Below are 72,089 nucleotides of genomic sequence, written 5' to 3'. Positions count from 1 at the left end.
CTATTCAAAATATATACAAATAAAATATTGGTGTAATAAGAATAAAAATGTCATTGATGGAAGCATCATGTTTAAAATATTTGATATACTGCTTGTTACTTGTACGTGGAGTTTATAGAGGCTCCCTTTGAGTAGAAAAGCAGAGTATTTGGACACAAGTTGATCTGAGTATAGGCATTTGGTGCATCGTCTGTTGTGATGGTGTGCTTGCTAATACATAAAGTATACTCATTAGAATATATGTTTATGTAAATAGTTACGTCATCATAGGAAATGATGAAATGTCACGAGCAGCAGCCATCTTAGTTAAACTGCACAGTAAGCAGCACATGCAGCAGCAAGAAGAAGTCATCTCCATTAAAGTTCTATGTTAAACCTTTACGCATGCCCTTCAGCTTTGTTTGTATTGGTCTAGAAAGAGATAATACAACATCACCTGCAGGAGCACCAATGTATGGGATATGTGTTTATTTTACCTCCATGTTGGAGATGAGCTGTTATTGACTATGCTATACTGAGCAGGGAAATTTGCAGGTACTATGCATCCTGTTTATATCAATGGAAATCTGGATTAAAAACCTTTAAATCAAAGCAGTCTCGTGTGCTGGCACCATATGCCTTGAAGTAACTGGATTCTGGTGTACATAATGGGTGTCTGACCTCACCTGGAGTTGCCTGATAAGGGTGCAGAATGAAGGAGGAGCACCTCATTCTTATTCAGTACCTTGTTTCCCAAATCCCTTCCCACAGAGGAGAGGAAATCAGAGCAGAGTTAAGTTGCTTCATTTATGCTGCCATTGTGGGGCACGGTGGAGAGGAGAGAGAAGAAAGAACTTGCATTTATACAGTGCCTTTAACACCCTTGGGATGCTCCAAAGCTACTGAATCAACTTTTGAAGTGTAGTCACTGGCAGCTGCATTTGCGTGAAGTTGCACAAACAGCAGTGTCTTTTGTTCGGGAACTTGTGTTAATTGAAGGATAAACGGTGGCCAGAAAACTGCTGGATTCCCCTGCTCTAGAAGTCATCCCATTGGGTTTTTTCATAACCAAACTGGACAGGCAGAAAGGGTTTTGATTTAAATTCATCCAATTGGTTGAATTTTTGACATCACGGCACAATCAGTGTCTGCCTACATTTACATGCTCACATTCTGAATGGGACTTGAAGCTATGGTCTTCTGACTTGAGTGAAGGTGCTTCTATTGAACCAAGCCTGCCAAAGGGTGGGGTGGAGGGGGGAACAATGTCAAATGGGCAGTATGAACCGGCAGCCCATTTTACATGTCTCATCATCTAACTTTGAAGTCAATATATTTGTGGGACCTAATATGAAAGAGAAAATTGGTTGCAGTGAGTAAAATTCCTGACTTTTAGTTTCATCCGACATAGTGATCACTCAGTCCAGATTTTGCATCATTTTCTGGTTCTTTACACTCGCTGTAATGGCAACAGTTTACTTATTCTCCGTGAGTTTCACTGTATTTCTATCTACTACAGGTTGCTGAACACTACTTGCAGCGCTGTATAGATGCAGGCTTAAGGATCTACAATACTAAAGAAGCCAAAGAAGAAAGAAATGAAGAACCTAAAATGGACCTATCTTAAATGTTTGGCAATAACACTATTAGATATTTGCATCAAAAAATTTCCCTACAGTGGAAGAAAAGCCTGTTGTTTTTGTATGTAACTGTTAACTTGCCTGTTTGAATGCTGCACTTTATTTGTCAGGTTTGTTTAAAACAAAGTTTAGTTAATACGTTGATAGTATGATCTGGATGCATTCAAATGCTGGATGTTTTGAAAGAGGATTTGCTGGTCACCTTTTTTCTCCTCTTCCCCATCCTACACTGGCCTCAATACCTTCTGGTTTAGTTTTGCTAAGGGTCAGTCAGATTGCACAGTGAATTATGCTGGTGTGTAGATTTTGCCCTCCTTCATTACTGTGGTGACTAAGACTCATGCTGATATCCCCCAGGTGGCAAGTTCCTGAAAACAGGAACGGCCCAGTCAGAAATATTTACTTAAAATACAAATTAAGTTCCTTACTAATAAAATACAGAGAAGGGGGTATATGGGCTGGTGCCTTTGCCTTTCACAGCTTCGTCTACTTTTCTGCTTTTGGTAATGTTAGCAATAAAGCTAAGTATGAAACAGATTTCCTCACTCATACTGATATGTCACCAATGTTGGTGAAAAACATATCCCATGGTCGTCTGTTGCACAGGAAACATCTAAAAGTTGACCAACTGAAGCCCAGAAGTTTTAAAAAAAAAAAAAATCAAACCAATATTCATAGAAAATGGGGTAGAGTGTTGCCGTTTCCTTCAAGGCCCCAAATTCCCTTACCTCCTTTTGGTTTAAAAAAAATGTTTACATTGGTGGCTTTGCATCTGTCTATTTCTTTAAGAAATATTGTTTGAGCAACAGGCATACTATTGACTAAATTTTAAAAAGCTGACCAGATGGATGGTATTGATTTCAAAGTACTTGCACAGTGCTAACAGTATTCCTCTTTACACACATTATTTCAGCCTTTACCTAAGAATGAATGGAGACTGAATGTAGACTGAGTATGCAGAGTAGTGGAGCTGTTTCAATTGTTTTTAAGTATGACAGCCAGAGTGAATTTACGCCTGTACACTGGAAAAGTGCACCAGTCAGTAAGGGGGGGAAAATAAATCTGTGTATGTATATATTTTTTAAAAAGAACAAATTACTGTATAGCAAGTGCTGAGACAGATGGTTGTGGTATGTAGATGATGCAGTAGAGGATTTAAGCAGAGCAATTCAACCCGCCTGTGCTGCCAGAGTATACTTGCACGCTTTCAAATTGGCACTGCTGTGAAACCAGCTGTTCATCTTCCTCACCAAGTGGGCTTAGATTACAGTAGCACAGATAAACTTGAGTAACCATAATGCATTGTGGAAGTGTCAGAATTTACTGACTCGGATTTCCAATTAACCTGTACAACAATGACCTTTTCAATTAAAATTGGTTTATGTTTTTCATGTGACCCATGAGGTTCTGTGCAGTTCAGGTGGAAGTCCAGGAACCGAAACAGATTTTGGGAGATTGCTATGCAAATTGACTTAGCAAAATTGTACTCCGTGGGAAAAAAAAACTGACTGAATGTACTCTGAATAAATATGAAAAGTTGCTCTGCAGAATGATTTCAGAGTACCAAGGTTGGTACAGTGCAATATGGTTTCCAATTAAATGTACTTAGAGAATGCGTGTGATGTCAGAGTGGGAGTTAGAATACAGTTCTAAAGTCAGCCTTATTGTAAACTACCAGCCATTGATTTCATAGTGTGAGTGAGTTTCAAACTCTTATCTAGCCTAACACAAATGCATAATAATGCAGATGCTGCAAATTTGAAATAGAAAGTGCTGGAAATACTCAGGTCAACCAGCATCTGTTGAGAGAGAAAGCGTTAATGTTTCTAGTTGATGACCATTCATCAGAACTTAATCCAGTCTAATCCTTTACTATTTTGTTGCCTTCTCAATCTTGTATTAATTTAGTGTTTATAACATACCTGCTTGTGGATAAATAATTTTTGCCAACTCTTCTACGTACAAATCTATACAAGTAAAATGTGCACTTTTCATTTCGTTTTTGTTCTGACTTACTTATGCTATTAAGTAAAAATGTGGGTTAACAATTGGTATCAAAATAAGGAAAATAGTGTTAGTATGTCCCTTCACCCCGACTGTGATATTTCAGACTTGAAAGTGTCAGATGCATGAGAATAGCTTTGGATGGGTGAACTTGGTTTGATAACTAGAAAATCTTTTCAGATAATAAAACTGGATATAAGTGCAGTTTATTTACTTTTGTTTTCTCATCAGTATATGTTACTTAGAAATTAATTCAGAATGGTTTGTAATCGACATAACGTTGAGGGTGTATGCATAATATAAGGAATGCTTTTTGGTTTGGTTTCAAATTGCATTTTTGCACAGTCAAAAATCTTGACTTGCTTATAAACGAGTCTGAATTAAAACAAGCAAAAGTTCAAATTAAATTGGTTCTAGTTGAATGTTAAGTTTGCTTTGAAGATTACAATTATTGTAATAAAATTGCTGTATTTTACTTTCTTTTAGTGAAAGTTTAATCCTTTTATATAACAACATCTGCGTTCATTTGGGGTGGGGCGTGTAAGATATTGTGCACTGAGGAGAGAGACCGTATATATTACTTCGTTACTTATGACCTGCAGGAGAGCCACTCATGAATATTGAGACACCATTCCAACTTTGGGCAATAGAAGGAGCCATAAGCTGGACACATTAAAACTGATCTGAACGACTAACTGATAAACCTACAGGAATAATAGTTGGCAGTATTCAAAAATATTTAGTACAAGATGAATACATATCCCTAAAAAATATAAGCTCCACTCATAGTCAGCTATAGTAACCATGTGGTAAGACAGTGTAAAACTAAAGGAAGTTGCTTACACAAATGCCAAGCGGTGGTAATCCAGTGGACCAGAAGAGAAATAGAAACAAAGGGATACAAAAAAATTTAAGAGCTGCAAAAAAGGCAAATAATAAAAGATTTTATAGATAAAAAGATTTTATAGATATTGAGACTAGATGTGGCTCCATTAAAGATGGGCACAGGTGATACTGTACTAATGTAAGATTCATTCAATGAGTAATTTGTAGCCCTTTACACGGTAGAATATCAGTGCTAAAATGGAAACTAAAAATGAATCAAGGGGAGGAACTTAATGGAATCAATGGAAGTAAAAATGGCAATGAAGAAAATAACTATTTTAAGTCTCCAGACCAGACAGTTTCCATCCCAGGATCATAAGCAGTCATATAGTATCTGAGGCTTTATTAATAGGGGCATTGAGTACACTAGCAAGGAGATCATGTTGAACTTGTATAAGGCCCTAGTTATGCTTCATCTGGAGTACTGCATCCAGTTCTGGGCACCATAGTTGAGGAAGGATGTAGACATTGGAGACAGTACAGAGGAGATTCACAAGAATGGTTCCAGGGATGAAGAACTGTAGGTAAGAGGATAGACTGGAGAAGTTGAGACTTTTCCTTGGAGAAAAGAAGGCTGAGAGGAGACTTGATAGAGGTATTTAAGATCCTGAGGGGATTGGACAGAATAAATAGTGAGAAACTGTTTACACTTGAGAGTATCAAGAGCTAGAGGGCACAGATTCAAAATAATTGACAAAAGGAGTAAAAGTGATATGAGGAAAAAAATGTTCACCCAGAGGGTGGTTGGAATCTGGAACAAACTTCCTGAGAGGGTGATGATGGCAGGTTCGATTGAAGTATTCAAAAGGGAATTCTCTGAAGTGAGAATGTGCAAGGTTATGGGGATAAGGCAGGAGAGTGGGAATAGGTAGAATGCTCTTTCAAAGAGCCAGTGCGGACTCAATGGGCTAAATGGCCTCCTGCACTGTAAAGATTCTGTGACGGGGGAGCTGTCATGTTACCAATGCTCAGTAAAAACACTACTTGCCGGAATCACTTAGCCCTTCCCAATTATGTATGATGTCAGCGGGAAATTAGACTGGTCTGAATCACGTTTGGATATAAGTGGCATGCAGCCGTCAGCTCTAACTTTGCTTGTGACTTTGAGGCGAGTGCAAGATTCGAAGCCTACCTTCGATAGCCTTGTTCCGGGTTCTCACCAGTGCCAGTGAGATGCGACGCTGGTAGGGGTGTGGGGTTGATCTGCTAACTGGCTTCCTCTATTCTCTGGGTGGGTGTCTTCTGTGGGGCTCAGGCAGGGCTGCATGGAGACAGAGACCGGCATTGTGACTGGGCTGGGGGGATAGAAGATTGAGATATGGGAGACGATGGCAGGGAGAGGGGAGACTGAGGGTGGGAAAGCTGGAGCCCGACATGGCAGACTGGAACGCAGACACGAGGGTGTGAATGGGAATTAAACTGTGTGAATGGGAGGGGAGTCTCACAAACTCTAAAATATGTGGTGGTGGGGGTGCTGTGTTAGTGTAGTACAAGAGGGATGGGTTGCACAGAGACTCACGGAGGTGGTGGAGGGAAAAGGCTTGGACATGAGGGATGGATTGCACAAAGACTCATGGAGGGGGTGGGGAAGGGAGACTGTTGTGATCAGTCATAGAGGAATGGGAGAGCCCATTGCAACACTGTCATAGTCCCTAGTCTGGGGCGTAGAGGTCAGAGTGAGAGATTAAAGGCAATCCTGGGGCTTTGCGGGCCATGCTACAGGGCTATGCATAGCACGCACATCATAGTCCCACTCCAGGGAGGGGCAAGGCCTGTGTGTTCAACTGGGGTAAAGCACAGCTTGGTGTGCAGGGTGTGGTTATGGTGTCTTAGAGTTGTTGGCCATGGTCTTGTCCTGCTTGACACTGGGCTGCATATGGGATGGCCATGGTTAGGGGAGGCACCCACAGCCTGAAAATGGGGAAGAGGTAATACATAAAGGGTATTTGAAACTCTGCTGGGGGGTGGGGGGAAGAGCAGGTCACCTTTGTACGTGACTGTGCACACAGCCTCAAGATGGGGAGGGGTGAGGTCCACAGTGGGCATAGGGACATCAACAGTTCAGGTTGGTGAGCTGCAATGTTGACCACAATTGCAATGGGATCCGGGATTAGTGGGGGAGGCTGGAGAATAACAGGAGGGCGCTCTACCTACACAACGTCAGGTTCCAGGAAGATTGGAGGGATCCAAACACTGACAGGGGGAGGGTTGATGCTGGTTTCAAACCGTGTCTCACCACCATTTTACAAGCCCAAAGCGGTGTCGCAGTTTGTAATCAAAACTGGACAAGAATTTGCACAGCAGGGGTCTGAGTCAGTGTGGGAGGAGCCAAGGACTGCACTCATGGGATCTTCCGGGGACACCCTCAAACTGCTTGGGCTCTAAACATTGCAATAGGGTCAGAGCTGAGAGAAAAGAGGAAGACTTCCTTGAGAAGGTGCAATCGGAGCCTTGCATTAAGGAAGCACAGCTGCCACATATCTGCCAGATCAATGAAAGCCTTTAATGTGCTTTCTCCAATTGGCATGGATTGCAGGCCAAAGGACATCCAAAAATTGCTGAAGTGCATGTTGAGCTTGATCAGCATAGAAGATCATAGCTTCAGGAGTGCCTTTGGTACACATTTTATGAATGCGTCCAAACCTCTCCCAACCTCTGGGATTGAGATGTCAAATATCAGGGTTGGCACCATGGTCATCTAGATATGAGTTTGCACCTCAGCTGCAAGGCTGTATCAACGAAAAGCTAATAGAGCAGACAAAGCTCAAGGCCATGGCATTGGCTTTGTGTATGCGAGTGGGAGGTCTGCTAAATTTGCCCAGTGTTCATTAATCTCGTGCATCCATCTGTCCCCAGAGAGAAGGAGGATTGAATAATGGAGCCTGTGCTCAATGCTGCCTGAGGAGGAGTTGAAGGGCCCTGCCTGATCTAGCCCTGCTTGCGAGGAGGCCCAGCCTCTGATTCATGGTCCAGGGGAGCCCCAGCAACAGGCAGAGGATGAGAAGGTTTCACCCATCGCATGGAGGCAACTCACATGACCAATGGTCTATCTGCAGATGAGCGAGAGACAATACCATGTACATCTGCGCTTGTCAAGAGAGGTGGTGGATCATATCTGCCACATTCTGCGGAAGGATCTAACGCCCCATGGGCTGGGAAGGCCACCACCGTGGTCAATTTTTTTTTGCCTGCGGATCATTCCAGAAATCCACAGAGGATCTATGCAGCAAGTCAGTCCTCAACAAATAAATGTATCAAGGAGATAACAGATGCCCTCTACAGTAAGGCTCATCGTTATGTGAAGTTCACACTGGGATGAAGCTAGCCAGGTTGCTAGATTTCTGGGGTTTGCAGCTATCTCTGCCTTCTCTAGAGTCCAGGGTGCAATCAATTGCACACATTTGGCTTTGCCAGCTCCATAGTAGCAGCCGCTGATGTTTATTTACAGGGTTCCACTTAATCAATGTTCAATGGCTGTGCGATCATCAGAAGCACATCATGCACATTTGTGCCAGGTACCCTGGGAGTTCCCTTGACTCATACATCCTGAAGCACTCCCAGGTGCCTCACTATTTGCTGAGACCCTTTGAATATCAGGAATTGCTGCTTGGGGATAAGGGGTACCCACTCGAACAATGGCTCATGACACTACTGTGTCATCCTCGGTCACTCAGAGGAGATACACAACGAGGTGCGTAGGGCAACACAGTCCATCATTGAGCAGACCATTGGCATCCTGAAGATGCATTTCCGATGCTTGGATCGCTCAGGTGGGGCTCTTCAGTACTTTCTGCAGAGGGTGTCCTACATCGTCGTGGTCTGTTGCGCTCTACACAATCTGGCACTTCAAAGGCAGCGGTGGTGGGGGGGGGCATCCCTTACCAGAGGGAGACGTGGAGGGGGCTGAGAGCTCCTTGGACGATGAAGAGGAGGAAGGGCAGGAACCTTAAGAGGGAGATCAGGGTCAGCTTCCACATGATGATGTCATCGAAGAAGCATGTAAGATTCCAGGAGGAATAAGGTGCAGGCAACAGGAAACAGCCGCATTCCTTCTGTCCCTTAGTGCAATGCCAGTGCACTGGAAGGCCTTTACAACCACTGACATCAAAAGCAAGTTCAGCATTCAGACTTGTATCTTCAACACTCATGATTCACCAGACCCTAATCTTTGGAAAGGTCAACAATGAAACCTTTATCTGTGCGCTTTGGGAAGTGAAAGTAGCCACAACAGCACAGATGCTGCATCAAGAAACTTGATTCAGTGGTCGCCACCTTTATGAGAAGCTTTTTTTGCGGACACAGAGATGCGCGCCTGGTTGGAGAGAGCATCATGACTGCAGGTCTTGTGCTTTGGCACTACCAATGAAGACTGCCTTCTCCATTGGAGAGACAATGATAGCTACCCCTCCAAGGCTAATGAGGGCACCTAGCTCCATGCTGTCTTGTAAGAAGTATGGTTGCTAGCGCATTTTGCAGACATTTCAGTAAAGAGTTCGACACATCTCCCTGATATAACACAAGGGCAGAGTAACTTTGACAATTCAGGTACACATCACAAATGTGAGGCTCACAAAGGGAGGCCAATACACAATAAGAGGGCACATAGATGCATGTGCACAATGTTTTCAATTGGTGCAACCATTCTCATGAACAGAAAATGTATTTACAAAGATGCATGATATTTAAAGTGATTGAACACCCGTGACTCAGAAGTGATTTCAAACCTCCTTAATTTTTCTAACCTGACTGCTCTAGGTGCATCCCCGACATCTGCAGCAGAGGTGGAGGCAGCCTGTTGACTGGTACGCCCTGTTCTCTTTGATGACATTGGCGGCTGTCCTCTAGAAGGTCAGGAGTTGGGAGGCCCAGGCCTGCTTTGGGTGTCCTGCAGTGGGGTAGGTGAACCCTCCAGGTGATGGGGTCACAGGCAGAGGGGATTGGGATTGGCCGGACACCCAGTCACCTGAGGGGATGGCCCTGGGGTCTCCAGCTGCTGGTCCTCCTCCCTGCGGATGCCCGAGGGTCTCTGCCTGACTCTTTGAGCAGAAGAGGCACCTGGAGGGAGGTCAAGGTGCCCTGCACCCCCTCTCGCCTAGCTATTGATGGATCCCACCAATGCCAATAGCAATGGATTGGAGGTCTGAGTGCAAATCCAGCAGGATCTGTTGGATCAAGGTCTCCAAGGCGGCCACCACCCTTCCCCTTGGAGACCCTGAGACACTCATATGTTGGAGCCATGACATCAGAGCGAACACGGATGGACTTCTCCATCCTTTGCTCTAGTCTGTTGACTTACTCTCGCAACTCTACCTGATGTTCCACTGCCTGTCTTTGCATCTCCAGCATGTTAGAGGCTGCCACTCGTAGAGGCTCATCATCTCACTCGGACTCATCAGGTGCTTGATCTCCAGCTGTCCTCCAAGTGCCAGAGACCTCGGCTGTCACTGCCTCAGACGCTATGGAGATGTGTCCATGAGGCGTTCGCCAGAATGTGACCCTGAGCCTACTCTAGAACTCGAACCCACTGGGGTGTGTGTCTCTGCGCTGGTGGAGGGTGCAGGTGAACGCAATGATGGGTCTTCTATTAATGGCTCCTCAGCATCTTCCTCTGAGGTGGCCTGGCAGCTGGGGCTTTTGTTTGGCTGGAAGCCTGTCTGGACCAGCGAGTACCTGTGGGAGAGCAGATAGCTTTATTTCATGAACATACTGAATGCAACATTACATGTCACTCACTGAGAACGTCAAGATGTGATCAACTCATGGAAGGCTCATCCGTACTGGCTTGCTGGGAAAGGCTGATCTTGCTTTCCCCTCAGGAGCGATCTCTATCCTCGCCTACAAACTTGGGGGCATCCTCCTTGAACTTGGTCAGCTCCAGGATGTCGGCTCTCTCTCCGAGTGTGGGATCTCTCCCTCTTGTTGCGGGCGAGCTTGGCCTGCATGAACATAAATGGATGGAGTGCGATGAGAAGGGATGGAGCAGAGGGTGGGAAGAATGCATGCCTGCTGTGTGTGCTGAGCCCTCCCCATTAAGGACTGAGGATGGAGTTTGTGCAGCATGATAGATGAGATTCTGATGATGTTAAAGAGCCCATGAGACAGTCAGTGCTGATCTCTCCCCTGCTAATAATGTGAGATCCACAAGCAGTTTGAGCAAATGATGCTGCTATGAGAGTGAGAGTTTGGAGTGAGCTGAAGGGTGACTTACCCTGGCGGAACGGACGAGATCATTCATTATCTTCCTGAACTGCTTGGCACTTTTCGGCTGGTTTCCCGATGCGCTGACCTCCTTTGCAACCACCTCCCAGGCTGGTGAGGTGAGGTTAGTGGGCTTCCTGGAACCAACCTTGGGGTAGAGGACATCCTGGTGCTGGTGGACTCCATGGATGAGCGCCTCCAGGGAGTGGTCACTGAACCTCGGGGCAGCTTTCTTCTTCAACACATCCATATTGAGACATCTCCTTCACACAACTGGGCTGGAGAGTGTGTGTGTGCGCGCGTGTGTGTTCGGGTGGTGTTTAAATATGGCACCCAGATCTTTGACCCTATTAGGTGACAGCGTGGCAGACGAATCAGTTCCCGACCCGCCACGTATCTGAGAGATACTCACCTGTGCATGATTAATTAGCGGCCGAGCACAAAATCGGGCGTGATTTCCCGCTCCGCCGCCCAGTGGGAAACACACTGCCGAACCCACCCGCCACGACACTTAGTTTCAAAAATGGAAAATTCCACCCAGAGAGTTTAAGAGAATTGGGGTTAAAGAGAATAATGAACTTTCCAGCAGAAGCAGAAAGGGAAGGATAAGGTGCATCAGCTCCAAGTAGAAGTGGTTCATTGGCTGAAACATAGCAGTGCAGGTACAAGGCACAAGGCCATAGAAAAGTAACAACACTGTTCTGAGGCAGAAGTAGCATCAACAAAAGGAGCAACAATGTCAACATAAAGCAGCATTGTGCAGATAGGAAGCAGAACAAAGGGAAAACAGCAGAAACAGGTTTTGGCTCCTCATCCACTGGCTTAAACATCTACTCCCTCCATCATTGGACACCATAACTGCAATATTTGCTATCCACAGGATGCAGTGTAACGACTCATTGAAATTTCTTCATCAGCACCTCCCAAACCTGCAATCTTAACCACCTACAAGCATAAAAATAGCAGGTGCTTGGAAACACAATCGCCTCCAAGTTGCACATTATCTTGACTTAGACATTTCGCTGTTTTTTTCATTGTCACTAGGTCAAATTCCTATAACTTCCTACCTAACGGTGGAAGTATCTTCACCAGAAGGATTGCAGTGGTTCACGTAGGAAGCCCACCGCCTCAAGGGAAACTAGTGATAGTCAATTTCCAATGATACTTACAGCGTGGGAATAAATTCTTTCAAAATCCAGAACTATCAAAGATTTTGCAATACCGTAACAGGATAGGAATTACAAAATTGGATTGCTAAACTTGATAAGTTAAAGTTAAGTGAATAAATTATTTAGTAAAATTTAGTTAATATTTTCCTCGATTTAAAGCCTTAAACTGCTCACCACAATTTTAACTTCTTATTACATTTTCATTTGCTTTTGCTTGTTTTTTTGAATTTTTATCTAATCCTATTCCTATTAGTTACACGCCTTTTAATAAAAGCCTTCTGCATATCCTAATATTACACTTTATATTTCTACTTGGCCAACACTTGCTGGTCTCATCCTCTCATTTGGCCAGAATTCAATTTAACTGTAGTGATGCAAACATTTTCTTTAATATTTGCTGTTAACCTTCCAACCACTACTGTTTATAATTAACCATCTAAAACTCAAATTACATAACCTCAGAGTCTGCTCGAAATAATATCCACATTTCAGGTTGTCTCCCAATTCTCAAAAGTATGTCATAAGAACATAAGAAGAACGTAAGAAATCGGAACAGGAGTAGACCATTCAGCCTCTTGAGCCTGTTCCGCCATTCAATAAGATCATGGCTGATCTTCTTGTGTTTCGATTTCCACATACCCATCTAACCCCGATAACTTTTGATTCCCTTGCCTAACAAGAATCTATCTACCTCTGCCTTAAAAATATTCAATGACCCTCCCTCCACCACCTTCTGAGGTAGAGAATTCCAAAGTCGCACAACAATCTGAGGGAAAAAAATTCTCCTCATCTCTGTCCTATAAGGGTGACCCCTAATTTTAAAACAGTGCCCCCTAGTTCTGGACTCATCCTTTCCACGTCCACCTTATCAAGGCCGTCCAGGATCTTGTAAACTTCAATCAAATCACCCCTCACTCTTCTAAATTCCAGTGGAATCAAGCCCAGTCTGTCTAACCTTTCCTCACAAGACAACCCACTCATTCCAGGTATCAAACTAGTAAACCTCCTTTGAGTTGCCTCCAATACATTTACATCCTTCCTTAAATAAGGAGACCAAAACTGCACACAGTATTCGAGGTGCGGTCTCACCAATGCCCTGTATAACTGAAGCATAACATCTTTACTTTTATAACACAAAAACAGAATTACCTGGAAAAACTCAGCAGGTCTGGCAGCATCGGCGGAGAAGAAAAGAGTTGACGTTTCGAGTCCACATGACCCTTCAGCAGAACTGAGTAAAGTTAGGAGAGGGGTGAAATATAAGCTGGTTTAAGGTGGGGGGTGGGGATCTTGAACTCCCTCCCCCATCTCCACCCCCTTTCCGTTTCTTCCCCCTCCCTTTTGTTTTTTCCAATAATTTATATAGATTTTTCTTTTCCCACCTATTTCCATTATTTTTAAATCTATACCTGTAATGCTCTGTCAGTCTTTCCACCCTACCCCCACTAGAGCTGTACCTTGAGTGTCCTGCCATCCATTCTTAATTAGCACATTCTCTTAGATAATATCACCACCTTTTACACGTCTTTGTTCCTTTGTCTGTGACACCTTTTGATTAGCTGCTCCTATCACTGCTTGCTTGTCCTTACTACCACCCCGCCCCCCCCAACTTCTCTCCCCCCCACCACACCCCCCACCTTAAACCAGTTTATATTTCACCCCTCTCCTAACTTTACTCAGTTCTGCTGAAGGGTCATGAGGACTCGAAACGTCAACTCTTTTCTTCTCCACCGATGCTGCCAGACCTGTTGAGTTTTTCCAGGTAATTCTGTTTTTGTTTTGCATTTCCAGCATCCGCAGTAGTTTTTTGTTTTTATCTTTACTTTTATGTTCAATCCCTCTTGTAATAAAGGATAGAATTCCATTATCCTTCTTAATTACTTGCTGTACCTGCATACTAACCTTTTGTGACTCACGTACTAGAACACCGAGATCCCTCTGCACCTCAGAATTATGCAGGCGTTCTCCATTTAAGTCGTACTCTGCTTATTTGTTCTTCCTGCCAAAGTGAACAACTTCACATTTTCCCACATTAAACTTCATTTGCCAGATCTTTGCCCACTCACTCAACATATCTACATCCATCTGCAACCTCCTCATGTCCTCTTCACAACATACTTTCCTCCCTATCTTTGTGTCATCTGCAAATTTAGCTCCCATGTCTTCACTCCCCTCATCTAAGTCATTGATGTAAATCGTAAAAAGTTAAGTCCCAATACAGACCCCCATGGGACGCCACTCGCCACATCCTGCCAATCAGAAAAGAACCCATTTATGCATACCCTCTGCTTTCTGCCAGCCAGCCAATCTTCTATCCATGCTAATATGTTACCCGCTACACCATGCGCTTTTATTTTCTGTAATCTTTGATGTGGTACCTTATCAAATGCCTTCTGGAAATCCAAGTACAGTACGTCCACAGGGTCCCGTTTATCCACTACGCATGTTACTCCTTAAAAAAAACCATATAAATTGGTTAAACATGATTTTCCTTTCACAAAACCATGCTGACTCTTCCCAATTGCCTTGAGCTCTTCTAAGTGCCCAGCTATAATCTCCTTAATGATCGATTCTAATAACCTCCCCACAACAGACATCAAGCTAACTGGCATATAGTTTCCTGTTTGCTGCCTCCCTCCCTTCTTGAATAAAAGGGTTATATTTGCTATTTTCCCATCTGATAGAGCCTTTCCAGAATCTAGCGAATTTTGGAAAATTAACACCAGTGCATCGACAACTCATTAGCCACCTCTTTTAAGACCCTAGGATGTAATCCATCGGGACCCGGAGACTTGCCAGCCTGCAGCTCCATCAATTTGCTCAGTACCGTCTCCCTAGTGATTTCAATTTCACCAAGTTCCTCTCTCCCTTTCACCTCCTGATTTGCAGCTATTACTGGAATGTTTTTTGTATCCTCTATAGTGAAAACGGAAGCAAAATATTAGTTCATTTCTTCCACCACTTCCTTATTATCTACCATTAACTTCCCACTGTCACTCTCTAACAGACCAACACTCACTTTACTTACTCCTTTCCTTTTTAAATACCTGTAGAAACTCTTGCTATCCATTTTTACATTTCTAGCTGACTTCCTCTAATATTCTAATTTCTTTCTCCTGATTAACCTTTTAGTCATTCACTGCCGTTCTTAATCTTCAGTCCAATCATCTGTCCTGCCACTCATCTTTGTGGAGTTGTATGCTTTTTCCTTAAGTTTGATGCTTTCCTTAACATCTTTAGTTGACCACAGATGGTGAGTCCTCCCCTTAAAATTTTTATTGATAGTAAGAATGTACTTATTCTGAATACTCTGAAATATCCCCTTAAATGTCTGCCACTGCTTTTCTATTGATCTATCCTCTAGCCTAGTTTCCCAGTTCACTTCGGCTAGCTCAGCTTTCATCCCCACATAGTTGCCCTTATTTAAGTTTAAGAGTAGGTCTTAGACCCACTTTCCAACTGGATATAAAATTTAATCATATTGTGGTCGCTGATACCTGGGTGCTTTAATCTGAGGTCATTAATTAATCCAGTCATGTTACACAATACCAAATCCAACATAATCTGCTCTCTGGTTGGTTCCAGAACATGCTGCTCTAAGAAACTATCTCGAAAGCATTCTAAAAACTCTTCATCCAGGCTACTACGTCAATCTGATTTTTCCAGTTTATGCGTAGATTAAAATCACCCTTGATTATTGCCGTCCCTTTATCACAAGCACACAATATTTTCTCTCGAATACTTTGTCCTACACTGTGGCTACTGTTAGGGGGCCTGTAGACCACTCCCACTAATGACATTTTTCCCCTACCATTCCTCATCTCCAACCAAACCGATTCTACATCCTGATCTCCTGAACCAAAGTAATCTCTAACTTTTGCACCAATGCCCTCTTTGATTAACAGTGTTACCCCTTCACCTCTATCTAGCTTCCTATTCTTCTTGAATGTCATGTACCCCTCATTATTAAGGATCCAATCATTGTCATCCTGCAGCCACATCTCCGTAATTGCTATCAGATAATATTTATTTACTTCAATGTGGGCCATCAATTTCTTTACTTTGTTAGGAATGCTACGTGCATTCAGGTAGAGAGCCTTCAATCTTGTCTTTTTGTTACCTTTGTAACATCTAGTCTTCACTGTTGATGTATTTAGTTTTTTTCTCTCTGTCCCTTCCTGCCATTCTCTGACCCTCATTTCTCTTATTACTATTTTGCTCTCCTGTCTTGACTCTACACTTTGAATTGCTACCTTTACCCAAGCTTGATCTCTCACCCCTCTCGTTTAGTTTAAAGCCCTCTCTACTTCCCTAGTTATGCGATTTGAGAGGAACTCGTCGCAACACGGTTCAGGTGTAAACCGTCCCAACGGTACAGCCCTCACTTTCCCCAGCACTGATGCCAGTGCCCCTAAACCGGAACCCACTTCTCCAGTCTTTAAGCCACAAATTCGTCTCTCTAATCTTATTTTCCCTATGCCAATTTGCATGTGGCTCAGTTAGCAATCCAGAGATTATTACCTTTGAGGTTCTGCTTCTTAATTTGGTATCTCGCTCCTCATACTGACTTTGCAGAACCTCTTTCCTAGTTCTACTTATGTTTATTGGTACCTACATGGACCACAACAAATAGATCCTCCCTATCCCACTGCAATTTCCTCTCCAGCTCTGAGCAGATGTCCTGAACCCTGGCACCAGGCAGGTAAGACAGCTTTCTGGACTCTCGCTCTTTGCTGCAGAGAGCAATGTCAATCCCCCTCGCTATGCTATCCCCTACTACCACTACATTCCTTTTTGTCCCCCCGCTTGAACAGCTTCCTGTACCACAGTGCCATGGCCAGCCAGCTCATCCAGTTTGTAGACTTTGCTTTCATCTACACAGGTTGTGAGCACCTCAAACCTGTTTGACAATTGCAAAGTCTGAGGCTCCTCCCCGGCTGACTGCTCGGACACATTACCCGCCTCACGCACGGTTACATCCTCCTGTCCCTCACTGATGACCAAAACAGATGACCCTCTTCTAAGATGTGTCACTGGTTTCTGGAACAAAGTATCCAGGTATTTCTCCCCCCTCCTTTATGTAGCGCAGTGTCTGCATTTCGGGTTCCAGATCAATAATCCTGATCCGGAATTCCTCAAGCTGCTTACACTTCCTGCAGACGTGCTTGTCATGGATCACCTTGACGTCCAAAAGCTCCCAAATCTCACAGCTGCAACATAACACCTGTCTGCCATTCTAACTTATGTTATTTAGTTAATTTACTTTAATTACTTTCTTCCTATGCTTGCTATAATTTACTGTGTTTATTGAATGCAAGTACCACTGACAACTAAAAGTTAACTACAAGGTATGTGTTTTAGATGTTTGTTTAAATTACTTAATTTTTATTGCTTTTTTATCTTTATTGTTTGATTTTAATTTTAAAGTTTACAAATTTTGGTTTATTATTTTGAAGTTAGGAACATAGAAAATAGGAGTAGGCCATTCGGCCCTTCGAGCCTGCTCCGCCATTCATTATGATCATGGTTGATCATCCAGCTCAATAGCCTGCTCCCACTTTCTCCCCAAGAGCTATACTTAACTCCTTCTTGAAAACATACAATGTTTTGGCCTCAGCTACTTTCTGTGGTAGCAAATTCCAGTCTTGCCACTCTCTGGGTGAAGAAATTTCTCCTCGTCTCAGTCCTAAATGGTCTACCCCATATCCTCAGACTGTGACCCCTGGTTCTGGACTCCCCCACCATTGGGAACATCCTTCCTGCATCTACCCTGTCTAGTCCTGTTAGAATTTTATAGGTTTCTATGAGATCCCCCCTCATTCTTTTGAACTCCGGCAAATATAATCCTAACCAACTCAATCTCTCCTCATATGTCAGTCCCGCCATTCTAGGAATCAGTCTGGTAAACCTTCACTGCACTCCCTCTATAGCAAGAACATCCTTCCTCAGATAAGGAGACCAAAACTGCACACAATATTCCAAGTGTGGTCTCACCAAGGCCCTGTGTAATTGCAGAAAGACACCCCTGCTCCTGTACTTGAATCCACTCGCTATGAAGGCCAACAAACCATTTGACTTCTTTACTGTCTGCTGCACCTGCATGCTTACCTTCAACAACTGGTGTACAAGGGCATCCAGGTCTCGATGCACATTCCCCTCTCTCAATTTATAGCCATTCAGATAATAATCTGCCTTCCTGTTTTTGCTACCAAAGTGGATAACCTCACATTTATCCTCATTATATTGCATCTGCCATGCATTTGCCCACTCACTCAGCTTGTCCAAATCACCCTGAAGCATCTCTGCATCTTCCTCACAGCTCACCCTCCCACTCAGCTTTGGGTCATCTGCAAATTTGGAGATATTACATTTAGCTCCCTCATCTAAATCATTAATATATATTGTGAATAGCTGGGGTCCCAGCACTGATCCCTGCGGTACCCCACTATTCACTGCCTGCCATTCGGAAAAAGACCCGTTTATTTCTACTCTTTGTTTCCTGTCTGCCAACCAGTTTTCTATCCATCTCAATACACTACCCCCAATCCCATGTGCTTTAATTTTACACGCTAATCTCTTATGTGGGACTTTGTCAAGTCTTCTGAAAGTCCAAATAAACCACACCCACTGGCTTCCCCTCATCAACTCTATTAGTTACATTCTCGAAAAATACCAGTAGATTTGTCAAGCATGATTTCCCTTTCATAAATCCATGCTGACTCTGTCCAATTCTGCCACTGTTTTCCAAGTGCTCAGCTATTACATCTTTTACAATGGATTCTAGAATTTTCCCCACTACCGACGTCAGGCTGACTGGTCTATAATTCCGTTTTCTCTCTACCTCCTTTTTTAAATAGTGGGGTTACATTAGCTACCCTCCAATCTGTAGGAACTGTTCCAGAGTCTATAGAATCTCAGAATAGTGCATCCACTATTTCTAGGGCCACTTCCTTAAGTACTCTGGGATGTAGATTATCAGGCCCTGGGGATTTATCGGCCTTCAATCCCATCAATTTCTCCAACACCATTTCCCTACTAATACAGATTTCTTTCAGTTCCTCCCTCTCACTAAACCCTGTGTTCCCCAACATTTCTGATATGTTATTTGTGTCCTCTTTTGTGAAGACAGGACCAAAGTATGTGTTTAGTTGGTCAGCCATTTCTTTGTTCCCCATTATAAAATTCCCCTGTTTCTGACTGTAAGGGACCTACATTTTTCTTCACCAATCTTTTTCTCTTCACATACCTATAGAAACTTTTACAGTCAGTTTTTATGTTCCCTGCAAGTTTACTCTCGTATTCTATACTCCCCTTCTTAATCCATCCCTTGGTCCTCCTTTGCTGAATTCTAAAGTGCTCCCAATTCTCAGGTCTGCTGTTTTTTCTGGCCAATTTGTATGCCTCTTCCTTGCATCTAATACTATCTCTAATTTCCTTTGTAAGCCATGGTTTGGCCACCTTTCCTATTTTACTTTTGTGCCAGACAGGAATAAACAATTGTTTCAGTTCACCCATGTGCTCTTTGAATGTTTGCCATTGCCTATCCACCGTCATCCCTTTAAGTAACATTTCCCAATCCATCATAGCCAACTTGCGTCTCATACCATCGTAGTTTCCTTTATTAAGATTCAGAACCTTAATCTCAGAATCAACTGCATCACTCTCCATCTTGATGAAGAATTCTATCATATTATGGTTGCTCATCCCCAAGGGGATGCACAACTAGATTGCCAATTATTCCTTTCTCATTACACAATACCCAGTCTAGGATGGCCTGTTGTCTAGTTGGTTCCTCAACCTACTGGTCCAGAAAACCATCTCATATACACTCCAGGAAGTCCTCCTCTACAGTATTGTTACTAATTTGATTTGCCCAATCTATATGCAGATTAAAGTCACCCATAATTACAGATGTTCCTTTATTGCATGCATCTCTAATTTCCTGTTTAATGCCATTCCCAGCATCACCACTACAGTTTGGGGGTCTATATATAACCCCCACTAATGTTTTTTGCCCCTTAGTGTTTCTCAGCTCTACCCATACAGATTCCACATCTTCGGAGCTAATATATTTCCTCACTATTGCGTTAATTTCCTCTTTAACCAGCAATGCAACTCCACCACCTTTTCCTTTTTGTCTGTCCTTCCTAAATACTGAATACCCCTGGATGTTCAGTTCCCATCCCTGGTCACCATGCAGCCATGATCCGTAATCCCGACTATATCATACCTGTTTACATCTATTTGCGTGGTTAATTCATCCATTTTATTGCGAATGCTCCTCGCGTTAAGGCACAAAGCCTTAAGGCTCGTCTTTTTAACATTACTTGTCCCGTTCCCACTATTTTTCACTGAGGCCCTGTTTGATTCTTGCCCTTGATTTCTCTATCATTTTTCTTATTCCCCTGTCTTTTGTTCTTGTCCTTGATTCCCCCTCCTCTGACTCCTTGCATAGATTCCCACCCCCCCTCCATTTTAGTTTAAATCCTCCCCAACCACTCTAGCAAACAATCTCCCTAGGACATCAGTCCCGGTCCTGCCCAGGTGTAACCCGTCCAGTTTGTACTGGTCCCACCTCCCCCAGAACCGGTCCCAAGGTCCCAGGAATCTGAAACCCTCCCCCTCACACCATCTCTTCAGCCACGTATTCATCCAATATATCCTGCTATTTCTACTCTGACTAGCATGTGGCACTGGTACTAATCCTGAGATCACTACCTTTGAGGTCCTACTTTTCAACTTACTGCTTAACTCCCTATATTCTGCTTTTAGGACCTCATCCCTTTATTTACCTATGTTGTTTGTACCAATGTGTACCATGACCTTTGGCTGTTCACTCTCCCCCTTCAGAATGTCCTGTAGCCGCTCTGAGACATCTTTGACCCTAGCACCAGGGAGACAACATACCATCCTGGAGTCTCGTTTGCGGCCACAGAAACGCCTATCTATTCCCCTTACAATTGAATCCCCTGTAACTATTGCATTCCCTTGCTTTTCCCACTCCTCCCCTGTGCAGGAGAGCCAACCATGGTGCAACGAATTTGGCTGTTGCTGCTTTCCCGAGAGGCCATTCTCCCCAATAGTATCCAAAGCAGTATATCTGTTTTGTAGGAGATTCCTGCACTGCCTGCCTAGTCCTCTTGCTCTGCCTGGTGGTCACCCATTCCCTTCCTGCCTGTGGATTCTTAGCCTGCGGTGTGACCACCTCTCTATAAGTGCTATCCACAATACCCTCTGCCTCGCGGATGCTCCAGTGTCCCCAGCTACTGCTCCAGCTCTGAAACCCAGGCTTCTAGGAGCTACAGCTGGAGACACTTCCCACACACATGCTGGCCCTGGGCACTGGAAATGTTCCCAGCTTCCCACGTAGAGCAGGAGGAAAACACCATGGCTTTGAACTCTCCTGCCATGACTTACCCCTTTAAATTAAATTAAACCTTTTGGAAGATACTTAATATCAAATAATATCAATTACTCTAGGGCCCTTCTTCCCTGCTCCTCGTTGTTACAGAATGAGGCCCTTACAAATGATGAACCACAAAAATAAGACCTTAAAAATGATGTGATAAAAGTAGTAAATACTTACCCAACCATACTCAAAGGATCACCTCGTTCCCTCCTCACCGAACTCCAACTTAAGCACTCTACTGCGGCCCAAAGCAGCATTCCAGTGCAGTTTTAGTTCTTTTTATTTATAGATCTACCTTAACTCACCGGTCCTAAGCTGGTTTCTCTCACACCGTCCCTTAGACTGAGCACTTACCGGCCAAACAACTTATTAGCTTCCTGTGACATCACAGTTGCTGTTTTTTCTTTTTTACAGATTGCGCCCTTTTCAAACTGAATTCCCTGCCGTTCTCCACGCCATTTTCAAACATTTTGGAGTCAGAATGTAGAATTAAATCCTGATTGGATTAAGCAGCATTATCTGCCTTAGTCCTGATACTAAATTAGTCACTAACTGATATCCCATAACTATTACGTTACGTACATTAAAATATCCCCACTGTAGCTGGATGAGAAACATCCAGAGGAGTGATGGCGTAATGGTATTGTCACTGGTCTAGTAATCCAGAGACCCAGGGTAATAATCTGGGGACCTGGATTTGAATCCCGCCACAGCAAATGGGGGAATTAAAAGTCTGATGATAACCATGGAACCATTGTCGGTTGTTGTAAAAACCCATCTGGTTCACAAATGCCTTTACGGAGGAAATCTGCCGTCCTTACCTGGTCTGGTCTACATGTGGCTCCTGACCAACCAGCAATGTGGTTGACTCTTAAATGCCCTCTGAATTAGGGCAATAATTGCTGGCTTAGCCAGCGACACCCACATCCCATGAATGAATAAAAAAAATGTACACAAAACAGATCTAAATAACTTTCTCCAGTTTTATTAATTTGCTAATTGCATATAATACATTTAGTTGTAGCTTGACATAGGAAAAGACGACAATGGATTCATTTATTTCATATTTAAATCAAGGAAGTCTGAGAACAAATGTTGCCATATTTAACGAATAAAGTCTTCCATTTTTAGTAATGTTTAAAAATATCAATTTCCCTCTCAATTATGCCTCTCTGTTTTGCTCTCTTGCAAAAAAAAAAATCAATTGGGATAGCTCTCATAAGCGTCTAAAATAAAATGAACTGCCAATGAAGATGGAAAATTGCACAGATACAGACAATGAGTAATGTTTTACCATTGCAGAATAGGTGGATGAACACCTGGGCAGAGTGTAGATGATAAACAAATTTGACAGATAGTGTGAATGCAGCACAACTATTTCCTCTGCTGGGGGAATCCAGAATAAGGGGCCATAATTTTAAAATTAGAGCTAATCTATTTTGGAATGAAATCAAGAAATATTCTTGCACAGAGGGTTGAAGAAATTTGTAACTCCGTGTATGCTGGGCCAATGAAAATTTAAGAAGAAAATTGATAGATTTTTGTTGAATGCAGTTATTGCAGGTATCAAGGGGCTCGGGGTGAATCAATGAAGCTGAATTAGATTAGGCTCGAGGGGCTGAATGCCCTACTCCCGCTGTTGGTTCATTTCTGCAATTCTACTACTGATAGCAGCAATTTTGCCATTTTAAAAGTGTGCTGTAAATTGTGTTCGTAACTTTTTGCAAGAGGGAAAATGTAGGCCAAAAATCCAAATACTTCCCGAGGTTAAAATGTTACATCATAAATCATGTACAGTATTCATTCATATTTTCAAAAAAATCCACAAATGTTCTACAGCCCGCTGTGAAACTTGCATCTCCGAATGCATGGTCATGTGGTTGTTATTCCTGTTCATTACAGATGGTTCTGGAATAACCACTCAAAAAACAGGCACCTGTAAACATCACTGTGCTGTCTGTGCTTGCTTATAATAGCAGAGGTTCAGCATACAGCAGGAGGAAGTAACGGAGTCATAAACCACAAACTCAGAGCTCAAGACGTGACATTTCATTTACACTTAGAACAAAAGGCCTCATGACCATTGTGCTCATTGCTTTCAGATTCCTGCAGCAGTAGCAGGCAGGAAGTATCCAGATTACTCTATGCTTGGGAGCAAACCAACACAATCCAAAACAAAAACAAAAATACCTGGAAAAACTCCGCAGGTCTGGCAGCATCTGCGGAGAGGAGCACAGTTAATGTTTCGAGTCCGAATGACCCTTCAACAGAACTAAGAAAAGTAGAAGAGAGGTGAAATATAAACTAGTTTAAGGGGGGGTGGGACAAGTAGAGCTGGATAGAGGGCCAGTGACAGGTGGAGATAGCAAAAAGATGTCACAGACAAAAGGACAAAGAGGTGTTGCAGATTGGTTGCTTATCACCTTGACTAAAATACTGAAAGTGTGTAAACTGGCTGCAGGAGGCTGTTTACAGACTGACTTCCTTAGAAGTAATTTTTTGAGGCAGCGGATCAAGGGTGTAGTTTGGCAGTTGGCACAATTCAATATGATAGATCTCACTAATTCTTCCCATGAAACTTGTCACTTGCCTTGACCCAAAACATTTTTAAAAAAAATTGTTCTAAAATTCTTAACTTAACCTTTTTCTCTAAACTACCATTTCCCTTTGTATAGTGTGTTTTTAGCTTTAATTGTCCAGGAATGCTGGAAACTAATACACACCCTATAGTGCTGCATTCTCAATTTAATTGTAAGGAACAATAGGTTCTTGCTATACCTTCTATGCTTGATTTAGAACCATGCTGTATTAAAGCAAAATACTGCACACTGGAAATCTGAAATTAAAATGGAAAATGTTGGAAATGTTCAGCAGGTTATTAACAGTTAACATTTCCCCCTTGTCACCCTATGGCACCTTCCCAAGTGCCGGCAATGCAACATTTACCCTTCTTCCTTCTCGCTGTCCAAGGCCCCAAACACTTCCTCAGGTCAAAGTGATTTACTTGCACTTCTTTCAGTTTAGTATGCTCTGTTTGCTGCTCATATTGCAGTCCTCTTACAGTGGAGACCAAATGCAAAGTGGGTGACCACATTACTGAAGACCTCTACTCAGTTCACAATCAAAACCCCAGGCTCCAGTTGCCTATCATTTTAATTCTCTGCTCCATTCCCCCTCTGACCTTGGCTTCCTACATTGTTCCAATCTAGCTCAACAGAAGCTGGAGGAACAGCACCTCATCTTTCCATTAGACACTTTACAGCCTTTACACACGACAGTGTGCATCAATTTCAGATCATGACCACTGTTGGCCTTTATTCAGATAGCAGCTGCTGATAATGATGCCACTTTTGTCATTTTTAGCTCCTCTGGATCCATTTTTTGTTTCCTTAATTGCCCCAATATCACTCCCCTTTGTCTTGCACCATCATTCTTTTATCATTTAAATACTCATGCCTTCCACTCTATCACAGACCTTCCCTTCTGTTCTTTTCCTCCATTCCCCATCCTACCCTCTCTACTTGATTGAAACCAGTTAAATCTAACTTTTTCCAATTTTGACAAAAGGCTATCAACCTGAGGTATTAACTTCCTTTCTCTTTCCATAGCGGCTGCTTGACCTGCTGAGTACAGCCAGCATTTTCTTATTATAATCTACTGTCTGGCTTAAAGGAGGTCTAGACAGTAACACTTTGTTTAAATGATCCATTCATAGAAATAATCACAAGCCAGAATTTTCATGTTTTTGCTTCAAAAAATGTATTGCTTGTATGCATGACCCGCAATTCAGTTTCTCATAGCCTTTGGCTGTTCTGGTACAGTCAATGGCGGGAAGTGTCTCAGCTCAGCCCCACAAGTACAGCACAGCCACTCGCAAAAGAAGCCATGGAACTAGACATGATTGGGGATGCTTCTGAAAATACTGAGGACTATATATGCCGTCCTGTGCCAGAGTTTAGTTGATAAATTTCAGACATATCAAGTCAGGAATGACAGATGGATTGGTCAATTGTTGAAGGGCACAACTCAGCTGTCTGGTGTTTCAATCAGCCAGCTGACTTGCAGTTTGCAGGAACAATATTTATAATGTTTTTCTCTTTCATTTTGGAAAAAATGCCAAAATCGAACATTTTGTAGCTAACCATTCATAGCATTCCCTTTCATTTGCACCTTAATTAGTTATGTCAAGTACTGATCATATAAAATAACTATCTATAGTACAACAAATGATCAGCTATGTAAACAAAGTTATCTCAATTCTCAATTAAGATTTAGGTAGTTTTGCTAGTTTACTCAATTATGAACAACTTTAAAATTTTTTTTAAAAAAAACTTGCACTTCTGAGAAATGCTGTTAAAAATTCATACCAAGTTGATTTTAAGACTTGAATCAGAAAACTGTTCCACATTTTTGCCCCTCTAGTGCTGGCCATATGATCAGTCAATGTGCTATTTGATGTAAAGCTTCTCTGCTAGCTTCTTGCTTTTGTACTCTTTGATTTAAGAGAGTGTTGGCAACTTCTTGCTGAGGAAAGCATGCACTTGAGGCCAAATCTTGTTGGTTTCTGTTCCTGAGAAGACTTCCAAAATGCCTTTATTTCTATAAAAAGCACAAAAATCATCTTTTTCATAGAAGAAAAAATAGACCCTCTACTGGGCAGTCCAATATCGTAGGAACATACAACTTGTTAAACAAACAAAAGACCAAAATCCATCAGACTCGATTGATGGCACTCTCTCAGTTCAGGATTCAATTCCCACTTCAGGGCTTGAACACAAAAATCAAAACTGGCATTCCAGTACAGTACTGAAGGGGTGCTGCAACGTTGGAGGTGCTATTCTTTGGATGAGGCGTTAAACCAAGGCCACATCGGCCTGCTCCAGTGAAAATAAAAGATCTCTTTGTCACCATATCGAAGAGCAGCAGGAGAATGATCCCCACTGTCCAAGCCAATATTTATCCCTCAATCAACATCATAAAAAGAACAGATTAGGTCTTTATCACATGGCTGTTCATGGGAGTTTGCTGTGCTCGAATTGGCAGCCACATTTCCTACAAAGGTGACTACATTTCAAAAGTTCTTAATTGGCTGTAAAGTACTTTGAGACTTCCAGTGGTCAAGTAAAGCACCAGATAAATGTAAGTTTTTAAAAGAAAATCTACTTTTCCTTCTGCCATCCTCAGTCACACGATACAACGATAATGGAGTTGATGAATTGTAGCAATCAATCACTATCAATTAGTCTACAACAGATTCAGACATAACACAAGGAAAACCCCATTGCTTTAAGAGTTGTGGGAACCAGAGTCACCTGCTCCTCCCAAGCATGTTACACTTTCCATATGTTATGTCTCAAATATTCCTAAATGGTATCTTCGAAAATAAAACTGTGATTTGAATCCAGCAATACTAACTGCAACCACTGTTTTCCCAGGGAGCCTGTTTCATGGATTGACCTTTTGCTCTTTGAAATATTGTTGCTGCAGATAAGTTTTGAACTAAAACTTAAAGCACAAATCATGTTCTTGGTTCTGGACAAGGTGAAATAGCTCATCATGTTATACATTATCTAATGCCTTTAGAATTCTAAACACAGCAACCATATCATCTATATCAATCTAATATAGAACTTCTAAATTGGAAGAAGGCTAATTTCAATGTGATATGAAGACATCTAGCCAGGGTAAAATGGAACCATAGACTGACAGGAAAAAATGCAGCAATAGGTGACCTTTAAGAAGAGATGCTTCCTAAGACCATAAAACGTAGGACCAGAAGTAGGTGGGGGAAAAGATAATGGAAGGGCTCACCTTAATTTTGAGCTTCCCTGGATATGGGGGAGGTGCCAGATTTTGGAGAGTGGCACACGCAACATTCTTATTCAAGAAAGGGTAAGGACAGTTCGAGCAATTACAGGCCAGTTAGTTTAACATCAATGGTGGATAGAGTTTTGGAATCCTTAATCAGGGAAAAAAAAAATCAACAGGCATTTGGATAGGTTTGAGTGAATTGAGAAGAGTCAGCATGGATTTGTAAAAGGCAGATTGTACTTGACTAATCTAATTGAATTTTTTGAATGAAGCAACTGAAGGTTGATGAAGAGAGTGCCATGGGTGTTGTCTATATAGATTTTAAGAAAGCATTTGACAAAGTACCACATAAACGGCTGTTTAACAAATTGAGGCTAATGGAGTAAGAAGGCCAGTGTGCAATTGGATAAAAACTTGGCTTAAGGCCAGAAAGCAGTGAGTCATGGTAGATGTTTATTTTTCAAACTGGAGGGAAGTAGACAGTGATATTCCCCAGGGGTCAGTGCTAGTACCACTGCTTTTTTTGCTATACAGAATACAATGTATAGCTTTTTTTGCTATACAGAATACAATGTAAAATTTCAAAATTTGACAATGATATCAAACTTGGAAGGGTGGCAAACAGCGAGAATGAAATGAATTGCCTGCAACAGGATATAGATAGGTTAGCAGAATGAGCAGACAAGTGGCAGATGAACTTTAATACAGAGAAGTGAGAGATGATGCATTTTGGCAGAAGGGATGGGGAGAGGCTAAATAAACTTAAAAGCACAGTTCTAAAGAATGTACAGGAACAGAGGGATCTGTGGATTCATGTGCATCAATCTTTGAAGTTGGCAGGGCACAATGAGAGTGTTTAGCAAAGCACATGGAATCTTAGGCTTCATAAAGAGTAGTATTGAGTACAAAAGCATGGAAGTTATGCTGAATATTTATAAAGCTCTGATTAAGCCCCAACTAGAGTAGTGTGTCCAGTTCTAGTCACCACACTTTAGGAAAGATGTGAGGGTCCAAAAAGAGTGCAGAGAAGATTTACTGGAATGATTCCAGGGATGTTACAAGGTAAGATTGGAAAGGCTGGTTTTGTTTCCTTGGAGCCAAGGAGATTAAGGGGAGATTTGATAGAGGTGTGCAAAATTATGACAGGCTTAGATAAGGTAGACAAGGAAAAACACTTCCCATTGTCTGATTGTACAAGGACTAAGGGGCAAAGATTTAAGATTTTGGGCAAGAAATTCAGAGGGCATGAGGAAGAACATTTAAATGCAGTGGTAATGACTGGGAACTTGCTGCCCACAAGGGTGGTGGATGCGGAAACGATAAATGATTTCAAAAGGAAATTGGATGGGCACCTGAAGGAAATAAGCCTGCAGGGCTATGGGCACCGAACAAGGAAGTGGAACTGACCGGATTGCTCTGTGGGAGCTGGCATGGACTTGATGGGCCAAATGGCCTCCTTTTGTTTCATAAATGATTCTATGACCTCTCAACTTTCTCCTTTCCAATGAAAATCTGCCTAATTTACATATAATTCTTTTTTTTTAAATCGCTCTTTCATTAAACTAATCTGTATAAAAATGAAGTCTTTGCAATAAACTTAGTACTGGGTTGCTACCGTGAACATCTGACACCTAATTTTTCTACAAGTATGTTGCTTATTAATAACACAACCCCTTCAAATAGGAGAGCAAAATCAATTGGGTCAGATTTCAGAACAGACACCAATGTCTCATGAACACCCAAGCAGCATAATTCAGGGAATTGAGCTTTTCATTATCCACAATTCAAAAAAAGAGTTTCACTACTTACTGATAATATTCCAAAACTGGCTGTGTTAGTTCTTCATATGCCTGGAGCCTTGAAATCACAGTCTCTGGCTTGTCATCATTACGCTGAATCAAAGGTTCCCCAGTAAGGTCATCAATCCCCTTTTTTGTGAATAATTCATAATTTAGAGCATTAAAAAAAGTGAAGCAAAGTAGTTTATATTTCAGCTCCTCAAAAAGAGTTCATATTTCCTTCTTGGAATAACCCTGTTAGCACACTAGCTGCCATAACACAGCATGTCTCCAGGTAAGCTATCAAGACACTACTGTGTGGGTGTGGAAGGTGTTTGCACAGAACACCACAAAGTAATATCTGTAATAAGCAGTTTGAAATTGTTACAATTATGTTTAAGGTTATTAAATTTTGGGACTTTAAATTTAGGGTAATTGGGAGGAACATGTGACCTGTCCTACAGTCTGCCTGACAATAAGCCTGGGTAGTTTAACTGGTTTGATTGTCAGAGATCAAAGGAAGGATTAGATTGTTGTACTGGGAAGGTGCAAGATATTTAGACTTGGACACAATGACAGCAGTCTCTGAGTTTACAATTAGTTGATTCTGAGTCTCCCAAAGTCACAGAAAGGTGTTGAAGGCTGTAAACTGTCACAATAGCAAACTGGGGTCAAGGATAGCTAATTAGCATGGAGAAGAGGGCAGAGGCAGTCAGGTTACAGGCTTCCCTACAAATCAATATCTCAGACAGACAACAGTTCAGCATGGTCAGAGAAAAGAGGCTGCTTGGCTTTTCAAGCTATCACAGTCGGATACAGGATGGAGATGGTCTCTAGTCCAAGAAATGCATCCTGCAGCCATATAATGATTCTGGGTTCCGAAGAGGAGTCATGTTGGACTTGAAACGTTAACGCTGTTTCTGTCTCCACAGATGCTGCCAGACCTGCTGAGTTTTTCCCAGCTTTTTCTGTTTTTATTAATGGTTCTGGGAGATTTGTAGTAACAAGGAGTGATAAGCCAAGAGAACCATGGATGACCAGAGATATTCAACATACAATGAGAAGGAAAAGAAAGGCTTTTAGCAGGTACAAGGGGAGCAAATCAGCGGAGGCATTAGTGGAGTACAGAAAATGCAGGGTGGAGCTTAAGAAAGCAATTAGGAGAGCAAAGAGGAGATATAAGAAAGCTCTGCCTGGTAAAAGTAGGGAAAATCCCAAGATATTCTATAAGTATATCAATGGGAAGAGGATAACCAGGGAAAGAGTAGGGCCCCATTAGGGACCAAGGGGGCAATCTATGGGTGGAGCCAGAGGACATCATTGAACGAATACTTCACATCCGTCTTCACCCAAGAGAATGAGGATGAAGGTATGGAACTCGGGAAGAGGGACCGCGAGGTTCTTGAGCAAATTGATATAGGGAGTGACAGGTATTGGAAGTGTTGGCAAACTTAAACCTGGACAAATCTCCAGGTCCGGATGATTTGTGTCCCAGACTGCTGAGGGAGGCAAGGAAGGAGATCACAGGGGCTCTGACCCAAATTTTTAATTCCTCTCTGGCCACAAGGGAGGTGCCAGAGGACTGGAGAACAGCCAATGTGGTTCCGCTATTTAAGAAGGGTTGTAGAGATAAGCCAGGGAACTACAGGCCAGTGAGTCTCACGTCAGTGGTAGGGAAACTATTGGAGAAAGCTCTGAAGGAGAAAATTTATCTCCACTTGGAGAGGCAAGGTTTGATCAGGGATAGTCAGCATGGCTTTGTCAGAGGGAGGTCATGCCTAACAAATTTGATTGAATTTTTTGAGGAGGTGACCAGGTGTGTAGATGAGGGTGGTGCAGTTGATGTAGTTTATATGGATTTCAGCAAAGCCTTTGACAAGGTCCCACATGGGAGACTTATAAAGAAGGCAAATGCACATGGGATACAGGGTAATGTGAAAAGGTAGGTTCAAAATTGGCTTAGTCGTAGGAGACAGACGGTGATAACAGAAGGCTGCTTTAGTGACCGGAAGCCCGTGTCCAGTGGAGTACCACAGGGATCTGTGCTGAGTCCCCTATTATTTGTAATTTACATAAACGACATAGATGACTATGTGGGGGGTAGGATTAGTAAATTTGCGGATGACACAAAGATTGGCCTGGTGGTTAACAGTGAGGTTGAGTGTCTTGGGCTACAGGAAGATATAGACGGGATGGTCAAATGGGCAGATAAGTGGCAGATGGAATTTAACCCCGAAAAGTGTGAGGTGATACACTTTGGAAGGAGTAATTTGACAAGGAAGTATTCACTGAACGGTATGACACTAGGAAGTTCTGAGGAACAAAGGGACCTTAGCATGTGTTTCCATAGATCTCTGAAGGCGGAGGAGCATTTTAGTGGGGTAGTGAAAAAGGCATATGGGACACTTGCCTTTATCAATCGAGGAATAGATTACAAAAGTAGGCAGGTCATGTTGGAGTTGTATAGAACCTTGGTGAGGCCACAGCTGGAGTACTGTGTGCAGTTCTGGTCGCCACATTATAGGAAGGATGTGATTGCACTGGAGGGGGTGCAGAGGAGATTCACCAGGATGTGGCTTGGGATGAAACATTTATGTTATGAAGAGCGGTTGGATAGACTTGGGTTGTTTTCGTTGGAGCAGAGAAGGCTGAGGGGCGACCTGATCGAGGTGTAGGAGCCTGATCAAGATTATAAGGAGCATGGACGGGTGGATAGGGAGCAGCTGTTCCCCTTAGTTGAAGGGTCAGTCACGAGGGGACACAAGTTCAAGGTGAGGGGCAGGAGGTTTAGGGGGGATGCGAGGAAAAGCTTTTTTACCCAGAGGGTGGTGACGTTCTGGAATGTGCTGCCTGGGAGGGTGGTGGAGGCGGGTTGCCTCACATCCTTTAAAAAGTACCTGGATGAGCACTTGGCACATCATAACATTCAAGGCTATGGGCCAAGTGCTGGTAAATGTGATTAGGTAGGTAGGTCAGGTGTTTTTCACGTGTCGGTGCAGACCCGATGGGCCGGAGGGCCTCTCCTGCACTTTGTGATTCTGTGATTTGTCCTGGCAGAGCCAGAAGAGGAAAAAAGATCATCAACAGGCTTTATTGCTAGTGGTGGATCTCCAAAAACTGAGTAAGTGCCTGGAGACAGTCATTTGAAGTTGCTACTCAGCGAAATGGGGATGTAGAAAACCAATGGAAACTGGGAGCAACTGTTTCCAAAAGGACTAATTCTGTGGAGAGTGCAATGGATGATAAGTATACAGGGGGAAACGCCACTTTCTGTAGTTTAAAGTATAAGTTGTCTACAAAAAGAAAATAGCATTTAGTCAATGTAGTTCTTTTCATCATTTGTTATAGAAAAAGTTTTAAAACATGAAATCTTGTTGTATCATTCTTCCAGCTATTAACTTGAAGTCTGAATCTTTTTAAAAGTTTTAGGTTTCTACGGAGATTATAATAAAATAAAGGGTGAAGGTTTCCATGGAATGAAACTGCACAGGAGGTTAATCAGAGCATTGTGACCATGCCAGCTCTTTGATAGAACTATTCAATTAACCCTAATCCCCTGTAATTTTTATCCCTTAAATATTTATTTAATTCTCTTTTGCAAGTTACTGCTGAATCTGACTCCACCATGCTTTCAGGCAGTGCATTCCAAATCTATAACTCAATGTGTAAAAGTGTTTCCTTATGTCACCTCTGGTTCTCGTCAATCATCTTAAATATGTATCCTCTGTTACAGATCCTTGTTACGCTGGGTCTCTGGAATACTAGTCTAGTGACAATACCACTATGCCACTGCCTCCCCTCCCCCTCCTTAACCTTCACTGATCCAAGGACCACCCCAGTTTCTCCACATAACTGAATTCTTTCATCCCTGGTAGCATTCTAGTAAATCTCTTCTGCACCCTCTCCAATGCTTTTAGATTCTTCCTAAAGTGTGGTGCCCAGAATTGAACACAATATGAGGCTTCACCTGTGTTTCATAAAGATTCAGCATAACTGCTTTCTTTTATTCCTCTATTAATAAAGCCAAGGATCCTATATGCTTAACTAATAGCCCCTTCAACATGTTCTTCCATCTTCAAAGATTGGTGTTCATGCACCCCAACGTCTCTTTGTTCCTGCTGCTCACTTAAAATTGCACCATTTAATTTATATTGCCCCATTTCACTGATCTTAGCAAAATGCGTCACTTTAGAATGTTTGTTAACTTCCATCTACCATATTTATGCACATTTTACTGCTCTGTCTCTCTCTCTCCCTTCAGGTACCATGCCCTAAGAAGGCGTTGGTGACCATAAACTTCCACGTTTGGTCCATGGTTATGCTTGGCAAGGTACTGCAGTGTTTTGCCGTTGCCTTCTGCAGGTTCTGGCTGACCAGGAGACTCGCCAGCTCTCACCAGCTGTCAGAGGCATATTGGAAGGATTTGCAGGTTGATAATCAACCTGTTTGACCATGTTATGCATGCACCTTCTGTGGCTATGAAGTCTTGGAGTAAGACTCAGACCCGGAGCGTCTGGCTCAGAGGTAGGTACCGGTCTGACTGCATCTTCCCAAGTCTGTTACTATCCCTCTAATTTTTTCTACATTTCAGAGTTTTGTGTTACCTGCAAACTTGAAAATTAGGCCTGCATATCCAAGTCCAGTTCATTTATATATGTTATAGACAGCAGTGATCCTGATACTGACCTAGTCTGAAAAAACAATCATCCACCACTGCAATCTTCATTATCCCTTGGAAAACGTTGTATTCATGCTGCCCCGTCCCTTTAATTCAATGGGCTTCACTTTGCTAACAAATCTATGATGTGGTACTTCGTCAAACACCTTTTGAAAGTGAATAAATTCAAACCGAACTACCCTCCTTAACACTGTCCAATACTTCAGAGAACTGGGTTAAATTCGCCAAATATGGTTCGACTTTAACAAATGAAAGTTGTCTTTCATTTTATATCCCTTTTTTCCAAGATGTCAATTCATGGATTCTTGTATCTAGAAATTTTTCCACGATGGATATTTGGCTGACTGGGGTGTAGTTGCTGGTTTTATCCCCCTCTCCTATTTTAAACAGGGACGTTATATTTGCATTTCTGACACAACCCTCATGTTAAAGGAGGATTGGAAGATTGTGGTTAGAGCCTCCACAACTTTCACCCTTACTTTCCACAATAGCCTTGGTTGCATCACATCTGGACCAGGTGGCTTTTCTACATTGATCATTGCCAACCTTTTAGGTGCTTCCTCTTTATCAATTGTTATCCAATTAAATATTGCTACTGCCTCCTTCTTTACTGTTACATTGTATCCGTTTTCACTGGAGACAGGGATGCAGTCAAAGTAATCATTTAGCGCCTCAGCCATGCCCTCTGCCTCCATTAAGATGATTTCCATTTTGATTCCTAACCAGCCTTCAACTATTTATAAATGTTTCTAAAAAGGTTTTTCGGCTTCCTTTTGTTAGTTGCTAATGTATTCTCATAATCTTTCTTTCCCATCTTATTTCACTTTATTGATCTGCTCTGTACTTCCCATATTCAACTTAGTTCTCTGCTTATGAATCTTTGTCGTAAGCCTTCTTCTACTGTCTCATTTTAATCTCTATGTTTTTGGTCTACTGAGCTCTTGCTTAGGATCCCCTTCCTTTCCCCCTCATGGAAATGTGTCTGTTCTATATCCAGACCAGCTCCTTTCTCAAGGCCTCCTACTGTTCAATTCCTGTATAACCTAGCAGCACTGTGGGTGTACCTACACCACATGGACTGCAGCGGTTCAAAGAGGCAGCTCACCACCACCTTCTCAAGAGCAATTACGGATGGGCAATAAATGCTGGCCCAGCCAGCGACGCCCACATCCCATAATTTTTGATTCCAATTCACCTTGGCCAGAGCCCTTTTCAACTCATTGAAGTTAGACCTCCTCCAGTTCAGTGTTATTATGCTCGATTGTTCCTGGCCCTTTTCCAGGACTATTCTAAACCTGATGCTACTATGACCACTGTTTGCCAATTGCTCCCCGAAAACATATTTCCCTTGCCCCACTTCATTTTTCCAGAACCAGCACTGCCCTCTTCCTCATTGGGCTGAAAACACACTGTTTGAGAAAGTTCTCTTGCACACATTTCGGAAATTCCTTCCCCTCTTTGCTCTTTACATTCTTAAAGGAGGCGGAAGTGGGGTAGTGGTAATGTCACCAGTCTAGTAGTATAGAGACATAGGCTAATGCACTGGGGACACAGGTTTGAATCCCACAACAGCAGCTGGTGGAAAATAAAGTCAGTTAATAAATATGGAATAAAGATGAGTATAGTCTTGGTGACCAGGAAACCACTGTCGATTGCCCTTAGGGAAGGAGATGATGGCATAGTGGTATTGTCGCTGGACTAGTAATCCAGAGACCCTAGGGTAATGCTCTGGCGACCTGGGTTTGATTCCTGCCACGGCAGATGGTGGAATTCAAATTCAAAAATCTGGAATTAAAAGTCTAATGATAACCATGAAACCAATGTTGATTGTTCTAAACACCCATCTGGTTCACTAATGTCCTTTAGGGAAGGAAACCTGCTGTTCTTACCTGGTCAGGCCTCTGAAATGGCCTAGCAAGCCACTCAGTTGTATGAAACTGCTACAAAATCTCAAAAAAAGGTCTGAACCTGGATGGACCACCTGGCATCTTCCTAGGCACTGGAAATGAGAACAGCAAACTCAGCCCTCCTTACTAATATCTGGGGGCTAGTGCCAAAATTGGGAGTGCTGTCGCACAGCTGTTGCTTGACATAATCATCCTCATGGAATCATACCTTACAGACAATGTCCCAAACACCATTATCACCATCCCTGGGTATGTCCTATCCCACCAGCAGGATAGAACCAGCAGAGGTGGTGGCACATGGTGTACAGTTGGGAGGAAGTTGCCCTGGGAGTCCTCGACATCAACTCCGGATCCCATGAAGTCTTATGGCATCAGGTCAAACAAGGACAAGGAAACCTCCTGCTGATTACCACGTACTGCCCTCCCTCAGGTGATGAATCAGTGCTCCTCCAAGTGGTGTTCAACATGGAGGGTGGCAAGGGCGCAGAATATACTCTGGTTGGGGGACTTCAATGTTCATCATCAACAGTGGCTCGGTAGCACCACTACTGACCGGGCTGGCTGAGTCCTAAAGGACATAGTTGCTAGACTGGGTCTGCGGCAGGTGGTGAGGGAACCAACAAGAGGGAAAAACATACTTGACATCATCCTCACCAACCTGCCTGCCACAGATGCATCCGTCCATGACACTATTAGTAGGAGTGACCATCGCACATTGTCGAGACAAAGTCCCGCCTCCACATTGAGGATACCCTCCAACGTGTTGTGTGGTACTACCATCGTGCTAAATGGGATAGATTTCAAACAGATCTAGCAACTCAAGACTGGGCATCCATGAGGCTCTGTGGGCCATCAACAGCAGAATTGTACTCAAACACAATCTGTAACCTCATGGCCTGGCATATCCCCCATTCTACCATTACCATCAAGTCAGGGGATCAACCCTGGTTCAATGAAGAGTGCAGGAGGGCATGCCAGGAGCAGCACCAGGGATACCTAAAAATGAGGTGTCAGCCTGGTGAAGTTAACACAGGACTACTTGTGTGCCAAACAACATAAGCAGCAATTGATAGACAGAGCTAAGTGATCCCACAACCAAAAGATCAGATCTAAGCTCTGCAGTCCTGCCACATCCAGTCATGAATGGTGGTGGACAATTAAACAACTCACTGGAGAAGGATGCTCCACAAATATCCCCATCCTCATGATGAGGGAGCCCAGGACATCTGTGCAAATCATAAGGCTGAAGCACTTGCTACAATCTTCAACCAGAAGTGCCGAATGGTTGGTCTATCTCGGCCTCCTCCGGAAGTCCCCAGCATCACCGATGCCAGTCTTCAGCCAATTCAATTCACTCCACAGATAAAGAAATGGCTGAAGGCACTGGATACTGCAAAGGATATGGGCCCTGACAATATTCCGGCAATAGTATTGAAGACTTGTGGTCCAGAACTTGCTGCACCTCTGGCCAAGCTGTTCCAGTACAGCTACAACACTGGCTATGTGGAAAATGGCCCAAGTATGTCTTGTATACAAAAAGCAGAACAAATCCAACACAGCCAATTACTGCCCCATCAGTCTACTCTCCATCATCAGTAAAGTAATGGAAGGGGTCCATCAACAGTGCTATCAAGCAGCACTTGCTTAGCAATAACCTGCTCAATGACACACAGTTTGGGTTCCGCCAGGACCACTCAGCTCCTGACCTCAATAAAGCCTTGGTTTAAACACGGACAAAAGTGCTGAACTCCCGGTGTGGTGAGAGTGACTGCCCTTGACATCAAGGCCACATTTGACTAAATATGGTATCAAAGAGCCTTAGCAAAACTGGAGTTAAAGGGAATCAGGGGGAAAACTTTCCACTGGTTGGAGTCATATCTAGCACAAAGGAAGATGGTTGTGGTTGTTGGAGGTCAGTCATCTCAGCTCCCGGACATTACTACAGGAGTTCCTCAGGGTAGTGTCCTCGGTTCAACCATCTTCAGCTGCTTCATCAATGTCCTTCCATCATAAGGTCAAAAGTGGTGCTGTTTGCTGATGATTGCACAATGTTCAGCACCATTTGCGATTCCTCATATACTGAAGCAGTCCATGTCCAAATGCAGAAAGACCTGGATAATATCCAGGCTTGGGCTGACAAATGGCAAGTAACATTCGTGGCACACAAGTGCCAAGCAATGACTATCACCAAGAGAGAATCTAACCATCGCCCCTTGATGTTCAATGGCATTACCATCACTGAATCCCCTACTATCAACATTCTGGAGGTTACCATTGACCAGAAACTCAACTGGACTAGCCATATAAATAATGTGGCAAGCTGGGAATTTTGCAGAGAGTAACTCACCCCCTGACTCCCCAGCTCTGTCCACAAGGCACAAGTCAGGAGTGGGATGGAATACTCTCCACTTGCCTGGATGAGTGCAGCTCCAACAACACTCAAGAAGCTTGACAACATCCAGGCCAAGCAGCCTCCTTGATTGGCACCCCATCCACAAACATTCACTCTCTCCACAGTAGCAGCAGTGTGTACCATCTACAAGATGCATTGCAGCAACTCACCAAGGATCCTTTGACAGCACCTTCCAAACCCATGACCTCTACCAACTAGAAGGGCAGCAGATGCATGGAAACACCACCACCTGCTAGTTCCCCTCCATGCCATACATCATCCTGAGTTGGAAATATATCACTGTTCCTTCACTGTCACTGGGTCACAATCCTGGAATTCGTCCCTAACAGCACTGTGGATGTACCTACACTGCATGATCTGCAGCGGTTCAAGAAAGCAGCTCACTACCACCTTCTCAAAGGCAGTTAAAGATTGGCAACAAAATTGCTGGCCTCGCCAGTGATGCCTACATCCTATGAAAGAATTTTAAAAAATTGTTACTAACCCAGTCTATATTAGGATAATTGAATTTCTCCATTACACTGTGAATCTTGTATCTTTCAGTAATTTGCCTCAAGTTTGTTCCTCTGTCTCCTTTCCACAATTTGGTGGCCTATGATATACATCCAGTAGCAAAATAGCTCTTCCACTGCTGTTTTATCAATATAAAAAGTGCTAGCAATGATTTAATACCATAACGCACACATGCTACAGATCACTTTGCTCCCTAGGGTCATTCCTACAACACTATCAAAATGCAAACAAAAATTTAAGCAAGTGTTATCTTCCTAGTTTACCAATCTAGGACTGGTAAACAAACGGTCTTGTTCAGGGCACGTGCAGTAATGTAGGTGAAAGCTAATTGGCTTAGTTGATGGCCGGCACTTACTGTTTTAATCCTCAATTGTAACTGCCATTCCTCTAGTGAAAATGTTCCCACAATGTTGTAGCGGTATGATGCTTGGACACTTTGTACGGCATTTTAAAGTCAATAATGTTGGTGTAGGACTGGAGTCACATACAGGCCAAACAAGGTTGGTAGATTTCCTTCGCTAAAGGACATCAGTGAACCCTTTGGATTTTTAATCACAATCTGCCAGTAAAATCAACCATGAATCTGTCAACAACTTAAACTGCTATGGTGGGATTTGAACTTGTTGTCTAGATCATTGGTCCAGACATCTAGATTACTAGTAGCATAACCAATGTTGACATTCCCCTGTTTTGCAAGCTTAATTTGGCCAGTACAGTACACCAACATCCTCTGATTTCAGGTTGCTGCTAACGTTAACAGAATGACAGGATGCCAATTAATGTTTTTTGTCAATTTGGGTCTTGGAGTGATTGTCACTGAAAGACTCAGCAGCTAATGTGGAAGTGCTGAGTACCAAACACTTCCTGTAAAAAAGGCAATGGCCCTGGGATAAAAAAGGCAATGGCCCTGGGATAAAAAAGGCCTCTCACACTGGATGAGAATTAAAGCTTCTTTACTATATGTTGGAAATATTTAGTGACAACATTTACAAAAAAATAAATCCTGGTATCCAACCAACAAGCTTTGAAATTGTACTTTGACCAGAAAGGAACATTGACCATTGACCAACAAATTCCAAATGAAGAACTTTATTCAGAAAAGTCACTCAAAAAGGGAGATTCAATGCTAAACGGGTAAAGAAACCAAAGTGACACAGGTTTGCAAAATGGCTAGTTACTGGATTGCAAATTAATACTTATTTTTTTACAAAAATATGGCAGATCAATTTAAACTTTTCTTTATGTAAATAATAGCAAAGGGCATCAGGCTTGGCTTAAAAAGCCACAGGAGTACTGCACTGGCAGAGGTGCCTTGTTTCAGATGAGATTTTTAACCCAGGCCCCATTTACTCTCTCAGGTGGACATTAAAGATTCCATGACACTAACAAGAGTGGGGAGTATTTCCCAATGTCCTGGCCAAAATTTACCCCTCAACCAAATTAACTGATCTTGTTGTGCATAAATTGGCTGCCTGTTTCTTGCATTACAAAAATGACGAAATTTCAAAAATACTTCATTGGCTGTAAAACATTTTGGGGTGTCTAGAAGTCATGAAATGTGTTAAATAAATGCAAGTCTTTCTTCCCATTCCTTTGTATTCCAGTCCCCTGGAGACAAAGGTCAACATTCCATTGCTTTTTTTAATTACTTTGGTATCCGTTCAGTAGCTTTGTGATTTCTGCACATTGATCTCATAATCTCTCAGCTCCGGCCCACCTAGAAAACACTTTGATCTATCTTTTTATGTCCAAAGGTCAAATTTGTTTAAATGGTTTTTAAGAGAATATTTTTGACCTGTAAATTAAAGGGACTACAGTGCAAAGAAAATAGCATTAAATACTACACTTCTACTGGATAGATTTATTAAAAAAACAGTTTCATTGACATGGAAAGCAAGCACAGTCAACCCTTAACAGCTAGCAGATGAACAAAAAAAAAGAGAATTTTCTATGGATATGTTAAACATCAAATGCTTCATGAAACCTACTCAGTTTTAAACTTGATACTTAACTGTTACTTTTGGAGGATTGAAGTCGACGTTGTACACCCTACCACTGCCTGGGTGTATCCAGCGAGACGTCAGTCGTTTTTTGATCGTCTCAAAAGGGACATTCAAATTAATTACAGTGTCTGGTTGGTAAACTTTATGCAGTTCCTCTGCCTGTGGGAGTGTCCTGGGAAACCCTATGAAATCGTGGCAAGAAATAGACAATACAGTCAATCATACCTAACTTGGTAAAACTTTACCAAGCCACTTTAAAGATACATAGGCTTTTCTTCCTGGTGTTTAAAGGAGCTCGAATTTGCTAATACATGAATCACTACACCAGTGCTGAACTCTCAGGCAAACCACAAAGATTGTTTTTGTGAATGGAGCACAAAAGGTATACTTAATTAGCCACAATCATTTATCTGGCACTGAAGAACTAATCACCATTACTCAGCAGCTTTACCTATAGTGTAAAAATGTTGTAAACAAGTTGTACATTGAATTAAAGAGGAAGTTCATTTCCTAATTAGCCTTGTATACAGACCACTTGTATGAACCTGATCCAGACTCAAAGTCTTCAAGTTCCACAAAAAGAGACCATAATAACATTTTTATTCATTTACTTCTAAAAATTACTAGGATATTTAACATAATTAATCCTTTTTCAAGATTTGTTTTTGTTACTCTCCCTTGGGACCCTGTTAAATACACATCTTCCAAGGGTGATTTAAGACCTTCTCCCAATCATTCACCAATGCAGTCTTATATATGGACACAAGGTATGCAAGAGTAGCCTGGGCTCAGAATAATTTTTAAATTGTTCTCAATTCTTGTGTGAAGGCACCCAATCTTCACTTGGTGCCCCCAACTGTGTGAGGTCAGAAAACTCAACATGTGAGCAATCATGGATGCAAGCTCCAATTCCACTGCAGAGGTAAGCTGAGTGCCAATTCGAGCGTAACCACATCCTTCTAGTTTAATAAAGAAAAACATTTTTGTTGCTGAAGTGTGAAAGGATCAGTCTTTACCCCAAGATCTGGCCTATTAAACAAGTGCAAAAATAAGAATACTGCTATAATTTTCATGATGCTGTACATCAACTTCCACAAATAGATTAAATGAAAGGAGGTAAGCTGCCTTTGATGTGCTAACATTCGTTAATAGCAAAGCCACTGGAGCTTCTCTCACCAGCACTGGTGTCAGCTTTGGCTCCGTCGTTACACACTCGCATCTGAGCCACAATATGTGACTCTCTCCAGAAATTTGATCACATAATCTAGGCTGATACTTCAATGCAGTACTGAGCTAATGAAAGTCGCTGTAGCCCCAGAGGACCATAGGCTGCTCCCTCATTAGAGAGAGATGACTGGTGGGGAGTTCAACCTGAGGGTCACCACACCTCAGGCGAAGGGCGAGGTTGAGAAGGCATGGATGACCTCAGCTGATACGGGAAATGAACCTGCACTGTTGGCGTCATTCTGCATCACAAACCAGTCATCCAGCCAACTGAGCTAATCGAATGCTGCGCTGTTGAAGGTCTTTCAGATGCAACCTTAACCCATCTGCACTCTCAGATGGATGTAAAAGATCCATGACATGCTCAACCGGTAACTATGAATAAGTTAACCTCCTGTGACAGGCTCAGTTAACCCAAAATCTCTCACACCCAGATACATCATGTCCTAATGGTTGGATATTATTGGCTGAACAAGAAGCAGGAAGCTTATGTGATGGTAGGCAAAGTAGGTCTAGCTCGGAGGGTTTCTAAGTCATGATTTTGCAAAACTGCACTTAAAATTAAGAAGTGGCAAGTGACTCATTTTCACAGGAAGAATGAAGAGAGGTGACATAAAATGAAGGGTACAATTCTAAAAGGGGTGCAGGAGTAGAGGGACCTGAGGGTGCATGTACACAAATCATTGAAGGTGTCAGGGCAAGTTGAGAGAGCAGTTAAAAAAGGTTCCTGGCTGGGCTTTATCAATAGGGACATAGAATAAAAAAAAAGGAAGTTATGTTAAACCTGTTAAAATCACTGCTTCAGCCTCACCTGGAGTAATGTGTCCAATTCGGGGCACCACACTTTAGGAAAGATGCGAAGGTATTAGAGAGGGTGCAGAAAAGATTCACAAGAATGGTTCCAGGAATTAGAGATTTCAGTTGTGCAGATAGATTCGAGAAGCTGGGAATGCTCTCCTTGAAGAAAAGTTTGAGAGGAGGTTTGATAGAGGTGTTCAAAATCAAGAAGGGTTTGATAGACTAGAGAGGGAGAAACAGTTCCTGTTGGTGGAAGGATCAATGTGAAACAATTGGCAAAAGAATCATTGCGACACGAGAAAACCCCCCACTGTTTTTTTAAAAACACAACGGGTGGTTAGGATCTGGAGTACACTGCCCGAGAGTGTTGTGGGGGAAAGATTCAATCGTGGGTTCAAAAAGAGAATTGGGTCATTATCTGAAGAGGAAATATTTGAAGGGGTCTGGGGAAAAGGTGGGGGAGTGGCACGAAGTGAATTGCTCTTGCAGAGAGTTGGCATAGATACGATTGCCCAAATGGCTTCCTTCTCCTTCTGAACTGTAATCATTCTATGATTCTATAAGTTGCAGAACAGAAGGAGGCCAGTCAGCCCCATCAGCCCACTCACCATACTATTACATCACAGATTTGGCCGCCTCAGCCTTTCGGGAGAGTTCCATAACTCTACCACACTTTGTGTGAAAAGTCCTTCTCCATGATAATCCTGAATGGCCTCTGTCTAATTTTAAGATTGTGACCTCTTATTCTTGATTCCCCCAGAGGAAGTAATTTTTCTACATCTACCCTAAGAAAATGCAACCTTTTATATACCTCAATCAGTTCATCCTCAACCTACTATACTCTTGGGAATTTAATTAACATTTTATGCACTTCAAATTGGGTGTAGATTTCTCTGTGACCTGATGTGAAGATTCAAACATGGTTATGGGCTTTGTCCCAAGTCAAGCTGTTCAGCTAACCAAAGTAAAAGATCCCAGCAGGATCAATAGGTAACATGGACAAGAATTCCAGTTTCATTACTCTATCTCTAACCTAAGGGCACACAGGGGGCAGCTACTCAATGGTCCAAACTTTCCTGAGGACTTGCACCATTGTAATGGGCACATCAACAACGTAGGGATCCTCGAAGATGCAAAAGAAGGAATTATGAAGCATGTGGCTGCATTAATTCTGGAACTCTGTATATTTTTGGATCTTTGTTTTCATTGTAACTCATTCTGTAACCACCTTCATTAAAATCAATGGTATTCAATGTGGTACCACACAAAAGGTTAATACGCAAGATATGGGCTCATGGAGTTCAACATGATATACTACCATGGATAGAGATTGATTAACAGACAGGAAACAGAGAGTAGGGATAAATGGGGTATTTTCAAGTTGGCACGCTATGACTAGTTAACTGCCACAAGGATCAGTGCTGGGGCCTCAGCTACTTACAATCTATATTAATGACTTAGAAGAGGAGACAAAAAGCAATGTATCCAAGTTTGCTAACGATAGGAAACTAGGTGGGAATACAAGTTGAGGACAGAAAGAGACTGCAAAGAAATACAGACAGGGTAAGTGTGTGGGCAACAAGGTAGCAGATGGCATATAATGTGGGGATGTGTGAGGTTATTCCCTCTGGTCATAAGAATAGAAAAGTAGAGTATTTGTTAAAAAGGCGTGAAACTTGTAAATGTTGATGTTCAGAGAGATTTGGGTGTATAGTACAAGGAACACAATAAGTTAGCAAGCAGGTACAGCAAGCAATTAGGAAGGCAAACAGCATGTTGACCTTTCGTGCAAGAGGATTAAAGCACAAGATTAAGGAAGTCTTGTTACAATTGAAAGGGGCTTTGGTGAGACCACACTTGGAATACTGAGAGAGATTTTGGTCTCCATATTTAATGGAGGATATACAGCGAAGGTTCACTAGATTGGTCTCTGGGATGAGAGGGTGTCCTATGATGAGAGGCTGAGTAAATTGGGCTTATACTGTCTGGAGTTTAGAAGAATGAGAGGTGATCTCATTGAAAACATTCAAGATTATGAAGAGACTTGACAGGGACTGAGAGGTTGTTTCTCCTGGCTGGGGAAATATAGAACAAGGGGCACAGTGTCAGGATAAAGGGCCAATCACTTAGGACTGAGACAAGGGGAAATTTCTTCACTCAAAGGGCTGTGATTCTTTGGAATTTGCTACCCAAGAGGCTGTGGATGTGCCATCATCAAATATATTTAAGGATAAGATAGATTTTTGGTACCTCAGGGAATCAAGGGATATGGGGAGTGGGCAGGAAAGTGGAGTTAAAGCCCAAGATCAGCCATGATCATACTGAATGGCAGAGCATGCTCCATATGGTGTTCTTTTGCTCCTCCTACTTACTTTCTTTTGTGATCTTCCTGCATTAAGGTGCAGCCACTTAGGCTTAAGAATAATGGCGCTGGTGAGCACATGGTGATTTGGCAGCAGCACAAGTTATGGCTTTGAGTTCAATGATCTTTTAAACTGTTGGCCTGAGCTTATTTGTTTAGCTCCTGGAGCCTGATCCTTAGCCAAATGCTGGTTTGTTTGGAGGTGTTGAACCGTTCACTCACAGCTTATCTCACAAAATCGGATGCATACATGAGAGTTTAAAACCTGAATAATTAAATCCTTGTTAGCACCTCCGCCTCCCTGCTAGAAAATTGGTTTCCCATGAACAACGTCAACATGCTTCCCAGGTCCCATTTAATGCACAGATTCCTCTTCTGGTACATGCTTGAACTTCCCAGAGAAGAAGAGGCTGCGTAACTCTAGCTCAGTGAACTGATCAAATGTATTTGCTGAATCTCTGGAATAAATTGGCTACTTCTGCTACTTCCAATTCACCACCATTCTTGCTGCAGCTTATTCTAATTAGAAATGCAGCAGAAATATGGAGGAACTTATTGGCAAGATCGGTCAGTTGGACATCTAAACTAATTGTGCATCATCTATTTATTTGTTGTGGGAAAATCTGTGCCACTCAATGTGTACTGAAGATGAAAGCTAGGACCTTTCTGGACCGTAAAGCCCAGCAATACAATTACTTAATTAGGTGAACCATGGGAGTAGCTTACTGTATTTTTCACAAGCAACGAAGCACAATCTCTTGCCAGCACCACAACTGTTCAAACCTCAAGGCGAGACATGACACTTGTGATTCACTGATAAAAGTTGTGCAATGCAGCAAATATCCCAGCATTCTAGGTTTACATAACTCAACTATTATGTAAACACATTTTAACTTTATGTAAAAGCATTTTAACTACACTGCTGGAACTCTGTCCATACTGCACACATCCTTACCATCCAGCAGCCAGTTGTACTGGTTCATTTCTTTCAGTTCATGGAGAACGATTCGAGTGATGGCATCATCTGGCACCAGCTTTCCCTCATCGATAAAAGACTTGGCTAACAAACCAAACTCTGGAAAAGACACCAAATACGGAATTACAGTTATAACTATCCAAAGCCATATTACATGTGCTTTACTTTGAAAGCGTAAAATTCAATCTCCAGTTTTCTCCCATTCATCTCCTGAAGGTGCTGGCTCACCCTGGAATATGGTACACAGATATAGCTGGCCCTCCAGTAGCTAAACTTACTAGCCAATCTTCATTTGTTAATAGACAAGTTATAATCATTTCCCACCTTCCACTGTCCGAGTAACTATTTTAAACTTATTCTATAGCCAGATTGCTATTCATTCTGCGGCTTCTCCCGACTCCACAGACTCTGACTTTAGTCATGAATCTTCTATTAGTACCTTACTGAAGGTCTTTTGAAAGTCCACACATACCACATCCCAAAGTATTTACCTGGAGTGCTCTTTATTTTTCAAATTATTCACCCGCATATGGAATCACAGCTCAGCATGGGACTGTCATGAAAAGTTAACATCTTTTTGCTTAAAACTCTTTTAAAAATAATTTCTGTCCAAGTCATTCTTGTGGGAAAATAGCCAAAGAATTCCACACCATAAAACATGCAACAGCAACCCCCCCCCCACCCATAACCATCCACCCCAGGTAGATTACCCGCTAGTAAGTCCTACAGCTGACTTGCTGCCCAATAATGCACTGCCACGCTGGCCAATCATCGTAGACCTCAGGAGTTTCTGAATTGCGTGAAAACCTACCCAAGAGGAATGCAGAAGTTGAATCTTACGCCAATTTCATTTTAGAGAGTGTTGTACAGCAATGTAAGGGGGCCCCACCTAGCCAGCCCTGAATAGTCACTGCAACCCATGTAACTGTCCGTGAGCCCCATTACTCCTAGGTTCTGCCTAAGGCTGCTTATGCCTGTCCATCTGTCACCTAGATAAGGCAACCATGCCCTAACATGTCCCCGTACAGGCAGTGTACCACTTGACCCTTCCCGCACTCCCAAGGTGAGTAAAGTACAAAGCCATTTCCTTCTCCACGCAGTGTGCTTCCTGAACACCCCATGTTGTCCCGGATGGTTCAGCACATCCACTGAGGGAATTATGCCCTTTTCAATTTCAGTTTGCAGATAACTATGTCTTTTACAGAATGACAATCCTTTACCATGTAGCATCATGAACAAGCAGTGAGTGTCTTTCGATCTCCTTCCACATGTCCCATTCACAATGACTGAGTACAAGCGATCTAGCTACATTGGTAGTCACCTGATAACAGGTCATGGAATGATACTGCACAGAAGGAGGCCATTCAGTCCATCACGCCTGTGCCGGCTTTATGAAAGATTTATCCAACTAGTCCCAATTCCCTCACTTTTTCCACATAGCCTTGCAGTTTTTCCTCCTTCAATTACTTATCAATTCCTTTGTGAAAATTATTGCTCTGGTTCTTCTGCCAATCACCTTAACCCTATGTCTACTGGTAACTGATCCTTGTGCCACAGGAAACAGTTTCTCATTAGTTGCTTAGTCAAAACCTTTCATAATTTTGAACATCACTATCAAACCTACCTTTAACCTTCTCTGCTCCAAGGAGAACACCCCAGCTTCTCCACAAAACCGAATTCCCTCACCCCTGGTACCATTCTAGTGAATCTCATTTGCACCTTCCCTAAGGCCTTGACATCCTTCCTACAGTGTAGTGCCCAGATATGAACACAATATGTCAGCTGAGGTCCGACCAGACTTTTATAAAAGTTTCACGTAACATTCTTAAATTTGTACTCTTTGCCTCTTTTAATAAGGCCAAGGTCCACATCAACTTTTGTAACAGTCTTCTCAACTTATTCTACCACCTTCGAAGACTTGTGTTGATACAACTCCAGATCTCTGTTCCTATGTTTCCGTTAAAATTGCAATTGGGTTATTTTGCCTCTTCTCATTCTTCATGCCAAAATGTATCACTTCTCTGCTTTAATCTGCTTCACCAATCCAAGTACCATTCTAAGTCACTGTGCTTCCTGGCTTGTATTGTGGGAGACTAGCAGTGGTTAGACTTGCCAAATTTAAAACAGCCATCACTATTGTAGACCTGCCATCAGTTCGGGCCAGTCCAGAGCAGATCAACTAATTAATGAAAAAAGTCTGGAATTGAAAGCTACTCTCAGTAATGGTGACCATGAAACTATCATTGATTGTTGTGAAAGCCCACCTGGTTCACTTATGTCTTTTAGGGAAGGAAATCTGCCACCCTTCCCTGGTCTGGCCTACATGCGACTTCAGACCCACAGCAACGTGGTTGACTCCTTAACTGCTCTCTGGAAAGGGCTAGCAAGCCACTCATTTCAAGGCCAATTAGGGATGGGCAACAAATGCTGGCCTTGCCAGTGACACCCACTTCCCACAAAAGAATATAGAAAAAACAAACATTCAGCAAGCGACTTGTTTATGGGACAGTGTCAGGCACAGTGCTTTACAAATGATCAAATAATCAGATTCTTAGTGTCATCTGAGACTATATCCAGGAACCTGTTCTTTGACCCAGACAAAAAAAAGTGGTGTTTACATCACACCTTTCATGGCTTCAGGATGTTTCAAAGCACTAAATAGCCAATTAAGTACTTCAGATGTGTTGTTACTGTTGTAATCCTGGAAACGTGGCATCCCATTTGTACAGAGCAGGATCTTAAACAGACAATGAAATATGTGACTAGATCACCTGTTTTATTTTAATATTAGTCGAGGGATAATTATTGGCCAGGATAATTATTACCCCTGCTCTTCTGCCACTTGAGGGGACAGTCAAGGCCTCAGTTTAACATTTCATCGGAAACACATCACCTCCAACAGCGTAGCAGTTCCTCAGTCCTGCACTGAAGCACTAGCCAAGACTATTTTCTGAACTCTCTGCAGTAGGGCTTAAACTCAAAACCTTCTAATTCACAGGTTGTGTTCTACCAGTGAGCCATAGCTGACACAGTATGTTACATCCCTGCTTTCTACCCATGTCGGCCATGTGTCTTCCAAGTTGGATAACCCGTTCTCCATAAATGCTGTCTAAATTCTTAGTTTCTTAACTTTGATTGTTAAATCATAAACCCCAATAACAGCATACTTTTGCAGAATCATTGTCCCTACCATTAGAAGGATTAACACAAAACAGTGTTGAATATAGCCATGTATTGTTTGGCAATCACATTCGTCCTATTTGTAATGACCACCTAATAAATTTAATGGCCAGAAACAATAACATCTTAAACAAAAACAGAATTACCTGGAAAAACTCGGCAGGTCTGGCAGCATCGGTGGAGAAGAAATCAGTTAACGTTTCTTCTCCACCGATGCTGCCAGACCTGCTGAGTTTTTCCAGATAATTCTGTTTTTTTTTGGATTTCTAGCATCCGCAGTAGCTTTTAGCTTTTTGTTTTTAACAATAACATCTTCCTTTTTAAAATTTGGAGTAGGTTTGATGTAAACCCTAACTTCCATAATTATCCTCTTGGCCAAAGCGCAGCAGATGTCTACAGCAATAGCACAATCTCACATTCAAGCAACATCAAGTCAATGACCAACACTCCAACACTGTTCACAGATAATCCCTTTTCAGGTCCAAGTCTTGCACATACATGTACTTTTCTCATCCTGCACCATAACCATCAGCCTTTGACAGTAGCAAATAATAAAACACCTCAAGGCCTTTCCACTGCTACTTAAACCAAGTGGTAAAGGTAACTCGATTGCTATGAAGGCAACATCACCAGTTCTGTAATTTAATCACTCCTGTTTTCCACACTATAACAGACCTTCCATTTTGATCCTTTCCTTCCCTTTTTTAATAGCTTGGTACTTATTTAAAAGATGTTCATCTCTTCCAGTTCTGATAAGAGGTCATTGACCTAAAACTTCAACTCTGTTTTTCTCTTGCCACAGATACTGCCTGATCAGAGTGTAACCACATTTTCTAAGTTCAAATTTCCAGCAACCACAGTGTTTTGCTTTTGATGGAGAATAAACTGGATTATAAAAATTAATCTCAAACTGAAAAATTTCTGAGCACTTTTCTGAAAAACAAGTCGATCTTTTTTAAGAAAACATACATATAAGCAATCAAATAGCACAGATTACAGAACTTACATCAATTTTGATTTTATACAGTAGGAATTAGTGATGTGACATACAAATGGAATAACATGATTACTCTCACCCCCACTCAAAAATAAACTTTTTTAATAGTAATTTCCTGGGTCTTAGTTTAAACTCACTCTTTTATCATATCATCCCCTGATGCAACACACATATTGTGAGAATTCAGTATCCAAGGAGCCTTTAGAAGTCAGTGGTAAAGACAATATTGAACACTAATGGTAACCACACAATACTGAAACTTTACACCCAGAAATTAGGAGTTATATAATCTGTTCCTGGGTGGGGAGAGAGAAGCAGACGTCACTCACAAGACAACACCCATCTACTTGTGCAAGCCAGGCGATCTTAATTGGCAAAAAGCAATGTAGGGGGTCTTTGTTCAACTTGTCCAGCAAAGCAAAACAATTATTCACCAACTTGGATTTGTTTTCTAATCAGATACTTCAGTCACAAAGTGTTGGATTAGGTTTCTTTTCAAGATGCATTTTTGTGCAAAGTGTTAAAATGATTAGAAATTAAACAAAATTCCTGTGTGACTCAGCAAAATTTTTTTAAAAAAGTACTCAAGGCACAGCACAGCTGCAGCATGTTGGTTGGTGTTGGACCTTCGTTCATGTAAATTAATTACTTAATAAAAATTGCAGTGTTAAATGAAGGTCATCAACTGACTATAAGCAGATGAAATAAAACTTCCTGTACCAAGTGCATAAACTTACCTGCAATTTAACATGGCATGGATACCATAATCTTCACCTCCATCTCTCTAACGGGACTTTTTAATAAAGTTTAAAAAAAGATATTGAGCCATGTTGTGGATTCAAATTCAACTCCAGAGACTTCAGGAAAAAAATAATTTAGGCCAATATGGCACTGGAATACCGAGGGAGCGCTGCACTGTCAAAGCAACCTGTTGCATGTTAGTTAGTCTAGCTGATGGATGATTACTGAGATGTTAGTGGGTTCAAACAATAGCGGGCTTATTACATACTATTAAATTATACATTGCTACTCAAGACTAGGTTTAACACTGCTGGAGAGATGAACATTCTCCCTCTCAACTCCTCATCATATGTGATAAAAGCAAAAAACTGCAGATGCTGGAAATCCAAAACAAAAAGAAAAATACCTGGAAAAACTCAGCAGGTCTGGCAGCATCTGCGGAGAGGAACACAGTTAATGTTTCGAGTCCGTATGACTCTTCAACAGAACTAAGGAATAATAGAAAAGAGGTGAAATATAAGCTGGTTTAAGAGGGGATGGGCCAGGTAGAGCTGGATAGAGGGCCAGTGATAGGTGGAGATAGCCAAAAGATGTCATAGACAAAAGGATAAAGAGGTGTTGAAGGTGGTGATATTATCTAAGGAATGTGCTAATTAAGGGTAGAAAGCAGGACAAGCAAGGTACAGATAGCCCTAGTTGGGGTGGAGTGGGGTGAAGGAATCAAAAAAGGCTAAAAGGTAGAGATAAAACAATGGATGGAAATACATTTAAAAATAATGGAAATAGGTGGGAAAAGAAAAATCTATATAAATTATTGGAAAAAAGGGGGATTGGAAAGGGGGTGGGGATGGAGGAGAGAGTTCATGATCTAAAATTGTTGAACTCAATATTCAGTCTGAAAGGCTGTAAAGTGCCTAGTCGGAAGATGAGGTGCTGTTCCTCCAGTTTGCATTGAGCTTCACTGGAACAATGCAGCAGGCCAAGGACAGACATGTGGGCATGAGAGCAGGGTGGAGTTTTGAAATGGCAAGCGACAGGGAGGTCTAGGTAATGCTTGCGGACACACCGAAGGTATTCTGCAAAGCGGTCACCCAGTCTGCATTTGGTCTCTCCAATGTAGAGGAAACCGCATTAGGAGCAACGAATGCAGTAGACTAAATTGAGGGAAGTGCAAGTGAAATGCTGCTTCACTTGAAAGGAGTGTTTGGGCCCTTGGACGGTGAGGAGAGGGGAAGTAAAGGGGCAGGTGTTGCACCTTCTCTCAGGTCCAATCCTGACATTGTCATCAGACCCGCTGACAAGGGTGGTGCTATTGTTCTCTGGCGCACTGACCTCTACCTCTCAGAGGCTGAGCGTCAACTCGCAGACACTTCCTTCTATCTCCCCCTGGACCACGAACCCACCACTGAACATCAAGCCATTGTTTCCAGGACTGTTACTGACCTCATTTCCTCTGGAGATCTTCCTTCCACAGCTTCCAACTTGATAGTCTCCCAACCTCGCACGGTCAGCTTCTACCTCCTACCCAAAATCCACACAGGACTGTCCCGGCAGACAGATCGTGTCAGCCTGTTCCTGCCCCACGGAACTCATTTCTTGCTATCTTGACTCCATTCTCTCTCCCCTTGTCCAGTCCCTTCCCACATACATCCGTGATTCCTCTGACACCCGACATCATATCAACAATTTCCAGTTCCCTGGCCTCAACCGCCTCCTCTTCACCATGGACGTCCAATCCCTCTACACCTCCATCCCCCACCAGGATGGTCTGATGGCTCTCTGCTTCTTCCTCGAACAGAGGCCCGAACAATCCCCATCCACCACCACTCTCCTCCGTCTGGCTGAACTTGTTCTCACACTGAACAATTTCTCCTTAAATTCCTCTCACTTCCTCCAAATAAAAGGTGTGGCTATGGGTGCCCACATTGGCCCCAGCTATGCCTGTCTCTTTATGGGGTATGTGGAACATTCCTTGTTCCAGTCCTACTCCGGCCCCCTCCCACAACTCTTTCTCCGGTACATCGATGATTACTTCGGTGCTGCTTCATGCTCTCGTCTGGACCTGGAAAAATTTTACTAATTTTGCTTCCAATTTCCACCCCTCCATCATTTTCACATGGTCCATCTCTGACACTTCCCTTCCTTTCCTTGACCTCTCTGTCTCAATTTCTGGTGATAGACTGTCCACCAATATCCATTGCAAGCCTACCGACTCCCACAGCTACTTCGACTACAGCTCCTGACACCCCTCTTCCTGTAAGGACTCCATCTCATTCTCTCAGTTCCTTCGCCTCCGTCGCATCTGTTCTGATGATGCCACTTTCAAAAACAGTTCCTCTGACATGTCTTCCTTCTTCCTTAACCGGGGTTTTCCACACACGGTGGTTGACAGGGCCCTCAACCGTGTCTGGCCCATCTCCTGCGCATCCGCCCTCACACCTTCCTCTCCCTCCCAGAACCATGATAGGGTCCCCCTTGTCCTCACTTATCACCCCACCAGCCTCCGCATTCAAAGGATCATCCTCCACCATTTCCAGCATGATGCCACCACCAAACACATCTTCCCTTCACCCCACCCCGGCGGCATTCCGCAGGGATCGTTCCCTCCAGGACACCCTGGTCCACTCCTCCATCACCCCCTACACCTCAACCCCCTCCCACACAACTGCGGAAGGTGCAACACCTGCCCCTTTACTTCCCCTCTCCTCATCGTCCAAGGGCCCAAACACCCCTTTCAAGTGAAGCAGCATTTCACTTGCACTTCCCTCAATTTGGTCTACTGCATTCGTTGCTCCCTATGCGGTTTCCTCTACATTGGAGAGACCAAACGCAGACTGGGTGACCGCTTTGCAGAATACCTTCGGTGTGTCCGCAAGCATTACCCAGACCTCCCTGTCGCTTGCCATTTCAACACTCCACCCTGCTCTCATGCCCACATGTCTGTCCTTGGCCTGCTGCATTGTTCCAGTGAAGCTCAACGCAAACTGGAGGAACAGCACCTCATCTTCCGACTAGGCACTTTACAGCCTTCCGGACTGAATATTGTGTTCAACAATTTTAGATCATGAACTCTCTCCTCCATCCCCACCACCTTTCCGATTCCCCCCCCCTTTTTTTCCAATAATTTATATAGATTTTTCTTTTCCCACCTATTTCCATTATTTTTAAATGTATTTCCATCCATTGTTTTATCTCTACCTCTTAGCCTTTTTTGATTCCTTCACCCCACCCCACCCCAACTAGGGCTTATCTGTACCTTGCTTGTCCTGCTTTCTACCCTTAATTAGCACATTCCTTAGATAATATCACCACCTTCAACACCTCGTTATCCTTTTGTCTATGACATCTTTTTGCTATCTCCACCCATCACTGGCCCTCTATCCAGCTCTACTTGTCCCACCCCCCCTTAAACCAGCTTATATTTCACCTCTCTTCTATTTTTCCTTAGTTCTGTTGAAGAGTTATATGGACTCGAAACGTTAACTGTGTTCCTCTCCACAGATGCTGCCAGACCTGCTGAGTTTTTCCAGGTATTTTTGTTTTTGTTTCCTCATCATGTGTTCTCTTACATAATCATTATGGGAGGTGCTATTTACACAGCGCCCCACAATGGGGGAGGTGCTGGTGTAGTGGTAATGTTACCAGATTAATAATTCAGAGGTAAAAGCAAAAAACTGCGGATACTGGAAATCCAAAACAAAAACAAAAATACCTGGAAAAACTCAGCAGGTGGAAGGGCAGTGGATGTTATATACATGGATTTCAGTAAGGCCTTTGACAAGGTTCCTCATGACAGATTGGTACAGAAGGTAAAGTCGCACGGGATCAGAGGTGAGCTGGCAGGATGGATACAGAATTGGCTTGGTTATAGAAGACAGAGGGTAGCATTTTCTGAATGGAGAGCTGTGACTAGTGGAGTTCCGCAGGGATCAGTGCTGGGACCTTTACTGTTTGTGGTATACATAAATGATTTGGAGAAAAATGTAACTGGGCTAATTAGTAAGTTTGCAGACGACACCAAAGTTGGAGGAGTTGCAGATAGTGAAGAGGATTGTCAAAGGATACAATGGGATATAGATCAGTTGGAGACTTGGGCGGAGAAATGGCAGATGGAGTTTAATCCGGACAAATGCGAGGTAAAGCATTTTGGAAGGTCTAATACAGGCAGGAATTACACAGTAAATGGCAGAACCCTTAAGTGCATCGACGGGCAGAGGGATCTGGGCGTACAGGTCCACAGGTCACTGAAAGTGGCAACGGAGGTAGATAAGGTAGTCAGGAAGGCATATGGCATGCTTGCCTTCATTGGCAGGGGTATCGAGTATAAAAGCTGGGAAGTCATGCTGCAGCTGTATAGGCCACACTTGGAATATTGCGTGCAATTCTGGTCACCACATTACCAGAAGGATATGGAGGCGTTGGAGAGGGTGCAGAGGTGGTTTACCAGGATGCTGCCTGGTCTGGAGGTTATTAGTTATGAGGAGAGGTTGGAGAAACTCGGATTGTTCTTACTAGAGCGACGGAGATTGAGGGGCGACTTGATAGAAGTTTACAAAATTATGAGTGGCATGGACAGAGTAGATAGTCAGAAGCTTTTCCCCAGGGTGGAAGAGTCAATTACTAGGGGACATAGATTTAAGGTGAGAGGAGAAAACTATAAAGATGATGTGCGGGGCAAGTTTTTTATGCAGAGGGTAGCGAGTATCTGGAATTCGCTGCCAGAGGAGGTGGTGGAAGCAGGTACGATAGTGGTGTTTAAAAGGCAGCTTGACAAATACATGAATAGGATGGGAATAGAGGGATATGGACCCCGGAAGTGCAAAATGTTTTAGTTGATGGGCAATATGATTGGTGCAGACTTGGAGGGCCGAAGGGCCTGTTCCTGTGCTGTACTTTTCTTTGTTCTTTGTTCAGTGATAGGTGGAGATAACCAAAAGATGTCATAGACAAAAGAACAAAGAGGTGTTGAAGGTGGTGATATTATCTAAGGAATGTGATAATAGGTGACATTAAGGGTAGAAAGCAGGATGAGCAAGGTACAGATAGCCCTAGTGGGGGTGGGGGGAAGGGATCGAAATAGGCTAAAAGGTAGAGAGAAAACAATGGATGGAAATACATTTAAAAATAATGGAAATAGGTGGGAAAAGAAAAATCTATATAAATTATTGGAAAAAAGGGGGATCTGAAAGGGGGTAGGGATGGAGGAGAGAGTTCATGACCTAAAATTGTTGAATTCAATATTCAGTCCAGAAGGCTGTAAAGTGCCTAGTCGGAAGATGAGGTGCCGTTCCTCCAGTTCAGAGGCCCTGGCTAATGCTCGGAGGACACGGGCTAAAATCCCACCACAGCAGCTGGTGGAATTTAAATTCACTTAGTAAATCTGGAATTAAGAAGCTAATCTTTGCGTTAGGGACCACGAAACCATTGTCATTAAAACCAATCTGGTTCACTCATGCACTTAAGGGAAGGAAATCTGCTGCCCTTACCTGACCTACATGTGACTCCAGGCCCACAGCAATGTGGTTCAGTCTGAAATAGCCCAGCAAGCCACTCAGTTGTATCAAACCATTACAAAGCCCACAAAAAAAAATGAAACCAGACAGACCACCAGGGATCGACCTAGGCACTGGAAGCGATAACACCAAACCTAGCCCTGGCGACCCTGCAAAGTCCTCCTTACTAACAGTCTGACATTGTCTGTAAGGTATGATTTGGTGAATATGATTATGTCCCAGGCACCACCATCACCATCCTTGGATATGTCCTGTCCCACTGGCAGGACAGGCCCAGCAGAGGTGGCGAAACAGTGGCATACAGTCAGGAGGGAGTTGCCCTGACAGTCCTCAACATCGACTCTGAACCACATGAAATCTCATGGCATTAGGTCAAATATGCGTAAGGAAACTTTCTGCTGGCTACCATCCTGAACCACCCCCCCCACCCAAACCCCTCAGTTGATGAATCAGTGCTCCTCCATGTTGAACACTACTTGGAAGAAGCAAGGGTGGCAAGGGCACAGAATATACTCTGGGTGGGGGACTTCAATGTCCATTACCAAGAGTGACTTGGTAGCACCACTACTGACCGAGCTGGCTGAGACCTAAAGGACATAGCTGCTAGACTGGGTCTGTGGCAGGTGGCAAGAGAACCAAGAGGAAAAAACATACTTGACCTTGTCCTCACCAATCTACCTGCTGCAGATGCATCTGTCTATGTGTCAGGAAGATATAATAATGTTATTGGAATTTATTGTAAAATAGTAGTATCTGTGTCTATATGTGTGTGTGTGAGAGAGACTTAATTGGGTTAAAAACAGCTGGTCTGAAGGCTTTGATATAAAGTGTAAAGAGTATTTGTATTTTTAAATGAACCACACTAGATTGTTTTCAAAGGAGGGGTGAAATGTGTCACCTGGCCAGGTGAAGTTTAGAAACAGTGTGTTTATTTTTTCTAAAGATTACTGGTAAAACTTAGTGCTATGAGAGATTTTTATTATCAGAAGTCCAAAGACATAGTGAAACAATGGGAATTTGCATTTAAAAAGGAAAATACGTATAAAGGAGCGAAGACTGTGTGTAAAGGTAGGCATTTTTAAGATCTAACAAGTGTGAAAAGCCTTCAGCATCTATGTATCAAGCTGCTGTTTTCAATGAACTGGTTAAGAAAACTCCTTCAAATTCGACTGTGTCATGATATCATATTTATTTTGCCTGGGTCTTTTAAAGTCTATGTGTACACCTTAACTGGGAATCAGATTAACTAGGGGATTTAAAATTTATTGTAGTAGTAATTTGTAGGCATATGTATGTGCTTACAATCTTTTCTCTTATTAATAAATGTTTAATTTAGTTTTATAAAAATGTCTTAAGACTCGGTATTATTATTAAGAACTCAAAGCTCGCATTGCGAAACATACAAATTGAAAATCAGTTGTGACAGTTGTTTCAAGTTTCCCTCTGGGATTTAACAGTTCAGCATTTTCCATCTGCTGTGTCGTAACACCATGACAGTGTTGGTAGGAGTCACCGCTGCACAGTCCTTATGGAGACAAAGTCCATTCTTCACATTGAGGATACCCTCCATTGTGTTGTGTGGCACAACCACCATGCTAAATGGGACAGATTTCAAACAGATCTAGCAACTCAAAACTAGGCATCCATGAGGCACTGTGGGCCAACAGCAGCAGCAGAACTGTATACAACCATAATCTGTAACCTCATGGCCAACATATCCCCTATCTGACCAATACCATCAAATTGGGGGATCAACCTTGTTTCAATGAAGAGTGCAGGAAGGCATGCCAGCAGCAACACTAGGCACACCTAAAATGAGATGTCAACCTGGTGAAGCTACAACACAGGACTACTTGCACGCCAAACAGCAAAAGCAATTTTGATAGACAGAGATAAGCAATCCCACAACCAATGGGTGAGATCTAAGCTTTGCAGTCCTGCAAGGTCCATTCGTGAATGGTGGACGACAATTAAACGACTCATTGGAGGAGGTGCCTCTACAAATATTCCCATCCTCAATGATGACGGAGCCCAGCACATCAGTGCAAAAGATAAGGCTGAAGCTTTTGCAAACATCTTCAGCCAGAAGTGCTGGATGAATGGTCCATCTTGGCCTCCTCCTGAGGATCCCAGCATCACAGATGTCAGCCTTCAGCTAATTCGATTCACTTCACATGACATCAAGAAACAGCTGAAGGCACTGGATACTGCAAAGGCTACGGGTGCTGACAACATTCCAACAATAGTACAGAAGATTTGTGCTCCAGAACTTACGATGCCCTTAGCCAAGCTGTCCAAGTACAGCTACAACACAGGCATCTACCCGACAATGTGGAAAACTGCCCAAAAGGACATAAAGCAGAATAATTCTAACCAGGCCAATTACCGCCCCATCAGTCTACTCTCAATCATCAGCAGAATGATGGATGCAGGCACTCACCGACAGTGCTGTCAAGCAGCACTTACTCAGTAATAACCTGCTCATTGTTGCTCAGTTTGATTTCCGCCAGGGCCACTCAGCTCCTGACCTCATTACAGCCTTGGTTCAAACATGGACAAAAGAGCTAAGGTCCAGAGGTGAGGTGAGAGTGACTGCCCTTGACATCAAGGCCACATTTGACCGAGTGTGGCAACAAAGAGCCCTAGAAAAACTGAAGTCAGTGGGAATCAGGGGGAAAGCTCTCCGCTGGTTGGAGTCACACCTAGCACAAAGGAAGATGGCTGTGGTTGTTGGAGGTCAATCATCTCAGCCCCAGGACATCACTGCAGGAATTCCTCAAGGTAGTGTCCTAGGCCCAACCGTATTAAGCTGCTTGACCTTCCATCCATCATAAGGTCAGAAGTGGTAATGTTCGCTGATGATTGCACAATGTTCAGCACCATTCACGACAACTCAGAGGCTGAAGCAGTCCATGTCCAAATGCAGAAAGACCTGGACAATATCCAGACTGGGGCTGACAAGTGGCAAGTAACATTCGCAACACACAAGTGCTGGGCCATGATCATCTCCAACAAGAGGGAATCTAACCAACCCTTGACATTCAATGGCACCAGCATCGCTGAATCCCCCACTATCAACATCCTGGGGGTTAACCATTGATCAGAAACTGGACTGGACCAACCAGCCATATAAATACTGTGGCTACAAGAGCAGGCCAGAGGCTGGGAATTCAGTGGTGAGTAACTCACCTCCTGACTCCCAAAGCCTGTCCACCATCTACAAGGCACAAGTCAGGAGTGTGAAGAAATACTCTCCATTTGCCTGGTTGAGTACAGCTCCAACAACACTCAAGAAGCTCGACACCATCCAGGAGAAAGCTGCCTGCTTGATCGGCTACATGCAAGCTTGGCTGACACTTCAGTGTTAGAAGTGCTGGCTGGCCTCAGGTAAAAATGAAAGATTCCATGGCACTTTCTGAAGAAAATAGGTTCTTCTAGCCTCCTAGCCAACAATTATCCCTCAGCCAACACCACTAAATACTGATTTTCTAGTCATGAACATATTGCTGTTGTGGAACCTTGTTCTGCACTATTCAATTGCTGTATATCCCTACATTATAGCTATTCTTATTAGCTGTGAAAAATTAATAAAGTTACTATATGAATGAAAGACCTTTCTCATTACTTAGCAGATACTGATTAACCCAATGTTTTCCAGCTTGTTTTTGCTCTTTATTCCAGAATTACTACTGACAAAACAATATCAACTTTAACAATCAATTTGATCAGCCTTGTCAAATAAACTAATGATCTGCTTTAAATGGTCTGCTGCAGACACCATCTTCCATGTCCTTGTTCCCACTCCCGGAAACCAAGAACTGTGATTGTACTCGAAAGAGTTGCAATCTGTGACTGTTGATAACTCGAAAGAGTTTCACACACAACACCTTTGGAGGTGTCAGCTGTGGCTCAGTTCATAGCACCCTTGCCTTTGAATCAGAGGGTTGTGGGTTCACGTCCCACTCCCGGAAACCAAGAACTGTGATTGTACTCAAAAGAGTTGCAATCTGTGACTGTTGATAACTTGAAAGAGTTTCCATGTCCTTGTAGAGGTGTCAGCTGTGGCTCAGTTCATAGCACCCTCGCCTTTGAATCAGAGGGTTGTGGGTTCATGTCCCACTCCCGGAAAACCAAGAACTGTGATTGTACTCAAAAGAAGTTGCAATCTGTGACTGTTGGTAACTCGAAAGAGTTTCCATGTCCTTGTTACCTCTAAACTTAATCATTCCGATGCTCTCCTGGCCAATTTCCCCATCTTCCACCCTCCAAACTTAAGCTCATCTAAAATTCTGCTGGCTACATCCTAACTCGCACCATTCACCCATCACCCCTGTATTTGCCGATTTACACTGGGTCTGGGTCCAACAATGCCTTGATTTTGAAGTACTCGTGCTTGTTTTCAAGCCTTCCATAGCCTCATCCCTCCCTATCTCTGTAAAGTTCTCCAATCCTACAGCCCTCCAATGTCTCTGCACTTCCCAATTTTGATCTCTTGTGGATTCCTGAGTTTCATTGCCCCACCACTGATGAGTTGATGGCATGGCACAGGTTCTACGTTTCACAATTCTCTCCCTAAACCTCTCTGTCTTTAAGACGGTCCTTAAAATCTACCTCTGACCAAGCTTTTGGTTACCTATCCTAGTTTCTCCTCATGTGGCTCAGCATCAAAATTTAGCTGAGAACACTCCTGTTGGTGGAGAATTCTAGAACCAGGGGACATAGATTCAAGATAAGTGGCAGAAGGTGTAGGGGGAACATGAGGAAGAACTTTTTTACGCAGAGAGTAGTGGGTGTCTGGAATTCGCTGCCCAAGTTGGAGGTAGAGGCAGAAACTCTAAGCTCTTTTAAAAAGTAACTGGATCTGCACCTTAACTGCTGTAAGCTGCAGGGCTATGGGCTGGGTGAAGGAAGGTGGGATTAGAAAGGGCACCTGGGTGTCCTCAGGCTGGCATGGACAAGATGGGCCAAATGGCCTCCTTCTGTGCTGTAACTTTTCTATGGTTCTATGGTGAGGTGCCTTGGAACATGTTGCTATGTTAAAGATGCTACGCTGCAACAAATTGAATTTATAATCAAGATTTTAAACATATAAAAAAAGCTATATTCAACATAAGATTATGTACCCGTTTCGGGTGTCACAATAGGGAAGGCTTAACTAACTTTTTTGAGATTGTGCTTAAGACTATAGTAGGTTTATTATGTCAGTTATATGAAATGTAAACAGTGTTCAGCAAACTTGAGACCTGCAGTGTGTGCAAAATAGGCAATAAACGAAGCTCTGAAAGAAATACTCAAGGAACTTTTGGTTTAGAAAGCAGGCCTCACTGAAAATGTTTCTCTTCGTGTACTGAAAGAACATCACTGATTTGTTCTCTCCCCTTCAATGATCAGAGTGATCATTCTACAGGGGAACAAGTTTCATTATAATTTCTCTCTCTGCAAGGTCCTGTTCCAGATTGAGAGGAGCATAAGTTTAATGGTAAGCGATAAACTGAATGGCTGGTCAAAGGGCACTAAGCAAACACAGCACCCATCCAGCTATGACAACTTTTATTTACATTGTGTCTTCTACTTTGCAACTACTGTATTTTTGTTTTGAAACATCTGACAGAAATCAAATATCAGGTCACTATTTCCAGAAAGACACAAACCTTATTCTGAATAAAGAACTTGCACATACAGCAGTCAATTTGCACACAGCAAACTCCTACAAATAGCAGCAAGATAACCTGCCTTACTGATAAATATCAGCCTAGACACCAACAGAGCTAATACAAAAGCAAAATGCTGCAGTTGCAGGAAATTTGAAATAAAATAAATTTATGATGAAAGGTCATTGACCTGAAATGTTAACCCTGTTTCTCCACAGATGCTGCCTGACCTGCTGAGCATTTCCAGCACTTTCTGTTTTTATACCAGAACTATCTGTTTTTCTTCGAATAACGGGTGTCACAATAGGGAAGGCTTAACTAACTTTTGATGGAATCCTTCTAATGCTGTAACCATTAATGATGCTAGTGGATACTTGGAGGGAGGAGATCTGCAGGGCTGCACGAGAGCGCAGAGGAACGAGACTGTTGCTGTTGCAGAGAACCAGCACGGACCCAACAGGCTGAATGGCCTCCTTCTGTGCTGTAACTATTCTTAGGATTCAATGTTTCCACACTCAACTCAAAGGAACGAACAGTTTAAAACCTCATTGGATTGCACTCCCTCAGTGCTAGGCTGGATCATCTCTGGAATGGGGCTTATAGCCACGACTTGCAGACACAGAATCCAGTGCTACCACTGAGAGAAGGCTAACAAAAGCAAAACGGAGCTGGAAAGATGTTCTTAAGAAAAGTCATGCGGACCTGAAACGTTAACTCTGTTTCTCTCCACAGATGCTGCCTGGCCTGCTTATTATTCCCAGCATTGTTTGTTTTCCTTACTGAGAATAATAAAACGCTTTAACACAGCTCAAAATGAAAGGCTGTAAATGATTGTAATATTGTTTGTACTGATGCACCTGGTGATACATTTTGTAAAAGTTGAACCGGATTGTACCCTTGTAATGGTGTTTTTGAAATGGTTTGGAATATGGTTGAAGATATTTTATGAATAAAGTATATTTTTGCAAAAAAAAATAAAACGCTTTAACAATGGCAAATGTGGCCTGAAGCCCACTCAACATGAACTGCGGTCTTTATTTTCCAAATGGGGCTAACCGGGTTTCGCGCATTTTTCCAGGGTTCTCGTCTCATGTAACTTAGAAGAAGGTTGTTTTAACAGGCACAATTCCTGAACTAAATCGTGTATCAAATAACCAAAACTGCAAACGTTGCCAAAAATAAAAAGACATTTATCGCAGGTTAGAGCGAATCAATGATGCTCAGAGTTACACGGGGAGGCTGAACATACAATTCCAACACAAAGGGACTTCACTCAGACCAGGGGGAGTGGATGGAGAGATTCTCCCCGCCGCCGGCAAAGCCCTCTCTGCTCCCGGTACCTGTCTCATTCCTGAGGTTTGTTCGGAGCAGCTCTCCGCTGGACAGGTGCTTTAGTCCGAAGGTCTTGACGATGCGCTCGGACACGGTCCCTTTTCCCGAGCCGGGAGGGCCCATGATGATAGCGCGGAACAGGAGCCGGGCCCCCATCTCTCAACACAACACAACACGAGCCGAGCCCTGTGCCCTGCCACGTCCGCTAGTGCGGAGAGCTCAGCCGCAGCCCCTCTCCTCCCGGCAGCCGGACTGCAGCACCGCAGCGATCCGCTGTCTCCTGGACTCTGCACTGTCCAAGAGGCGGCATCTGAGCTTCTTCACAGGAAGTGACACTGGATAGGGAGGGAAGAACACATGAGCTGTAATCGAGCGGAGTGCAGTCTGCAGAAAGGCATGGCAGTGTCTGTTTACAACACTAAAAGCGCATATATTCACCTTAAATCAATGGGGGCGGGGTGTAATATGGGTGGTGTAAAAAGGGGGTGTAATGTGGAGTACAGTCGGGTGATGTAATGTAAGTGGTATAAACAGTCAGGTGGTGCAATATGGGTGGTATAATCGGGGGTGTAATGTGGGTGGTATACACAGGGGGTGTAGTGTAGATGGTGTAATCAGGGGACGCAATCCTGGGGTATGGTCAGGCGGTGTAATATAAGTTGGTATAATGTGGGTGGTGTAGTTTGGGGTGTAATACATAGGGTTAATTGGAGGCATGTTATCTGGGGTATAAACAGGGTATAATGTGGGTGGTTAATCATTGCTGTAATATGGGGGAGGGGTGCGTTGGAGAGAACGTTATCAAGAGAAAGGGAGTAGATATAATCCAGGAAGGGGGGAGGGGTAAATCCAGGAGGGGTTTAGGACATAGAGGATACAAAGTATGCACTGTTTAAATATATCCTTTCGTCATTCATGTGTACTCTGTCCGAAGGCTCAGCGTCATCTTGAGCCATTTCCTTGGCAGATCTTTTTCCCCAGTGGTGGTTTGCTATTGCCTTCCATTCTCAGGGGCAGGCGAGGAGGCAGATCCCAAGTCAAACCCAAATTAAACCTGCACTGTTGGCATTATTCTAACACCACACTAGCCATCTAGTCAACTGAGCTAACCGGCCAGTCAAATATGGCCCAGCACTGGTTAAATATATTCCAGCCAGTTTAATTTGCATTTATAATTTACGAATTTAACTGCACAAATTATGCAAAATTTTAGGAGGAAAGAACTTTCATTTTTACGGTATCCCAAAGCACTTGACTGCCAAAGCAACTGGCTTTTCTAACTGTACACACATGTAATGTGGATAAACATTGCAGCCAGTTTGCATAAAGCAAGATGTCACAAACAGCAATTAAACAAATGACCAGATAAGTGACATTGGGGGTTACAAATGTTGGCCAGGACACTGGCATACTTCTTCAAAGGGAAAGACACGGGATCTTTCACATCCACCTGAAAGAGTAAGAATAAGAATTTCTCATCCGAATGTTGGCAACTCTGATATGCATAACATTGTGAGAAATGACTACTTTTCTTAATAAGGTCCAGTCTACATTTCAATTAGCATTTTCATTCATGATTTAGATACAAATCTATTTCAGATATGTTTTATACAAAGTGGAAAGTTTCGACTTTGGTAGTTAGAATGAGAGAAAGAAACAATTGCATTTATGTAGCACCTTTCACAACACCAGGACATCCCAAAGTACTTAACAGCCAATGAAATACTTTTAAGTGTATTTACAGCACTTATTTATCTTTATTTATTTCTTTCCCGTGCCTAGTGGCACATGAGGCAGTCACAGCACATGCTTATGTCTGTTTCCACAGCTAGTTTTTCCTGGAACAAGTTGTCAGCCTGTCACCAGAACTTGAGGGGCACCACTCTTCATCAAGCATGGCTGACCGGGAGACACTCCCCTCTTACCACCTACCTGTAGTATTTACAGCTTGATAATCAACCTGTTTGGCCATGTTATGAGCGCATCTTCCTTGGCCATCAAGTCCAGGGATAGGACTTGAACCTGGGGCTTCTGGCACAGATGCACCACAGGACTTTCATTTACAGTCCTAAAAGCTCCTATATTCACCTTAAATATTCAAACACTTTCCTTTTCTCTCTTAATAGACCGTGGGCCAAATCTTTTTTAAAAATCCATTTCTGTAGTCCCCCCAACCTTCAAATTCTCACCATTGTTAGTATCGAGACCACTTATCACAAACATTGATGTTCCTATCTTCAATAAGTGTGCATTTTGTTATTGAAAATATTGTTGTGAAATCTCATGAAAAGCCAGAGTGATTGGCTATCTCCCACTCATCGATGCCAGCCCTACTGAGCTCAGTACATTGAGCACAATCTTGCAACCATGTGTTGATATTGCAGACAAACCCAGACTGGGTATGACTGGTATAACATAATAATGGACCAGGCAATTTATGCTATGGCCCAGGAGGTTTGTTGGAGGAACATCCTCTTCATGCAGAGACTTATTCTTCGCATGGGTGTAGTTTCACACCAATGGCATTTATAACTTGCACCGAGAAAATATTTGCAGATGCTAGTCTTCAGGACATGGTCACTGAATCCAAACTGTCAATGGTGCTGTAAGCAGCCGTTATTACAACAAGAGTGTTAGTATTCTCAAAATTGTGTGTGAAGCTCTCCAGAGATTCAGTTGGTAGGCTTACATCGACACTCTACCAGATGATGAGCAAGACCTGATTTATAATCTAACTGTTGAACTTCAGGCTGTCTTTGCCAGTGATGATATTGATGACATCCTGAACTCCGTGAGATTCTAGACACTCCTTGGCTACTACAACAACTTTGTTAATAGCAAAACAGCATAACTTTTCAGTTCTTCAGCAGTTACATCAATATAGTAGAAAAATTGCTGCCATTTATCAGAGCAACCAGGGTAGCCAGCTGGGATCTTCACCCTTCAAGTGCTTGCTCAATGCAGCCATGATTCTTCGCTTGTGATCAAGTCAACTATGCTGGGTATCTTTCAACTTAGTGGCTTGAGAAGTGCAGCTTGAAAGAAAGTCATCATGATATTAATGCAGAATTACAGGCAGGACAATTTGTTCCAGAGCCAACAAGAGTATGGCTTCTCTCAGTGTGCATGTGATCAAGTTATTGAACAGACAGGCCTAGTGTGACTCCAGGACAAAGGGAGGTTTGACAGAATTTACCCTTGATAAGGGAGCTGTACAGAGATTGACCTTGTCACAGCTTGAGGGGGCTGCTATAAGCAGAAAGTGTCAAGGGATGGTTGTTCACAGAACATCAACAACATCTCGCATTGACTTAGGCAAGACAAGAAGGAAACGTAATGAAAAGGGTGTGAGGAATGTCATGGACACCATTCAAAAGATGATTAATTCTTTTGAAGACAGATCAGTTGTATCACATCACATGAGGCGAAGTTGCACCAGCACCTGTAGTCAAGGATCTTACTGAGGCCAAGGAAAAGGAGGAGGAAGCATTCATGGGGTGGAGGACAGAGCAATGTTACTGAGTCAGGTTATTGAATGAGGAGGTTTGGGAAGAGCGGTTGCCGAGTGAGTGGTGGGAGGGGGATTGGGAAGAGGGGCTGCTGAGTGAGTAAGTATGTGGGGGGAGATAGAAGAGGTGGATGTGTGTTTGTGGTAGGAGGAGAGGGGTTGATTACAATGTGTGTAAGGGGGATGGAGGGAGAGGGGCTTCATTGAGTCTTCTGTCACCAGGGAATATGGAGAACTTGGCTAACACCTACAAAAAATAATAACATTTATACAAAGTACTTTAAAAACACAGATTTTCATATTTCTATTATGTATTATTATATGTTGACTATAATATGAACATTTTAATAAATATATACAGAACATTACTGTGCTGCTGTATTGCTATTTTCTTTTACTGGTGTCTGGGGGTCACATTAATTTTCATGAGTTTTGTTTTATATCCTCGTTCAAGGGATGTGGGTGTTCCTGGAAAGACCAGCATTTGTTGCCCATGATTGCCATAACGAAGGTGGCGGTGAGTTAAAATGGGGTCCCACTGGAAAAGAGTTTGCAAAGCACTGCCGTAGTCCTTTGCTTCGCTTCGCATGTATGTAATCTAGCAAGGTCATATTCTGTTGTTAGTACCCAATTCAATCGCTTTGGTGATTTTATACAAACACATTAGTCCACAGTCTTGATGGTAATAGAAGGTAAACAAAGGGAAAACTAATATTTCTATCCACTTGAAGTCTCGTAATTCCATCTATTTGAAGTGGCCTAGAAGTATTTGCTTTTCACTACAGATCATAAAAAATGCTATAATTACATCATTCCTTGTAACAATAAATTTTCAGACCTTTTTGTCATCAACCCACTAATTTTCAGACATTTTTGTCTCTGGCCACTTTCAACCCTGGCCCCTCCCCCCACTCACACTTAGTAGCCCCTCTTCCTAAGCCCCTTCCCCCACTCAGTCACTACTCACTCAGCAGCCTCTCTTCCCAACCCCCTTCCCCCACTCAGTCACTACTCACTCAGCAGCCTCTCTTCCCAACCCCCCATCCCCCACTCACTCACTCAGCAGCTCCTTTCCCCTTCCCCCACTTTTACCAGTGCCTGCAAAGCAGAGTTTCCAGCCCAGGATAAGGAGCCTGTACAATAGACAGACAGAAGCAGAAACATAGTAAAGTTTGAAGCCGCCTCTCACCTTCCTGGCTCAGTGGCATGACCTCTCAGTTTTTCACAATCAGTCTCTGCCGGCCTCTAACTGCGCCAAGTTGGCTCACAAACACCCTGGGCCCTCTCAAACCTGCTCCTAAAAATGTTTTCTGAAGTTAAAGAGCATTTTGGCCTCATCGTCCAGTGCTTCCTGTTTGGTGGCATCAGTCCAGGGCTATTCTACCAGAGCCTCGGATCTAGGTTGTCTCCTCTCCATTGCTGCATGGAGGAGGGGCAGCTTGTGACCCCAAACGTGACCTCTGCAGCTCCAATTTGAGAACCCCTGCCTTAACCTATCCTTCAGCGCTAACATTTTACAAACACATATTTTTATTTCTTTCTCTTGGTTTAATCATGTTACATCTTTTAGTTTTCCATTTACCCTTCCTGGTCCCCATGTTAGTTGATATTGTTAACAGTTATCTATCTTCAGGTAGTGTTCCCCTCTCCTTTAAATCTGCCATCATCACTCATCTCCTCAAAAAACCAACACTTGTCCATCGTAAACTATCGCCCCATCTCCAACTTCCCTTTCCTCTCCAAAGTCACCTCCCAAATTCATGCCCATCTTTTCCGGACCTTTCCCGGAATCCCTTCAATCAGGTTCCGGCCCTGCCACAGTACCAAAACGGCTCTTATCAAAGTCACAAATGACATCCTACATGGCTGTGCCAAAGGTAAGTTTTCCCTCCTCATCCTTCTCGACCTGTCAGCAGCCTTTGGCTCAGTTGACTATACCATCCTCCTCCAATTCCTTCCCACCGACATACAGCCAAGTGGGACTATACTCAAGTGGTTCAATTCTTATCTATCTAATTGTATCCAGAGAATCATTTGCAATAGCTTCTCTTTCTGGTTCCTGCACCATTAACTCTGGAGTTCACCAAGGATATAGCTTTGGCTCCGTCTTATTTATCACCTCCATGCTGCCCTTTGGCGGCATCATCCGAAAGTGCAGTTTTCACAATAATGCTGATGACATTCATCTCTTCCTCAGAACCTATACTATTGCTATATTATCAGACTACGTAGCCAAGATCCAGTACAGGATGAGCAAAACATATTGGGAAGACCAAAGCCATCGCCTGGAGTCCAAGCTGCAAGCACCATTTTCTAGTCACTGACTCCATCCATCTCCTTGGCAACTGTCTGAGGCTGAACCATATTGTTTGAAATTTGGTTTTGGATTTGACCCCAAGGTGAGCTGCTGACCACATATCCGTGCCAAAATTAAGACCACCTATTTTCACCTATGTAATTCACCTGACTCCATCCCTGCTTCAGCTCATCTGCTGCTGAAACCCTCATCAATGCCTTTGTTATCTCTAGACTTAACTATTCCAGCACTCTCCTGACTGCCCTCCCACATTCTACCCTCCATAGGTTATCTAAGACTCTGCTGCCTGTATTCTTACTCACAACAAGACCATTCACTAATCACCTCTGTACTCACTGGCCTACATTGGCTCCTGGTCAAGCAATGCCTTGATTTTAAAATCTCATCCTTGTTTCAAATCCCACCATGGCCTAGCTCCTATCACTGTAATATCCTCCAGCTCCAGAGCCTTCCAAGATATCAGTGCTCATCTAATTCTGGCTTTTTGAGCGTCCCTGATTTTAATCGTTCCACCATTGGTAGCCACGTCTTCAGCTTCCAAGGTCCTAAGCTTTGGGATTCTCTTCCTAAACCTCTCAGCATTTCTACCTTTCTTCTCGTCTATAAGGAACTCTTTAAAGCCTACTTCCCTGACCAAGCTTTTGGCCATCTGCCCTAATATCACCTTATGTAGCTTGCATAAAATTCAGTGTATAATTATTAAGGTTTGCATAATATATGTCAACTTATAATAAATAATATATCATATCAATATGAAAATCTGCTCTTGAGGCAGAATTTTACGTTCCTCCACTGACAGCTTTGTAGGCGCGGGGTGGCCGTGAAATTGTTCAGGTGGCCTTCCCTTCCTGACCTTTACGCTTGGATGGTCGAGGCCTAGTTTGGCCTGCCTGCATTTGCCTCATTTGAAGCCCTAAAGTGGCCAATTATTGTCCACTTAAGGGCCATTTCCCATCCAGCTTCAATTTTCAGGCTGGTGGGAGGAGTTCAGGGTCAGAGGGGGAGGCTGAAAAGTAACCCTGTTCAGCCTTGGGCAGGAAGGGGGAGGGTGGGGTGGGGGGTGCTCCATCAGCAGCCTCCATTAAACACCCGGCGCCCCCATCAAACAGTCAGGCCCCTGCAGGTGCTTCCTCCCAACCCCGGCACCTCCACTAATGCCCCCATACCACTCTCCCATCCCCTGGGCCTCACCTCTCCAACCCACCCTGAGACCCTCACATTTACCTGGTCCTGGATTCCTGGGACTTAGACACTGGGGATTACTTGCAGTCTCGGTCCTGATCATTGCAGCTACTGGCACTGCAGAGACTAGAGAGCCTCTGGCCAATCGGATTGGCAGGCAGCTCTCTGAGGTGGGCCTTCCACCCAAGTGGGATGGAAGTCCTGCCTCCAGCCAATTAACACTCGTTGAAGCGTTAAGTGGCTGCAGTATCAGAAGGGTTGTATTCACCAGCGACCTTTCAGCTGGCTGGAAGGGAAACCCGCCATCCTAAAAGTCCTGGCCCTGCTTTATAATGCTCCTAGCTGTGGAGTGCCTTGGAATGTTTTATTACTTTAAAGGCATTGCATAAATGCAAATTGTTATTTTAACTATTACGTAAGTTATCCATCTCAATCATCTAGCATTTTCATATTCTACCCTTTCACACTGAGTTGGCCATCCACAAATTAGGCTAGAAAATTCATTCATGTTTCTGTAAAACGCAGATGTGCAGCTCTATGAACATTATGTTCATTAAGGTTTAGCGCCAATCACTGATTGTTTGTTTTAGAAATCTGCCAGATTATGTGACAAATGTGAAGGGAGGCTGCCAAAAAGCAAATATGAGTTAGAGGATCCTTTCCTGCTTTGCTCATGACGTATACTCATTGCTATTTTTAGAATTAAAATGTGCTAGCCAGCAGATTATTGTCACAAGAGCAGAAGTATAGCCTTTTCTTTCAGATCTCTGTTTTTAAAAGGTGGCCTACACATCAGTGAGGGGGCTCCGTGTCGTACCATTTGCACTGAAATAACAGTAACATTCTCAAAGCAGGACAATGCACTTGTGTTAAGGCATGAAGAATACGAGAGTTAACCAGCCCTGCACTAATTACTGTAGCAATAAGACTGGCAATAAAATGGCGAGTGGATCTGGCTTGTAGATCCTGCATATATTGCATGCAGTTGACTACTTCAGTAACCTATAGGTACAATATTATAGAAGAGAAAAAGAACTTACATTTACATAGCACCTAGGTTGTCCCTAGGCACTTTACAGCCAATAAAGTACAGAAATGTAATCAGTCCTGCAATTCAGGAAATGCAGCAACAAAATTGCACACAGCAAATTCAAACAGTAATGAAATAATGAAACAGTAATGAAATAATAATCTGTTTTAGTGATGTTGGTTAGGGAATAAACATTGGCCAGGACACTAGGAAAAACTCCCATCCTCTTTTTGTAGGACTTTAAACATCAATTCACCCAAGCTCAGCCACTACTGGACACTGATATCAAGACAATCCTAATTGTCTCACAGTAACTCAGTTAGTTTATCCACAATAAAGATCTACGGATTGGACAATTTTTCAGAACAAAAGTCCTGACAAAAATGTTCAATTTAATTACATAATTAAATTGAACATTTAAAATGAACATTTTGGGGAAGGCAGTGGCATAGTGGTATTGTCACTGGACTGGTATTCCAGAGACCCAGGGTAATGATCTAGGGATCTGGGTTCAAATCCCACTGGCAGATGGTGAAATTTGAATTCAATAAAAAAATCTGGAATTAAAAGTCTAATGATGACCATGAAACCATTGTAGTAAAAACCCATCTGGTACACTAGTGTCCTTTAGGGATGGAAATCTGCTGTCCTTACCTGGTCTGGCCTACATGTGACTCCAGACTCACAGCAATGTGGTTGACTCTTAAAATGCCCTCTGCACAAGGGCAATTAGGGATGGGCAATAAACGCTGGCCTAGCAACGCTCACATCCCATGAGTGAATAAATTTAAAAACAAGATTATGTACAAAGTATCTTGCAACATCCTGGAATTTTATGTAGTAAAACTGTACTTTTTATTGGTATATGTACTGCCTAAGCAAGATTCTTTT

General features: G+C 42.9%; 2 protein-coding genes across 4 annotated transcripts in view; one reads left to right on the top strand and one right to left on the bottom strand.

The window, feature by feature from the left end:
- Positions 1-4,103, top strand: part of LOC144698536 (hsp90 co-chaperone Cdc37-like 1) — a 37,333-nt gene extending 33,230 nt beyond the window's left edge. For 2 of the 3 annotated variants that reach the window (XM_078570477.1, XM_078570483.1), the window contains one exon: positions 1,499-2,265. In XM_078570477.1, coding sequence (XP_078426603.1) covers positions 1,499-1,606 — 108 coding nt within the window. In that variant the 3' untranslated portion in view covers positions 1,607-2,265. Of the gene's footprint in view, positions 1-1,498 lie in introns of all 3 variants that reach the window. The other variant, XM_078570472.1, reaches the window with a different exon arrangement.
- An 18,146-nt stretch (positions 4,104-22,249) lies between these two features.
- ak3 (adenylate kinase 3) lies at positions 22,250-63,499 on the bottom strand. The gene is made up of 5 exons (XM_078570492.1): positions 63,170-63,499; positions 45,727-45,846; positions 40,397-40,569; positions 28,905-29,023; positions 22,250-25,883 (listed from the first exon to the last, which is right to left on the bottom strand). The coding sequence occupies exons 1-5, from the start codon at positions 63,315-63,317 to the stop codon at positions 25,784-25,786; spliced, it is 660 nt and encodes a 219-aa protein (XP_078426618.1). The 5' UTR covers positions 63,318-63,499; the 3' UTR covers positions 22,250-25,783.
- Between the last annotated feature and the right edge of the window lie 8,590 nt (positions 63,500-72,089).

Source organism: Cetorhinus maximus, chromosome 2, assembly GCF_964194155.1.
Source record: "Cetorhinus maximus chromosome 2, sCetMax3.hap1.1, whole genome shotgun sequence".
NCBI classification, from domain to species: Eukaryota; Metazoa; Chordata; class Chondrichthyes; order Lamniformes; family Cetorhinidae; genus Cetorhinus; species Cetorhinus maximus.
Note: the sequence above shows the minus strand (reverse complement) of the source record. Positions and strands in the feature narration are given on the sequence as shown.

Excerpts from the sequence above, each read along its gene's own strand:
- ak3 (XM_078570492.1), bottom strand. The coding sequence starts at position 63,317 with ATGGGGGCCCGGCTCCTGTTCCGCGCTATCATCATGGGCCCTCCCGGC. Across the intron at positions 40,570-45,726 it reads GTACAACTGGCTGCTGGATG|GGTTTCCCAGGACACTCCCA; the intron begins GTAAGGATGTGT and ends ACGATTTCATAG. Across the intron at positions 29,024-40,396 it reads TCAATCCTCCAAAAGTAACA|GGGATTGATGACCTTACTGG; the intron begins GTTAAGTATCAA and ends TTCACAAAAAAG.